The sequence below is a fragment of the Ixodes scapularis genome, unplaced genomic scaffold (genome assembly GCF_016920785.2).
Source record: "Ixodes scapularis isolate PalLabHiFi unplaced genomic scaffold, ASM1692078v2 PGA_scaffold5__190_contigs__length_132052651, whole genome shotgun sequence".
NCBI classification, from domain to species: domain Eukaryota; kingdom Metazoa; phylum Arthropoda; class Arachnida; order Ixodida; family Ixodidae; genus Ixodes; species Ixodes scapularis.
In genome coordinates, this window is record NW_024609880.1 from 102,429,181 (window position 1) to 102,501,269 (window position 72,089).

The 72,089-nt window shown below is 43.5% G+C and overlaps 1 pseudogene; it reads right to left on the minus strand.

The window, feature by feature from the left end:
* Window positions 1–26,256: 26,256 nt before the first annotated feature.
* LOC115315176 lies at window positions 26,257–53,636 on the minus strand (annotated as a pseudogene).
* Between the last annotated feature and the right edge of the window lie 18,453 nt (window positions 53,637–72,089).

Here is a 72,089-nt window from a genome sequence, read left to right on the forward strand (position 1 = left end):
TGGAGCAGTGCTACTCTCAGTGATGAGTTACCGCAAAGTTAGCTCTGCATAATTCATGTACGCTGAAAAGGGCAGAGTCACCTACAACGGTCCGCTAATGCACAGCTGCTATAGAGCAAAGTCAGTGTTGTATCTATAACGCTGATTTAGCGCTGTGCTCTAGGTTTGAATAAGCTCTAATATTTAATTCACAAAACTACACTTTCGGATTTATAGGCCCTCAAAAATACGATGCAGCGTAAAATTCAACTGAAACGGTGGTGTTTTTTTGTGTCTGTTTCTTTTTGAATGGAAATTCTTTACCGACCTTTTAAAAACAAAAAGAAAGCTCCAAGCGATAGACTCCTCTGTTCAACGACGTTTCTTCGTAGCCAGGTGGAAACAGACCATTAACTAGAGTACCATTACACCATTCGTGCACGCAGCAAGTGGAGCACACTCGTATGTTGCGCACATAAACGCAGTATCCAGATATTTGAGCTTCGCACATGTCCCATGTTTTGTCATTTGTCAAAAACAGTTGGGGAGAGACTTCTGAGAACTAATAGCGCAACGGCACTTAAACTGAACATAAACTATAGACGTACACAGTGCGCGAGGTGGAATTTTTTAAATATATGCTTACGATTTAGCATTTATTTTCATTGTATACTCCGTTTCATTATATGGGGAGTGCAAGTCGTCTGCTTCTTGCTAAGGAGTTGCAGTGACGTCAGAACGACGCCGAGCTCTGATTGGCTTTGGTTGAAAGGATAGTGGGCAGACCTCAATGACAGATTTCTTGATGTCTACCCACTATTTCTTCCAGTCAGCCAATAAGAACCTGGCGTTCTGACATCATCCTACACCCCGTGTAAGAACCAGATGAACTTGCGCCCAGCATAGGTCCGATCGCAGCCGACGCCACGACCAGAGGGAACCAATAAACAAGCGAAAAATTGCATCATCACGGTGTTCATAACCTTTGCGTGATTCCCAAGCAGCTCAAAGTTGGCCAGTCATCGGCCAATGGCTGGTAATGGTCCTTAGCCAAGTGGCCAGACAGCGGCCAGAGACTGGCCGGTGACTGGCCTTTATCTGGCCATTGGCCATTGGCCACTGGCCACTGGCCATCAGCCAAGCATTGGCCAATGAATGGCCACTCTCTGGCTACTGGCCAATAGACCATCGCCAGACATTGGCCATTGCTTGGCCAAAATCCGTGCTGCTTGGTTTGTCATCATCTGCTAAATCATACACACGCAGACAAAAACGCAAGATCACGGGGCATTCACTGTGTGTGAAGACCCAAATACCGGAGTTCTCCCGTGGGAGCTCGGACCTTGGGAACAGGTGATCACAACGATTGTTAACACAGCAACTTGGGCTAGTTGTTTTTCCATCTTGCGACTGAACATCGCCTAAACGTCTCACGAAACAGGTACTCTCTCGATTAGAGACAAAAGCATACACACAGCGTTGAACTTACAACTCTGCATTTTGTCTTCGTTTCCTTCTACATATTATTAAAACAAAATCTGTATATTGTTTGGTCCTCGTTTTTGTCTCCGCCTAATAAACCAAATTCCTAAAATAGTCCGCGATTATCTTCTAAAGGTGAGGTAAGCTAATTTTTTTGCAGATGAGGTGAGAGATTGGCTGCTCACGTATTCATCGTCAAGCCTGGCAATAGGCTTCGCTTCAACGATGGTCAACGTTCTATGCAATTTCAAACGCTGCATGTACCTGTTGGAGCTTACCTACGAGCTTCCAGGTAAGAAATTCATCAGACCCCTGGATTTACGACAATTTTTGTTAAGCGATCACGCATGCTGGTGATATAAGCCACGAGAGAAAAAAGTGCTACTTCACTTTAACTCTGCTCACTCCGAGCTCGTCAAGAGAGGCATCGTGAATCTATGCCTCAGAAACTCACTTCGCGAATCTTGCGAACATTTGGTCAAACCAAGCTCCGATGCGCACACCTCTTGCCTAACAGCAGCAGGGAACCCAAGTTTCTTTTTAATTTCGATTTCAGAAAACCTCCTCAAAGATATGAAAAGACAGAGGGCCACGCAACCTCCACCAAGAGACAGGTCACCTAGGTAGGCCTATTGTTGTGCCTTGAATTCAAAACTTCTCACATGGAACGAAAAAAAGTAGCGAAAAACGAAAACGCTGAGGCGGTATAGCACAAGCTCTCCAGCTCGTGCAAAAAAGTGAACGTTTTTTCAAACACATCAGCAAGCTGCATTAAGGAGCACAAAACCAGTTGTGTCAAGTGCATAGAAAAGGTCGTGAACTCTTTTCCTCCTGTGGGAAACACTATATCGGCCAGACTGGACGGTGCCTCAACGATCGACTTCGCAATTTAGTGGTGTAAACATCACCCGTGCGGGCGATGTTTGCACCACGCAATTGAAGGCCGAAATCACTTACAGGTGTTGGGTGACATTTTTCGCCTCACTTCACATTTTATATCCCAACACACAATTTAAAGTATAAACAAATAAACAAATATGTTTGCTACAAAAAAGACACTTCCAGGCACAAAATGTCGCACATTACGAAGAGCTAGGTTGACCCTCGGATTTACGTGCACCACAAGTGCAATCATATTTGATAGTAAATAACTTGAATATTATATTAGTCAATATTCCAATAAAGTACCCAAAAGCACTGCTTAAGCAAAATATAGCGTCGTCACCAGTGCGCACGCGCCAAACCCATACCGCGTTTCGGATTGGCTCATGCCGACACCATTTTTTGCACAGGCACAAATTTCAGTACGTTAATATAAAATTCGCAATTTAGAGATTTATTAATTTTGAGGAAGACATTCTAGTACCGATGAACTGTCCTAAATATTGTTGTACATTACATTACTGATATTTTATATTAAAAAAAAAAACTTTCAAACATGGCGCCTTAAGCGATTTTCTGCAAACTTTTGGACATTGGAACAAAAACAAGTAATCAATATCAAACCACCAAAATTTACTGACAATGCTTACAAACATTTTTTTTTTTTTTAAGTTTTTGTCACCTATACTCAGGGAGACATGCACGTAGCGTGCTACTAGAAATGAGTCACTTCTACTTAGTTACTTTTTTGAGTAACGAGTTGCCTATTTAGTTAGTTTGTTTAGAAAAGGAATGAGTAACGTACTTACTTCCTTTTATGACCAAGTAACGAGTAATTGTAGTTCGTTACTTTTGAGGAGTAACGACTACAACATCATTTAAGCAGCCTGCTTTCAATTATAATCCGAGGATACCTCTATTGCGACAAAGGCAGGTGGGTAATCCAAAAAAGCAACTAAACAGTATGACACCATAGCAACGTGTATCGCTGAATGCGTCAGTCGAAGCCTACAGCTGGGGATGTGATTCAGCCAGCGAACAGAAAAATATTCGTAGGTGGAATTTTCCAGAATTCTGCACAGACCGAATGCAAACTCAAATCCTGGCATCACGGGAAGGCCCCGAACCCATTGTCAAATCCGAATTTTAGATGCAGAGAGAAAAAGAGAGATAAGGGAACCTTAGATGCGCCAGCTCTTTCTGAAGCATTACACTGACGTTCCACCAAGCGCGTCAGTAAAACGACTATATTCAGCGTCGCTGGAGATGCTTTCTCATTGAAGACGGAAACATAACTCATGAAAACAAGAAGTACCTTTCGCTTAAGTGCCACGACTACTAAACCAAACAATAAACCATGAAACAAAAGCAGTTGTGTATTTGGCCGTCAAAGTAACGAAAAAAGTAAAGCACAACTTTTGAGGTAAAACAACGCGTTCCTTTTGACAATCGGTAACAAGTAGCTTATAGTTCCCTTTTAAGCGGGTAACTAGTAACGTTATTCAGTTAATTTTTTCGAGTAACTTGGACATGTCTGCCTATAAGTTATTTATTATAATCCTTTAAAACCATGCGGCATATATATCTGAGGAACCAGGCGCAAGTCCTCCATTGAGCCCCTTTTTGAACCGACACGGAGCCTTCCGCTGCGTGGTGCATACATTACCGGATAGTCAGTGGCGTGTAAAAACACCAGAGGCATAACTTGTGGGACGGTCAAACACTGGTTCGATGACGCTACCTATCTTTCCACATCATCGTCCCTTTTTCGTTTTGTTTCTTTTTTATGCCACCTGCTGCTGTTCCGCCCTCACCACGCCCGCCATCGGTTGGGGCATAAGATTCCCAACATCTCCGGTTCATATTCCATGAATAGATCACGGATAAAACTATGAGTCATACAAGTCAATTTAATGCTGTCTGATAGTCAAGTGACCTTCGAAACGGGCGCAGTGACCTGTTTTCATCTGATGAGCAAAATTTGCGCATAGCTCGTAACGTCCACTACAGTCCATTCTAATTAGAAACGGAGGATGGATGCTTTGCAGCAAGGCATGGGTGCCGCAATACCCGAACTTCCATTTCAGTTTCCTTTTATTCCGTTCACTTCACTTCATAATGACCGCGTCAGGGCAAGGTATTGCCATTTTAGATACTACTGTGTCCTCTTCAGCATTTGCCTTCGTGCAGCTTGTAAACGCCCGCTTCACTGGCTCGGCATCTGGGTAAGAGAAGAGAAGGTCAGCAATGGCGGCTCTAATCTGGCGCGTGTGCAAAGCGTCTACAGTGGCATCTAGATAAATTAATAGAATGATTTTGTCAGCAGGTTGCCCACATTAGCACAATAAACTGAGAAAGTACACTCTTAAAAAAAAGCGAGTAAAAAACTAGAAACTGCAGCTGTTGCTACCTTTTTCTGGCTGTTACTACCATTTACGATTTATTACCTCAAAATTGCGAAATGTAGTAAAAATTTAGCAAATGCAGGAGTTAATACTTTTCTGACCGTTGCCTTTTCATTTACTATTTACTGTCCCAAACGCGCGGACGAAATGGCGGCGTCCTCTGTAACGCCGATGGCCATCGTTAGCGACGCACTTACTGTTTCGGAATGCAGGAGGAGGGAGGTATCCTCACACAATCGTAGCATCAAATATTACAAGATATTACGTTTAAGGGTTGGAACTGCCTAATAACAAACACAGACTTGTCCCAGCACGTCATGGAAGCCAACCCTACCGCGAGCGCAGCCATCGCTGATTCAACGGCCAAGCAGCTTCTTACCTTCTTTTGTCGTTTGCATTCTTTCGGAAGCGTTTATAATTTCATTTTGGTTTTAACTGGGATTAAAATAGCCACCTAGCACGCGTTAAAAGTGTCTGCCAGGACTAGAAAGTTTCATTCTATTTTTTTAATTATTATTCTTGTAGTCTTTAAAATATGTTCCTCCTTTACAAGAGACGCTTGGCAAAATTCTACGACAAGAAGCGGTCCTAATCTGGACACTTGGCCAAAATATTGGCGAGAAATTTGGCGGCCGTGATTGACCAACTCTGCGCTTGACCTTGGCGCCGGCCAATCAATGCCGCCAGATTTCTCCCGGACATTTTAGCCAAGTGTCCAGATTAGGGCCCCAGGTTTAGGGCCCCTCGGAGTTTGCGAGACGCCATTTCTCCGATTTTACCTGCCTTTTTTGTCATGTGTGTTGTTCTCTTCCCAGGTTCCTGTGTTGGTATACATAAGTAACGTTCGTGATATCGACTGGGTTAGTGTGCGCGTCCACCTGGACTGCTCCGAAGAAAGGCCTATAAAGAGCCGGTGCCGAGCGTCCGCTCGACACCGTCGAGCGGACGATCCAGGGAACCCTACTTGACCCAGTTTTGTTCCTAATCTATGCTAATGATCTCCAGCTTAATATAGCTTCTGTGCGCCCGTTCGCCGACGATTGTGTCATTCAGCCCCCCCCCCCCCCCCCAACCCAATCTTTCATACCATGATCATCATGCTATGCTGGAAGAACTTGATTCTGTAATTTATTGGTGTGAAAAGTGGCAAGCTACGTCAAACTTTAATAAATTGAAATCCCAATCATTTTCCCGCAGTTCTCATGCCACACCATTTTCGTTTACCTCACTAACAGTCAAGTAATAGCACGCTCATCTTATTAATACTTGGGTGTTCATCTCACCTCTGACCTATTATGGACTACTCACATAACTTTTGTTATTTCTGATACTAACCCTTTTCTCGGATATAGGCGCCGTAACCACAAACTTGCTACACTCTCCATAAAACGACTAGCGTGTACTACTTCATTAGATCGAAGTTAGGATACGCCTCATCAATATGGTTTCCATGGCAGTCCTAGCTCGCAAATTATCTAGAATTCGTCTAAAACAGAGCCCTCCGTTTTATTTAGAACAACTACTCACCATGCACCAGCATATCAGGATTGCGCCAATCAGCTAACCTTCAATCACTTTCCCTCAGCCGCCAAATATCATGCCTTTCTCTCTTCCATCGGATTTTTTTTATCACAATAGCCACCTCAAAGAATAACTGCTTTCACCTCCCCATCGTATTTGGTCGCGTCTAGGTCACCTACGTAAATTACGTCCAATCCGATCATCAACTGTTTCTCACCAGACTTCCAGTACTCCATTGGCCACCCAAGATTGGAATTCACTACCTCACAAAATCGTTTCTATAAATGATAGAGCTAAATTTGCTGAAGCCATTGCCCTTTCTTTCTCTAACCAACCTAGCTATCTTACAGTGTTATAATAGTGTTTACTGTTTTATCCTTTTTTTTCTATTGCCAGCCCCTTGCATAATGCTCCACGGGCCCTCAAAGAAAATAAGTGATGGCGATGATGATGCGTGTGTTTTGCTAAGCACGATTCGTTTTATCCAGTACTGTCTCTATATTTATTATTTTACTGGCGTACAGAATAATTTGATGGTAAAAGGTTCTTGCAGCTTTTCCTTTTTTTGCTGAGTCTATGGTTTAATTTTAGTTGCGCCAAATCAAAACATGCTTCCCCGCTATTCTAATGAAGCCATTTCACGAAGACAAAAAAACAATTTATGCTTCGATGAGAGTACCTAAGACACAGAAATCAACTGTTACAATCTTTAACACTCGCAGTGCCTGTCGTGCTTTTATTTTCTTCGTTCGCTCTTTTATATCTGTTTATCTTCATCATGTACAACGTTCAGCCACTGGCCCTATTCGCTACCTTAGTTCGGTTTGGCGATTCTTTAACATTTTGAAACAAGACTGTTTTGGGATATTGTAAACTTTGCACTCCACATGCCATTTGTAAAAGGTAATTTCTTTATAAAGCTTGAAATGGCATATGAAAAAAAAAACTAGCCTTGATCGTTTTGTAAATTTGTGTAGAATCTGTCGTTCGTGCTTTTGTGTGTGTGTTTGATCTCTTATGCTTACATATGAACACACGTGTTTATTACAATCAAAATACAGAAGCACCGTCGTCGGGTGTTTCGCATTAGTTTAGGTATCGCTTAAAATGCTGAAAGGCTCCACTATTTTTTTCAACATTTCCTTTTCAAGATCGGCCTTCGTCTTGAGTACCTGTCCGTTATCAAATTTGGGAAGGCATGTCATAAAAACAACTCCTCCGTACAGAAGCTTGAAGACTGCTGCTTGTCCTGCAAACAAGAAGCCGAGATACAATAGTAAGGGTGCAGGCGAGCTGGTGGATGTTAACCATGTTGAATATACCTGAGACTGGGGTAGAAAAAAACATAAAAGTCGAAGAAACAGAACGGGACAGGACGACGTCTCAAACTCAGCTACCAGGTTTATTCAGTCCTCCTCCTTATATAGTCCACAAACAGCCCACCACCAACACAAAGGGGCAACTCTAACAAGTTCAACCGCCAAACCCTCCAGACAGTCACTACCAACACAAAGGGACAACCTCTAAACAGTCCAAACGCCAAACCCTGTTATTCCAAACTAGCGCTATGGACGGCCTTCATGCCGATTCACAAAGATAACTCAGCAATCTCCCCCAAAATATAACAAAAGGACAATTACCTCTTCCAAAGTAACAAGGATCCACAAACACATACAAAAAAAAAAACCTTTTTTTACTTAAATTGTTTTTCTTTCCTCCTCGACGAAAGGATGACACGCACTTAACCTAAAACGGTGCAAAGTTGAACAGTACAGCATTTCCCTCTGGCCACCCAAAAAAAAAGAAAAAAAAAAGTGTAAAGTCGTTGGTCAGAAACGGCTGGACAGCTCGTGTGTTCATTTCATCACGGATTCGGTTAAAAGACAATGCAAAAGGTTGATCAATGTAGGGTATAAAGACAGTTTTATCAAACGGCAGTTAGAAATAGTTATTAAAGGAAAGAGAGAAAAGGAACAGGGTAAAAGGACTGGATTCGCCGTGATCCCCTATTTTCATGAAATTTCGCACAACTTGAAGGCTTGTGCGAAAAAGTTTGGAGTACACACGGTCTTCAGCTCAGATTTTAAACTTAGTAGATTGACGCCATTTCAGACAGGTGCGAACAATTGCAGAAAGAACCATCGAGAAAAATCGGTAGATTGCGAGAATGGTGTGGTGTATGAGATACCACTGGAATGCGGGTTTAAGTATGTAGGACAAACATCACGATGCATCAACGACAGATTAAGTGAACACAAAAGAAACGTGAAGAACAATGCACCGAACTCAGAAATCGCAAAACATGTCAACGAATGTAACAACTGCACTGCTATTTGGTCGGAGACAGAAATCATTCACAAGGAGAGGAATGATACAAAAAGGCTAGTAAGGGAGACGGTGCGAATAAAGTCTTTAGGTAATTGCATAAGCCAGGCGTCGCTACAGTTCGGTAAAAATTCCAAAAGTTTTTTTAAAAATATAGTTATATTTATGTGTTTATATATATATATATATTTTTTTTCTTTTTTTTGGGTGGACAGAGGGAAATGCTGTACTGTTCAACTTTGCACCGTTTTAGGTTAAGTGCGTGTCATCCTTTCGTCGAGGTGGAAAGGAAAACAATTTAAGTAAAAAAAAATTTTTTTTTTTGTATGTGTTTGTGGATCTTTGTTACTTTGGAAGAGGTAATGGTCCTTTTGTTATATTTTGGGGGAGATTGCTGAGTTATCTTTGTGAATCGGCATGAAGGCCGTCCATAGCGCTAGTTTGGAATTACAGGGTTTGGCGTTTGGACTGTTTAGAGGTTGTCCCTTTGTGTTGGTAGTGACTGTCTGGAGGGTTTGGCGGTTGAACTGGTTAGAGTTGCCCCTTTGTGTTGGTGGTGGGCTGTTTGTGGACTATATAAGCAGGAGGACTGAATAAACCTGGTAGCTGAGTTTGAGACGTCGTCCTGTCCCGTTCTGTTTCTTCGAGTTTTATGTTTTTTCTACCCCAGTCTCAGGTATATTACACATGGTTAAGAAGCCGAGGTTAAACAAGTACGAAGAAAATGCAAATCAATCTCTCTCAGGCTTCAATCTGTGCGTTTGAATATTTATTATGGATATATACAATACATTAAAGTGCAATAATACTTAAAAAACAAGCGAGCTGGTGATGATTCATTCATGGTTGTTTTTGTTTTCTTGCCCTTCCGTGTTCCTGAGCCTCGGGTTTTATTACCATGACATTAAAGCGTACGAATTTATATTCTTGAAACTTTCTGGCTTTGAGAAAAGGTATGGTAGACAGAGAACACGTTTAATCTAACGTGCCTTTAGCATTTCAGGAAGTAAGTTGATTGTAGCCAGGGATGGCAATATACATGCAAATATGTATCAATACAAAAATTCGATGCAAAAATGTATCGAAATACAAATACAAAATACTTTGTCGAAAATGTATTTAATTACAAATCTAATTACATTTCCAAAAAATTATTTAAGTAAAAGATACAAATACAACCCAATGTATTTGGTCTCCCTCCAAATAATTTTCCGAATACATTCCTCAAAATTTGCGTCAGCGACTTCAGGGCAAATGCAACGGGTTTCTGGGTATCTCATTTTAATTTTGCATCACACACTCGGGAGTTAGTTTGCGAGCCTCTATTAAAGTAATAGAAAAATAATCACAAAAAATGTAATCAGCTTGGACGTAATAGGTGAAAAAAGTACAGAGCTTAAAGCAGCTTTTTTTGTCAATTACATTTTGGTATAGACCAACAAAGAAACGAGACGACCAAGACGCGCAGCACTAGCTATACTTCGTTTCAGCTTCGCTCCGAGCGCGACCGATGTTATAAGCCGAAGGGCCAATCAAACAACGCAAAAAACGCAGTGACATGGTGTGCTCTCTGCGCTTGATAGGACTAGCCGGCGGAGGAGCGCGCACAGAAAGACGGCGAATACCGGCTGGTCCTATCAACTACAGAGAGCACGCTGTGATGTTGTGCCTCTTTCATTGTTTGATTGGCCCTTCGGCTCATAACATCGGCCGCGCTCGGACAGAAGCTGAAACGGAGTATAAATAAATTTGTATTGTTTCAACTCGCACCAATTGCGGAAATCTGGACGACCCGCACATTTAGAATGTTCCAGGCAAAAATATAAATGGAAATCAGCCTAAAAGACATCACAAGTTGTCACAGGCACCTTTTTAGCCAGTCTGCCTGTGAACGTCGATTTCGTCACTATTCTTGACCTGGACTAGCACCGTAATCACAAAGTCACTAAACGCTTGTGCTTGATTGAAAGACACTGCATTCGGTGCAGAACGTAGTTTTCTTCCTGCTCTGGAGAGTGCCTTTAAAATAAATCCGGATGAGAAAAAGAAAAAAGCCCCATGGCCGAATAAAGGATGGAGACTATACACCAACTCCTATTTACAAACAAACCGGAGCGCCCGGAGCGCCCCTAGCGGACGCCACCGGCGCCGCGCATGCGCGATGGCGGTGTGGGCAAGAAGCTCGCCGTCGCCCATAAACAAACCATTGAAATGCGATGTTGTCGGCGTCGGTGTGAGTCCCCGCGCTCTTTTTTGCGTTGGAATTGTTGATTATACGTCCTCCTAACGATGTCTGACTCTTTGAGAGGCGTCAGCAAAATTTTTTATGGCTCGTTACACCGCAAAATTTTTCGTGAATACTCAGACATCCTTCGATTCATTCCGCGTGGACGCCGCAGAATATGCGCTAAAGCCTGATTCACATGATGAGATTTTGCTCGCAATTTTGAGGAGCGACGTCGCTCGGACTGCAAAAGCGTGAACCGTAGCTGAGATGGTCGACGTCGATACTGAAAATCGCAAGCTGAATCTAACCATGTGAATTGGGCATAACAAGTCGGTGATGGCCACTGGTAACAATGATCAACATCTCCTTGTATCTACTGTTTACATCGAGCCTGCTTACCAACCTTCAAACTTAAGTCTTTTGAGGCCTGCACTTATTTCTTATCGCAAGTACCGGGCTCACATTTGGTCTACGGGCCGGTGTCCCCTAAAAGAGCAGACGACAAGCAGAAACGTTTGAAAGAGCAGGCGACAGTTCGGACGATCAAGCGACCGTTTGAACTTGAAGACGCACTGAACGTAGTCGGCAGGTAGTCCGTACTACTTGACGGTTTTCCGGCGTTCATTTTGGAACAAAGCAAATGCATCTGATCGCCAGAAGTATCCGTGAATTCAACCCAAAATGCTTCCCGTTCAAGCAATCGTGGTCCGACGGCATCTGGTTTTCCTTTTTCACGGCACATATCCACGTTCTCGGACGAACCGAGCGCATAAAGACTGATCTTCAAACCTTTCTCGACTCTTTTGGTAAAGCCCCAGTCGCAGCATTTTGACGAGAAGGCAGGTTTTTGTCTGGTTCCTTTCAAAACAACGCAAAAATACACGTCTCACATGGGCACTTCCGCCCACAGCCCCAGACCGGAAGTGCGTCCGACGCGCCACCACAGCGCCGTCACGTAACAGAGATGAGTTTGTACATACCTTACAACCACATGCATAAAAACAAGATGTATTTTCGCCCGCAAAATTATATTTAATTACAGTTGTATTTGAAATACCCACGTTTCAGTATTTAAATACACACGTCAAATACATTACTCAATTTGTAATTAAATACAAAGGCAAAATACACAAAGTATTTAAAATATGTATTTCAAATACTTGTATTTGAAATACTGCCAATCCATGATACAAATACAACCAAATGTATTCGGTGTCCTTCCAAATACTTTTCCAAATACATTCCTCAAAATTTGCGTCAGCGACTTCAGGGTACCCGCAGCGGGTTTCTGGGTATCTCATTTTAATTTTGCATCGCACACTCGGCAGTTAGTGTGCGAGGCTCTAGTAACGTAATATAAAATAATAAAAAATGTAATCAGCTTGGACGTAAATAGGCAAAGAAAGTACAGAGCTTCAAGCAGCTTTTTTTGTCGATTACATTTTGGTATAGACCAACAAAGAACCGAGACGACCAAGACGCGCAGCACTAGCTAGATATTTTTTTATTGTTGCAACTCGCACCAGTTACGAAACTCTGGATGACCCGCACATTTAGAATGTTCCAGGCAAAAATAGGGATGGAAATCAGGCTGGAAAGCATGACAAGTTGTCACAGTCACTTATTTAGCCAGTCTGCCTGTGAGCGTCGATTTCGTCACTATTCCTGCCCTGCTCTAGCACCGTAATCAGAAAGTCACTAAACGCTTGTGCTTCATTGAGAGACACTACATTCGGTGCAGAACGTAGTTTTCTTCCTGCTCTGGACAGTGCCTTTAAAATAAAGCCGGAGGAGAAAAAGAAAAAAGCCCCATGGCCGAATAAACGATGGAGACTATATCTTACAACCACATGCATAAAACAAGATGTATTTTCGCCCAGAAAATTGTATTCGATTACAATTGTATTGAAATACCCACGCTTTAGTATTTAAATACACATGTCAAATACATTAGCCAATTTGTAATTAAATACAAATGCAAAATACACAAAGTATTTAAAATACATATTTCAAATACTTGTATTTGAAATACTGCCCATCCCTGATTGTAGCCATTGATTGGTTGAGAAAGCCAGCGAATCTCTTGAGCATGTCCGGACTCTATAGCACGCGCTCATTGATTTTAGTCGTGGTTTGGCTTCGCATGCACGCTCGAGGGTCGCGAGATGAAGAGGCGTTATCAAGGCTAGAAAGCTTGCACCGGACGCGAGACCACTAAGTGATATCTGCGCTGTCCTAATCTGTCAGTGACTAAAAGTTATTTTTATATTAACTTTCAAACCAATTTTAGTGCAAGTTAGCCAAGGGCAACAGAACAGAAGTTAAGATCTTCAAGGTTATACAGACAAACTTTGATTCTTGTCAAAATGTTTATCATGCAAACCTTCCTAAACGTCAAAATAATTTTAAAATTTGCCTCTATACAAACATTTTCTCTAACGCATACAGCACGTATTATTATATGAACCATTAACACGACACTATAAATCTTACCTGGACACGGCAGGTATTAAGATTTTTTTATATAATAACGAGCTGAACACCGAGAGAAAAATCGTAGCAACAAAGAATGTCCTGCATACGATTCCCGCATTCTGTATGATTGTTATTTTACGGCGTTTTAATTACATTTTTTAATTTGTAGTTTTTAGCCTAACATTTAGCGTGACATTGGGAAATCCAGGCGTGCTTCAGTTCATATTTCACGAAATAAAGTGGCTCATATGATGCCTTCTTTACTAAAAACCTTTATACATTCAACTTGCCACTTACGCTTCCACAGTCGTGTAGAACCTATGCAAGGACTACCTCCGCATAGTTGCTTATGATTATCTTTGGCGGCATTAACAAGTTTCTTGCAATCCGCTTTAAAACTAATCTTAGTTTCGTATTAAACATGATGTACAGAGCGTCCCCTAAAAAAAATCTGATTGTAATTTTTTACTGCAAGAGCAGACTACTCATCGCCGGGCGCACAATCTGCGTTACGGTTCGGACCAGTGGCAAAATGTTGAAAAGTAACCACTATACAATTCAAATGTTTTATGTAACTCTTTTTTAAACTTTGAACGGGAAATGAAACTCATTCCCAGCAGCTGACGCCATTCGCCCCCATGTATCCGACGGCTTCGTCAGACCCAACTTTTCCATTGAAAATTAAAAAAAAAGAAAAGAAAGATGTTTAGAATTCTTTGTAATGCCGCATTAGAGCGCAGCTCACAAGGAGGAGGAGGGGAGTGTACGAAGGGGATGGTATGCCCCTCCTCCGCCGCCCCTCCTCCTCTTCTGCTCCCCTTCCACTTAGCGGGAAATCCTCGCTAAATTTCCCGTTAAATCTAGCGGGAAAATGTTCCGCTAAATTTAGCGGGGAAATTTTTCATAGGTCTTGAGAGCCTCCAGGAAACCTTTGTAGGGCATCAAAGGATCGGTTAATGACTATTTTTGCTCCTAAAACCATGCAAAACATAGCTATTGCAAAACCCACCCCGTGGGTAAAAGGATTCCAGCAACGTAAAAGGATTCCAACGTAGCAATGCCGGCGTTCTTCGCGTTTGCCCACTCACAATCAAACTGCCAAACCTCACGTTATCAATAAGATATCTTCTATTCATTCTATTTTGTTTACTAACATTAGAAGCCTAATCCCAAAGAGAGATGATGTGAATTCCTTGATTCAAACATGCAACGCCGACTTCATTGTTCTTACTGAGACGTGGTTGAATCCCGACATATCAGATGCTGAATTGTTTCCTCCTTATCCAAACTTTCGTGTGTACAGGTGCGACAGAATTACTAGAAAGGGGGGAGGCGTACTTTTGGCTATTAATAATCAAATCACGTCTCGGCTCATTCCACTTTCTACCGCACTAGAAGTCGTATGGGTTTACCTCCCTACGGCGCCCTCTGTTGTGCTGGGCGTATGTTATAGGCCACCTGATAGTAATAAGGAATTCACCTTTGAGCTTAATAAGTGTCTTTCTGAACTCGCTACTCAATATCCTAACGCTTCTGTTGTACTTCTTGGGGATTTTAATTACCCGAATATTAATTGGTCTACCTTCACATCCACTTGCACTTCCTCTCAAGAATTTATAGATCTTTGCCTAGATTATAACCTAACGAATATTATCACACAGCCTACTAGAATTACCGACTGCTGCAGCAATATCCTCGACTTGTGCTTAAGTCAGGAGCCTTCTCTTTTTAATAATAATAATAATGTTTATTTTCCACCATAAGATGGTGGCGATCAGGGAAAAAAGCTGTCAGGTACAGCTTGACGGGTCCCTGACCGCCTACAGAAAGCAGCAACAGAGCCGGAAAAAACGATATTCAAGAGAAGAAAAGAGAAAAAAAAAAAAAAAAAAATTGTACAATGATTGTCGCTATCACACATTTTAAAACAAATTTTAGATTTCTTTTCCCCTTTTTTACATTGAGGCAGGACAGACAGCAGAGATAAAAATTATGCAAAAACTAGTTACAAAGATCACAAAGAAAGAAAGGCAACTACCTTCAGCTGCTAGAGAAAAAAGATGATTTTACTTCTCTTAGGGATAACTTATCCCAATCTATACTTTTAGTCTTATACGAATTGAGTAAATTGGGGAGAGTGTATTTAAGCATTTGTTTGCCATAGTTTGTTCTTGGTGTAGCCACCTCCCAACATTCAGCACCTCGGGTAGGGTAATTATGAACATTTTTTGATAAATTTCCAAGATCTGTTAAAAAAGTTGAGTCTTTAAGTTGCTCTACTTTAAGGCTAGTGCTAAGCCTGTAATCATATAATGCATGCGCGTTTAATACGCGAAATTTTTGAAATAAGCCAGCTGTGTGAAAATCATACGAGACGGCAGCTATAGCCCTCAGTGCTTTTTTTTGCAATACATGTAACTTTTCTAGGTTTGTTAAAGTTGTTGTTCCCCAAACTAAATGGCAATAATTTAAGTGAGAATAAAATAGAGAATTATATATTAATAATTTAACGCTTGTTGGTAAAATATAACGATGTCGATTTAACATGCCCACAGTTTGGGATAGCTTTGGAATAAGAGAGTTTATATGACTTTCCCACGACATATTTTCAGAAAACGTGACACCTAAGAGTTTAAAGCAATTCACAATCTCGATTTTGGTTGAATTCAAAACTATCTCCTTGGTAATGGTAACGAGTTTATTTTTAGGACGAAAAAGCACGGCTTTGGTTTTATTTACATTTATTTGTAATGCGTTGTATTCACTCCACGTTTGTAACCTAGACAGGGCCAGATTTGCCATATCGAATAATAGGTCAGGATCATCTGCAGAAAAGAGTATGCTCGTGTCATCAGCATAGTTTACACATTTTGCGCTTACATTAATATTGACTATATCATTCACGTACATGTTAAAGAGGAAGGGGCCCAATATACTACCCTGTGGTACACCAGAAGGAATAGGTTTTATAGTGGAAGAATTCCCATTGATATAAACATATTGTGCTCGATGCTTCAGATAAGATCTTATCAGCTGTAAAGCGTGCCCTCGAATTCCATAATTATCTAATTTAGATAGTAAAATTTTATGATTGAGGCAGTCAAACGCCTTGGTGAAATCTATAAAGACTCCAAGAACCATATTTTTGTTTTCAAAGCTTTGTAAAATAAATTCTTTTAAAACAAGTAAGGCAGATTCTGTCGACTTGTGTTTTATAAATCCATACTGTGATGGAGTTATCAAGTTATACTTATTTGAAAATTTAGTCAAACGTGTATGAATAACCTTTTCGAGCGCCTTGGAAAACACTGGTAATATTGAAATTGGCCTGTAGTTTCCCATTTCATTTACATTTCCTTTTTTATGCAATACTGAAACTTTGGCAATTTGCATTCGCTTAGGAAAAATTCCAGTAGATAAAGAGGTATTAAATATATGAGTTATTACAGGTGCTAACAGATGAATAACATGTTTTACCGGTCTTATCTGGATGCCATCGACGTCACAACTAGAACTATTTTTAAGCTGAAGAAACACGCTTATAATTTCTGGTTCAACGACGGGATCTGAAAATATCGAATCACTGTTCCGTTTATCATTTAAAACCAAAGGAGTTTCGGTTTCAGTAGTACCCAGAATATTTACAAAATGTTCGTTAAAAGCATTTGCCAGTGAACATCCAGTAAGTTCAGTACCATTACCTGTGTATCACCTGTCATTGTGTATTACCTGTCATTGTAGCAACATTACCTACTTAACAGGAATCAGCGACCATCTTGTCATCGACATAACACTCTCTCTCACTGTTCCTCGAAAATCACATTATTGCAAATACATTCGCGACTACGCGAGGGCCGACTATGTGTCTATCAACGCATGCCTCGAAGACTTTTACCAATCATTCTCTGTTAATCTCGAGGAAAGAACCGTCGATGAAAATTGGACGCTGTATAAAAATAAGCTATCCCACTTAGTTGAGCGCTTCATCCCATTGACCCGCATCATATCAGATAACTGTCACCCATGGTATAACAAAACGGTGCATAGTCATGCTAACAAGAAAAAGCGACTTTATAAACGAGCGAAATCTGTCAACAATTCAGCCTCGTGGGATGCATATCATGCTTGTGCTAGAACATACAAAACCGCCATTGCTGATGCTAAAATTAAGTTTTATACTCACGACCTCCCCAACATTTTAACAAATAAACCCAAAAAGTTCTGGAAAGTGGTCAACCCAGCTCTGTCTCTTCCATTGCAGTTCATAAACGACAACGGCATCCCACTTTCAGACGAAGATAGCGCTCTTTACCTTAACAATTTCTTCACATCAATCTTTACTAAAGAAGACTTGCTAAACGTTCCCGACTCATGCCCATTAACTCACCCCCAGATGAATCCTATCATAATTGACCACGCAGGTGTATTGAAAGCAATAGAAAACGGTTTCCTCGAGCTCTGGAGACGACCAAATTAATTCGAAGGTATTAATAAACACTAAACACATTTCCTCTGTTTTTCTTTGTGACATATTCTCACAATCGCTCACGCTTTCCATAGTTCCACGTGACTGGAAAATAGCTAACGTAATACCTGTTCACAAAACTGGTGATCGCCAACTAATAAGTAATTACCGTCCCATCTCTCTCACCAGTGTTCCATCTAAGCTCATGGAGCATATACTTTACTCAAATATAATAAACTTTCTTGACTCTCATAACCTTCTTTTTAAACATCAGCACGGATTCCGTAAATCTTACTCTTGTGAAACCCACACTCTAAGAAAAAAGGGAGGAGAAAGGTAGCAAAAGCGACTGTTCCTCTTTGTTGCGGACAAGTTGCCCAGAGAAGGGAGGAACGGCAGTTCAGATGAAAGGAGGAGGGCGAGTTCCTCCTTGTTCAGTTGGCGCAGGGGTAAGACATCGCGCTACTGACCAAGTGGTCAACGGTTCGATCCCCAGAAAAGTGGGGTTTTTTGTTTTTTGTAAAGTTTTTTTTTTATTTTTGTTTACCAAAACACACATAAACAAACCCAGACCGATGAAAGGAAAATTAAAGTCCTTATTATTCTCCGAGACGTTTTCCTCCTCCAGGCAGACCGGAGAAAGCTTTCGCCCTCCCGACCCATCTTCTTTCGGTTTCGTTTTTCGAGCACATCGCGCACGTTGTTTAATAAATTAATGTTGAGTTGATTGAGCTTTAGCGGCAGCGAAGGCCGCCTGTAATTCCGTCTTATAGTCCAAACGTGCAGAACATTTCGGTTGCATTGACGTTTTTACCACTAATTTTATCAAACGAGCTAACGAAGCCGCTAGAAACAGCGAAGTTCCGGAGCAGTGCCAGCAGCGCTACATACGCTGGGTAAGACGGCCGTCTCCAATTTGCGGGACACACGCGGAACTACAGCAGCGAAACCACGAGGAACTGTGTCGACGTTTTCGACGTTGTGGAGATCGCGGGAACTGCGTCCAAGGAAGGCAGGTTTTCCTGCCGGCTGCCTGGGTGCCTTCCGTGCTGAGTGCGGTTCCGTTGTCCCGTGCCGAGTGCCAACCGGCGTTCAACGTGATTCTTCTGCGTGTCAGCAACATCGTCAACGTGGTTCTGTATTTCTTCGTGTCAGCGACATCGTGATGGCAGTGTTGTGGGTTGTGAACAGAAGACTGGAATTATCGCCGATGTGACCGTGTGTTCGCGTATCAGTGGTGTAACAACAAGATGAGATGACGTAAACTGTCGGGCATTGATGCCGCTGGTCGGGCCGTTATCGGAGGGGCCGGGGTGTCGCAGGATGACATTCCGCTTTACATTAAAGAGTTTAAAACCACTTGAGGGATTAGGTGCAGTCGATCGACGTGTGGATAGTCATGTTGGAACGCTGGTCTGAACGGTAAGCTCCTATCGTACAGTGGCCAATGTGACTCGGTCCCCGAGAGCGATTGCGCTCTGGGGAAAAGACAACACTACGAAAGTATGACGGAAAGTACTTATATTTATAATGGAAGTTTAACATAAAAAAAAAGACAGGCAAAATCGAAAAAAAACAAAAAACGCTATCCTTTATTTTACTGTTTAAATATATTACGGTTCCTGTAGAAACTGCCCTCTAAGTGGCGCGCTGGGATGAGCGCTAGAAGTTTTCGAGCTCGCAACGGCGCAGCTCCGTACACTTAACAGTTGCCGCAAGTCGCGGCTTTGACTGCATTCAAGTTGATCGAAAAGCGATTTCTGTGCCCGTGAAGCATCACTTCCAGCTGAGTGGATATCCGCTCTACAGAGATTAATTCAAGAGGGCAATTGCAGCTTTGCGCGAACAGCACAAATGGAAAAACGAACACTACAATATAAATACTGGCTACGAAGGGCCATGCGGGAAAACAAACTCATGGCTTGGAACCACATTGGAGCGGCTCGATTTATTGGCTTTCAAATAATTATGGCATGATCGAGCGTCTTCTTTTTAATAAGAGATTCATCCCCTGAGCCATTAAAAATAGCCTCAGATGTATGACATTGCTGGAAAAAAATGAACATGTTCGGAATATTTATTTTTGCTTAGGGAGTCACCGAAAAATTCCGTACGTTCAAAACGACCACTATAAAAGATGGAAACGCAGGGCTCGGTAGTAGTGATCGGGGTAGTGTGCTGTTGTATTGATGTTTGTATGTGCGATGCCTGTGTATGCGTTCAATATATGTTGACCTGATGTTTGTAGTGTGCGCAACGTGTCTACATGTGTTAGAGATTCCGAAGAAAAGGAAACGCAATTGTGGCGTAAGGAAATAAAAATATTTTTTTGTAAAACATGAATTGGGCGGTACCTAGCGCCACCTAGCCTAGCTACGCGCGATTACTCTGCTTGACCCTGCCATCTGGTGGCAAGCGATTTAACATCCTTTTACGCTACGCGGCTACGCCATAATTTCGTGTTACCGTGCTGAGATAAGCCAAGAGGTTGCTTCGGATTTGCTTTTTTTTGAGAGCGGCTTTTGGTTTTGCGGGCGAATGATTTTCACTCCTCCGTGATGTGCGGTTGACGCAACGGTTGACGAAGGAATTGTGGCTCGAGGAATAGCAAAGGTAGGACGTAAAGTGCGCGAACTGAGTGCCGGTTGTCTCCGTTGTACATCGCAGTGCTGACGATGAGAAGACTGAGTGACTGCATGCTTTCGAAACGTAAGTTTCTTTACCTGCAGTGGTAAAGAAACTTCGGAAATAAATACAGTTCGCGGAAAGCTCGTGTTACGTTTTTATTTCCTGCTCCTCTCGCTTCGTGCAATAGACTAAGTGTTCTCGTTAAGCCTTACCGAGCTCGATTTGCTCGATTCGTGGCCGCCATAATGAGATGCAGTCGACGGAGGAACTTTTCCTCCCCTGCTTAAGGGACGAAAGTTTCTCCCTTTCTGAAGGAACATATGTGTCAAGAGCGTTCCTCCCTTTAGGGAGGACTATACTGACCCTTTTTTCTAAGAGTGCAGCTAACCGCCTTCCTTACTGATATTTACTCAAGCTTTGATTCGAATATTCAGACCGACGCCATTTTCATTGACTTCTCCAAAGCATTTGATAAAGTACCCCACCAACGTCTTTTAACAAAGCTTAACGATATTAATATTCATCCCTCTGTTGTTAAGTGGATTTCTGATTTCCTAATTAACCGTAAGCAATATTCCTCCGTTAACAACGTAAAATCTCCCACCTCTACCGTAACGTCAGGTGTCCCCCAGGGAACCGTACTGGGCCCCCTTCTGTTCCTAATCTATATTAATGATCTCCACCTTAATATCGCTTCTTCTGTGCGGCTGTTCGCCGACGATTGTGTCATTTACCGACCCATTCTTTCAAACCATGATCATCATGCTCTCCAGGGAGACCTAGAGTCTGTAATCCATTGGTGTGAAAAATGGCAGATGACATTAAACTTCAATAAATGTAGATCCCTATCAATTTCCCGCAGCTCGCGTGCCACACCATTTTCGTATTACCTCTCTAACACTCAAGTAATAGCATGCTCATCTTATAAGTACCTGGGTGTTCATCTCACCTCTAACCTATCATGGACTACTCACATAACCTCTGTTATTTCTGATACTAACCGTTCTCTCGGATACTTGCGCCGTAACCTTAAACTTGCTACACCCTCCGTAAAACGACTAGCGTATACTACTCTTATAAGATCGAAATTAGAATACGCCTCATCTATATGGTCCCCATGGCAGTCCTACCTTGCAAATAATCTAGAATCCGTCCAAAACAGAGCCCTTCGTTTTATTTATAACAACTACTCACCATATACCAGCATATCAGGATTACGCCAATCAGCTAACCTTCATTCACTTTCCCTTCGCCGCCGAGTATCACGCCTTTCTCTCCTCCATCGAATTTTCTATCACAATAGCCACCTCAAAGAATCACTGCTATCACCTCCCCGTCGTATTTTCCCGCGTCTAGATCACCTATGTAAATTACGTCCCATTCGATCATCAACTGTTTCTCACCAGACTTCCACACTACCATTGGCCATCGAGGATTGGAATTCACTACCTCATAACATCGTTTGTATTAATGATACTACTAAATTTGTTGAAGCCATTACCCTCTCTTTATCTAACCTACCTAGCTAGCTTACAGTGTTATAATTGTGTTTACTGTTCTATTTGTTTTTGTTCTATTGCCACCCCCTTGTATAATGCCCCACGGGCCCTCAAGGAAAATAAATGATGATGATGATGATGAAAGGAAAACATCCTTTTTAGTGCAAGTTCCAGCAGACCTAAAATCCAAAAAATAAGGTGCATATAAACTCAAGAATGATTATTGCAGCCGCCTAAAAACTCAAGAAAATTTCTTTGGCACCCAGGACTCATCTTTAAACTCTTTGCAAATGGTAATATATTGTTAATGTAATGCATAGTGTAATATCAAGTAATATATTTATATAAAGTAATATATAGTAATCTGGTCGGAATCAGAGAGGACAAGACAGAAAAGGGCAGAAAAAGATAATAGAGCACACAAACAAATTACTCACGAAGGGTCAGTACGAGGAACCTCGCTGTATGGTCATGCGCACCAATTCCCCATCGTGTTCTTCACCTTCTTTACAATACAAAGTTTTCTTTAGAATAAATATGCCCACAAAACGGGCAAAACTCAAATAAACAAGCAAACGAGCAAACAACATGCTTTAATCTTTAGATGTGATGTGCTTAGCAAGACTTGAGTGCCTCTGCGCAATATGATTCAGTTAGTAAGGTAATACATAAAGATAAGGCTTCACCCACAGTTTCACAGCGTTATGAAATGTTTTAAGCAGGTTAAACTTTACTTGCTGTAATTCATTTTTTTATATCAGACAAGTGACTTGTTTCAAATTTCAAGATACCACTACGTATGTGAATAAAATATGTTAGTGCTCGATCAGCCGCGAGAGGTATTTTTTTAACTTAAGACTGCTCTAATGCACCCGAGACAAGAAAAAAAAAAAAGCTTTATTAACAGTTTGGTTGGGACACACATGTCAAAAATTAATCTTTAAGCGAAAAAAAAATTAGAGGAATATTGACGGGCAGAGATTTACTTGAAATTCTGCGCGCAGAGTCCATGACGTCACGGGCCCTTCCGGAATCACCATTTTGGTCGGGAAGGCGAAGCCGATCAACCTCTCCTCCACGCGCCCGAAATGCCAAGAGAGAAAGCAAGTGGAATGGAGGTGACTGCCGACTAAATTGCGTCTCGTGCCGTCAATATATATTGATCTAAACATTTTTGTTTTTTCGCGTAAATTTATTTCTTGGCACGCGTGTCCCTCCCGGACTGTTAAAAAAAAACTGTTTTTCCTTTTAGTGGCTTTTTCAGCAAAAATATATTATATACTCGTGCGTCCATCTTACTAGAGTAAAAAAAGTATATATTCTGAATTTGCTTGCTTCCGTACATATATAGTGAAACAAACAAAAAGGTTGTCTGTGTGACATAATATAATTTGTATCTTCTAAAAACTGGTTAGTTTTCAACACTATGATCAGCGCGCGTACCTCAAAGTGTGAAACGCAGAACAGTACCTCTTGTGCGAAATTCCCATGCCCTTGGGAAGACCCGTTGATCCTGACGTGTACAGGATTGCCACAACCTCCTCTTCGTTGTCAGTAGGTACGTGGGGCGTGAATGAGGCATCTGAAAGTTCTTAAAACTGGAAACATTGATGAAACCGTGCGCGCTTCCTACACAAAACAATGCCTGCGAATCAAAGAAAAAAAGTTATCTATTAGTCGTTGCGCTTACTGCACGGTGAAACAAAATAATAGATGCATTTCGCCGATTGCAATAGAGGTTTAAAGCGCTCCAAATAGCGATGATATTTTGCACTTGGGATAATAAAAATGGTTTAAAGTTTTTTTTTTTTAGTTTACGAAATAAACAAGAAGCGTACTAAAGATTTCGTTTTAAATTGTTTTATGACTGTAACCAGTGGCGTGTCAAATAAAAAGCACTTAGAATAATCAAAGTCCGGGCACTAGCATATGTACGTTATCACAATAATTAGGTTATGTGCAAAAAAAGGGTCACAAGCGCTGCGTCGTGAGAAGGAGGGCTTCGTGTCCATCAGATTCGTCAAAGGACGCTCGGCTTTGGGCCAAAGCGCAATTTGTGAGTTGACACCATTCGGTTGTGATGACGTTGCAAGGAGGCAGAAGAGGCTGCTCGCATGCTTTAATTTAGGGAATGTTGGTCCCGTGCAGCAGTCTAAGAAATTGCATAAATTAACAATAATTACCTGGCCATCACTGACAAGTAAAAAGAAATACAATTTATTTACCTGGTGGAAACACAACGGTAAAAGTGATGTTTTTTTTGTTTTTTTTTTTCTTTTTTTGTGTGCGACGGAAGAAACATTTTACATCTAATAGTTTACTCTAGAGAATAGGATGGGGCCGAAAGACGGGCCGAAATCACATCTGCCGCTGAACTAATTCTCTAAGAAATGCGTTGGGATCTCGCGGAGCGGTTATATGCAAGAGCGCAGGCACGTAGCCAGGGGCGGGGAGCATGGGGCCCAGGCTCCCCCCCCCCCCCCCCCCCCCGAAAACTTGCAATTTGGTGGGACCTTCTCTCCCCCTCCCCCTCATACAGCATTGTGTCATGGGCGCCCCCCCCCCCCCCCCACCCCCCCGGACACAAAATCCTGGCTACGTGCCTGCAACAGCGCATGGTGAATGCAACCGTACGGTTGCATTCACCATGAGCACAATTCCTCGGGGTGAACAGCCCCTCTCTTCCCTCTTCTCCATGGTGCAAGCAGATAATTTTACTTAGTGTGTGCAAGAAGGACGTGCGCAAGAATGCGAATATTGAACACACACCTCCAAATCATGTTACAAAATTTGAATTTCCAGTCTTTTATGATCCGGATCCATAAAGCTCTGAATTGCTTTGTAATCGATAATACATGTTTATCTCCTTTTATTTTATGTACAGTCTCTGCACAAAAAGATTACACGTAAGTCGACAACAGTTTTTTTTTATAAATATACATATGGACGGCTTCACGCAAGTCGCAAAAACGTTCGGTTATACCGAGAGAGACTTTGTGATTTTTGTTTTTCAAGATAAATTTTATTTTCCGCAAAAAATGTTCGAATATGTCTTTGCGGTTACACAGCATGTAAAATATATTTTTTGGTAAAAATAAAAATCCGACCGGACGTAGTCGTCCGATCCTGTCTGAAAACGCCCAATATAGGGAGCCTCAATTATTTTTTTGCAGTATCTTTATTTTATATATATATATATTTTTCTTTGCGTTGTGATGTTTTTTGCGGCGGAGGTCCGCACAGCCCGATCCTGAAACCAGAGGAAACTAAATTGGCGTATAGGTCTCATGACTCCCATTCTAGCGCTTGTTTTAGCGGGAAAACGAAATTGGTGTTTACATAGTATGAGGCGTAAATTTCCCCCCTAAATATAGCCTAACGTCCATTTTTCCATTGCGTTTAGCTCACTTTACGTTAGATCAGGTGACGTCAATTTGCACGCTAAATTTTGCGTAAAGTACACAGACGGACGAACGGACCTATTTTGGGAATGGGGTACTCCGTTCAAAACCATTTCATGCTTTAGAAAATGTGTTGTTGTTAGTAAGGGCGTTGGTAATGATGTAACTTCAGAAACAGTTTTATAAAAAAAAGACAGGAAACGGGAGAACACATCCCGTCCCCTGTTTTTATGTATAAAACTCTTTCTAAAGTTACAAAAAAATGTGACGGCTTCAGAAATATAAAGGGTATTTACAAACAAAATGTTTATGTGAAAAATTCCTACGGAGACTTAAAACTGCTCCCTTATTTGCAATCGAAGGCGAGGGTGTAAAGCTCCTAACAGTTAACTAGTTTCTAATGTAAGCTCTTAGGGGCTGCTGAATAATATGTTGAATACACATGTTCAGAGACAGGTCGTGTTTGTGAAACACATATATTGTAAAACAGAAAAAAAACATTACAAAATTATTTTCGCGACATCAAATGCCCATGCTCGTATGTTACGATATTGACATCAATAGCCAAATATAAAATAGTAATGTTTTTTTTTTCTCTCTCAAGATTTGAGAATTTTTTTTCACTTGTATACTATTTGAGCGTGTTGGTGCTCTTAAACATTTAGAAAGTGGAAGTGAAGGCAAATTTGTCGAGCACGACTCTCTTCGCCAATCTTCATGTAATGGCCCGGCTTCCATAAATATTCTGTGTGTTCTTATAGTATTGCCTTCTTTTCGTGTATGCGGCCGACCGGATCGTCCCAACACCATACTACACTTCATCAAAGGCAAACTGTTTTATACAGCCATAAATGAAACTTTGTTTTATCATATCTAGTCGTAAATTGAAACCGATTCACAAACATAAGAATTGACTCGGGCATTTTTCTTTATTCTTGTTTATTACAAGTGAAATACAGAAGCACCTTTCTCTCAGGTTACATGCTGGTTTTCGTGTAACTTGTGGAGTCTGAGAAGCTCAACTATTTTTTCAGCTTTTCTATTTCATGGGCAACCTTTGTTTTGAGGTCTTGTCTCAGGATCTTGCCGCTCTCGGACTTGGGAAGAGATTTCATAAAGAAAACACCTCCATACAGCCGCTTAAACACTGCGGCTTGACCTTTGAAAAAAAAGAAAAAAAGACGCATAATCATTTTATTAATGTCCCGCAAGCTCAACACTCTAATCATGTAACCATATTTTTTGCAGATTAAAAAGCAGAAAGACGTGCATGTTTCATGTTAATGTAATTTTTGAGAATTAAAGAAAAAGCGTGGCACATACAAAGTACATTTGCTTTTTTAGTGTAATATGCATTCTATGAAGTGAGTTAACTAGTATTTCTCCTCATTGTCAGCTTCAAATACAAGTTAATGTAATATAGCCAAGTGCACCGCTAGATAATAGCCGGTCTAATATGGCACCCAGAACCTTTTTGAGGTGCAGTCTCAAGTTGAGCTGGTTGGTACATGTGGGGTAAGAATGTCAGTTAGAGCATAAACGCGAACACAGTAAGTATAGAAAGGAACCAACATGCCGCTGCTTGTGTTGGTTCCCCTTTATACTTTGTGCGTTCACGTTTATGTTCTTGTTGACACTTTTCCTGTTTGAATGCTCTTATTTGTACCTCCCAATTTTTATTTAATAGTTCGAAATCATCAGATAAACAAAATACCTGTATCAAACAGAAACGATTAACCAATATGGGCTGTGTTATATATATATATATATATATATATATATATATATATATATATATACCGGGTGTTTCTGTGATGACTTTCAAAAATCCTAAAAATTAAAGCGTAAAAAAAAAAAAAAAACTTTCTTCGGGAACACACCACCAGCCACGGCGGACGTCAGGAATTGTCAAAAACATAGTAATTAGCCAACTAACTAATTAAAATTTGTTAATTAACTTTTTAATTAGTGGAGACATATGGTTTTAATTCGAAAGTTGCTGAGCGTTATCGAAAACCACTAAATCAGTCATTTTCAAAAAGACTTTCGACGCGTGAGAAGCGTAGTATTGTACTAAAGTTACCACTCGTGGAGCACGTACAAGGCTGGGGCTAGATAAGAGACAGAAAAATCGCGCGGGCGCCTTATCGCAACCGCTAGCTTTGTACCTGCACAAAGAGCGGTAACTTTAGTGCACTACTACGCTTCTCACGCGCTCTAAGTCTTTCTGAAAACGACTGATTTAGTGGTTTTCAATTACGCTCAGCAACTTTCTAATTGGAACCATATGTCTATTTCCTCTAATTAAAAAGTTAATAAAATTTTTAATTAATTAGCTGGCTAATTAGTATGTTTTTGGGAATCCCTGACGTCCGCCGTGGCTGGTAGTTTGGTCCCGAAGAAAGTTTTTTTTTTTTTTGACGCTTTAATTTTTAGGATTTTTGAAAGTCTTCGCAGAAACACCCGGTATATATATATATATATATATATATATATATATATATATATATATATATATGGTGTTCTTTTTCTCAGCTTTACAGATTTGTTTAAAAAGGCCATGAAGGTTATATTTAAGCAGTTAGTGCAGGTGAGTTACACGGCCAAAGGGGCAATATTTGCGTGGCTAATCTTTGCAGTAAGTCAGCTAATAATTACAATTTGTTAATTAAATTTTAAAACAGTGAAAATTGACATATGGTTTCAATTGAAAACTTGCTAAGCGTCATCAAAATCCACTAAATCAACTCTTTTTAGAACGACTCGAAGCTCGCCGTAGACTCGTGGGTGCCCCACAGTTACCACACGTGAAGCAGGCGCAAAGCTAGAAGTGGCGGAACGCCATGATAAATTTATCAACCCCGTTTTGCCACTGCTAGCTTTGCGCTTGCTTTACAAGTCAAAACTTTGGTACGCCCCCCAAGATTTCCACGAGCTTCAAGTCGTTCTAACAAGAGATGATTTAGTAGTTTTCAATGACGCTCAGTAAGTTTTTAATTGGAATCATGTTTATTTTCACTAATAAAAAGTTAATTTGCAAAATTTACTTATTTTTTCAACATATTGCAAAGATTCGACACCCACATATTCTACTACTGGCCGTAAAACTCACCTGCACAAACCGAGTAAGTGTAACCTTCACGACTTTGTTTAAACATATCTGTAAAGCTTAAAAAGAAAACACACTGTATATATATTGCTTTTTCGCCAGGTTAGTTTTTTCCCCCCCATACTTTACTGCGAAAATTCAATAATTACACTCTCCTTCTTCGTTCACATTATATATATATATATATCAATTTAGTAGACGAACAGGAAAGGGAGTGATCATTGAATTTATTGAATTAATGTTAGGGGAAGATGAAGGGAAAGACAGCTGGCAAAATATTGGGCCAGGAGCGGTGCAATTTTTGGTCAGCCCTCTTTCTCTTTCCCTTCCCCTAACTTCAATGCAATAAATTTAATAACCACTCCCTTCCCTCTTCGTTCGCTATAGTATTACTACTGCACTTGCGAATCTTACCTCCCTCCATATATAAATATTTATATTCATAATAAAAATCATGCAGTTTCTTTTCTCATGTCCAGAAAGCTTCACATAGCTTCTTAGAAACAATGACTGCACAAAACAATCAATTAAAGTACTAATTTATAGGATAAAGGCGGCCTCGGTATGACTACCGGTATTTTCTGGAAGTACGTTTTTTTTACTTAAGATATTTTATTCTGGATATGCAGTTATTCTTGTAAGATCCTGTGCCTACTGGAGAGGGATGGGGAGAGAGAGGGAGGGAGGAGGGATGAAGATATTTATTTATTTATAGCATACTGCAGACCAAGATGGTCCAGGCAGGAGTGAATCAAAAATCAAAAAATCAAAAATCAAAAAAGTAAATCACACACCGTACATGAGAATATACAAGCAATACCTTCAACAGGTAGTACAAATACAAAACTATAATACAGAGCATTAAAAGCCACCAGTAGCAGAAGGAAAGGAAATGTAGCACTGAGGACCTACGGGGTCATGAACTGGAAGGAAACGACTAACTCAGTGGGAAGAGAATTCCAGTCACTAATTCTGCTGGGGAAAAAAAAATTTAAAAAGATTGGTGCAAGCAAAGTAAGGTGCCAGTAAGTGTGGCTGATAATGTCTGGTCTGCCTCGTAGTAGCGGGTTGTAGGTATGAGTGCCGATTAATACAAAGCCTCTCAGGTAATTGGTACCAGCTAATTGGAGGCAGAGGAGTGGGGGATAAAGGGGAGAAGGAGGGGGAGCGTTGGTAAAGACGGCAGAGGGAAAGGCACCCTAGAGGTTTCTAGTTATCATTTTGCATTAATGATTAGAGCTCACAGGCCACTTTTCCCAAAACCAAATTTGTGCGTTATCCATAAAAGTTAAGCTTTGAATTTTGCAAGTCAGACACACACAGAACACACCAAAAATAAAGCTGGAATATCAGGAACATATACCAGCACTGAGTTCCTTCAGTTCTGTAGCCAGACTCTCGAGGTTTTTCTCGAAGCCGTCCTTGACAACGACACAGGCTGTTGGAGCCTCGCCATACGTCGAGCTTGGAACTCCCACAACTACGGCCTCTGCGACAGCCTCGTGAGTGGTTAAAATTTCTTCCAGCTCAGCAGGGGTGACGACATTATCCATGCATTTTATCATCTCTTTCAATCTCTCAGTAACATGGATCCGACCCTCAGCGTCGTAGTAGCCTAAATCTCCTGAAATTTAAAATGCAATCTTGTCAGTATTTATCGCTCTTTGTTCAGTGGGCTTACAGTAAAATAGGCACGCAAGTGGAATTTTTGTACGCGCTTTTTGTTTAGTTTTTGTGCATTGGAAATAGACAATTTTGTATTCAATATTTTAAAAAAAATTTAACTTGAACTTAAATTTTGGCCCACTATTTGGCACTGTTCGATTTGAATTATATTGCAGTTAAAATTTCACTAAACGCACTCATCAAACCACTTCTTTAATATAAAAATCCTATACAAACCAGTTGTAATTGATGAGTTTAACGCCCTGCGGAGCTTGAATCGATGCCTCACCAGAGAAGTAGTCACCCCTCATCTGTCATCGGTGTTGTCAAGGCGGTGATTTGCGGAAGGTGTTGTGTAGGGTTAGCGGCCTCGTGAGGTGCTCGAACACAAGCCGAAAACGGTAACTTGTTTAAATCAGGATTTGTTTTGTAACGAAGGCTCGCTCCATTAAGCGCATAAGCGTTAGAAAATGCCCAATGACTATCGTTCATCTGCATAACAACACAGAAAGAGGAGAACGCCCCCTTCCATTGCTCAAGAATCGTAGATGAGTGTCTAGAAATGCGGTCCTGCACCCGTCCGTGCGCACATCTAGCGCACAGGGATGGCAAACCAAGTAGGATTGTAGTGAATTGTGACGTCATGTGAAAACTTTATATATTAATGAAGTCCGGGATATCTTTGCCAACATTGTTGGCTGAACACCAAACCTCAGAAATTTGAGACTAGTTATATGGTTAATCTTCGGCCCATTTCATGTCCAAATGTTTTACAATACGGATTTATAGCGTCATATAGAGGTCTGACCGGACGGACTATGGGTTAGTGAACAAAAGGAAGTGCATAATAACACTCCAGATCCATGACTATTTACCAGCAAAAGAAATATTTGGGTCTGACCGAGAATCCTGTATTATTGTGATTTTGAATGAAACACGCACACAAAAAAAAACAGAAAATATGCACGGCATACCTGTACGAAGCCATCCATCGTTGCTCAAGGCTTCAGCAGTAGCTTCGGGACGCCCAAAGTAGCCCTTCATGACCCCTCGGGCGTGAACCGCTATCTCGCCATTACAAAACGGGCCGAGAGATTCGCCGCTGCTTATGTCTATAACATGGAACATCATATTAGGCCATAAATTCCCTTATTATTGTAGAACAGTATTTGTTAGAAGAAACAGCCACGCCCGTTTGCGAAATAGACAAATAGTTGTAACAACCTCTGTTAATGAATTGTCCGATTGTAGCATTCACGCAGCTAGTTGAATAAAGGCTATTTTCACGGCGTGAAAATTGCAAATAGTAGGGGGTGATACTAATGTAATTCAAGGCAACCCAATGACCAAGCACTACTTCGCACAAGAGGAAACAAGATAAAATATATGCAGTATGCAGAAAGCAAGTACCGTTCGAGGATTGGTCCCGCAAAAATGGTTACATCCGAGTCGCGCATAAGTGTTGCCTCATTAGTGCATCTGCCTGGATTAGTGCAACTGGACGTTGTTCTGTGACATATTTTTCATGTTTTCGGTGTGTGTGCTTGGTAATTCTCCCATGTAAGTCAATAGAATGGCCCATCAAACTTCCAAAGTCCGGTCGGTGACAACATTTTGTTTTTAAACGACAAAGCTCTAATCATGCGGAGCCAGAAAAGTCATCGAAAAGTTTGCAAAATGAATCGACTCATAAATGCAATGGGCATAATAATGTTTCAAAAGCAAGTTTGAATACTTAAAGCATGGTCAGATAGCGCTCATTGTGAATTGAAAAAAAAAATGGGTCATATCTGGTCATGAAAAGCTTGGTAAACGAAGTGAACGAAAACATCAAATATCTGCTGCTGTACAGTATCGAATTTTGAAAATCCTGTCCCTGGAGTGTAAAAACCCAAGCATTACCCGGGGTGTTTAAAGCATGACGATATTTCACCAGCTAGTCGGCGCACTCTGTCGGGCTGCCCTGAAACGCCTGCATTTGCCTATATACAGTATTTGCTGATTTTTTGTATTATCCTTTTTCTGTGAATTTCAAAAATAATTATAATATTGCTTTAAGCCACCATTTCTTCTGCAGCATTCGTGGATTGGACCATTCAAATACTGCGAAACCTTTGACTCAGATCGAAAGTGTTCTGCCCGACCGATGCGTCAGTGTGTCGGTGTGTTCTATAGAGAGCCTAGATTGATGAGAGAGTCCATCTGAAACAATGAAGAGTGTTTTTAATTTATTTGCTGATGCCTCTCGCACCGATTGTTCGCAAATGCGCATACGCTGCGTTGTCGCGGGCAAGAAGGAAAGCAGGCGGAAGGGCAGAGACGCTCGCAGACGATCAACGCTTTCGTCACCTCCTCGCAGATCGTCTTGCAAAATGCGGCACACAAACCACATGACCCCGGTCAAGCACTTGGAAACACTCTGTGATCTCTCGTGGTAGGCGGTTACAAGCGACCAGGACACACTCGATCACTTTCCAGCGCAAATCTGTGAACCACCCTCTACCACACAGCTCAGAAATCACCATATTCGTGTGGTACCATGTTAAATATGAATACTTCAATTCTATCATTAATGCCATATATTTCTTCTCTCAAAGTTTACTGGTGAGTTTAGTTGTTTCGTGCGCACTGAATGTTTGTACGTAGCCGTGTTCTAAAATACATGTAAAGTGTTCTAAATTACTTTCAAAATAGTTTTCAGCGTCATATTTTTATTCGTACATACAAGTATCGATTGCGAGGCGTATCTCGAGTGATCGGGTCTACCGATGCTACAATGTTACATCGAATGTCTGTAAGCTCCTAAACACATTAGTATGCAGGATTCTCTAATTATCACCTGTACAAGCTTACGAGAACTTGAAGTTTGATTCTGGGTTTTATAGATATTAATAATCATATACGGAAGTGTGGTCAAAGAGTAGGACACTGATTTTGCAGCTTAAAAAAAAATGGCACCACGGTAACGCGCGCGCAACATTCGAAGGCCTTTGTGTCTCATAATGAAGGGTGTCGCAATGTGATCGTTTGGAGCTGCTCTATAGGTGTTCCTGTCACCACGTGCACGGGCGCAATGGCGGTATCACAATACGCTGTAAACCAGAGCGAGAGCAAATATCAATTTTGAGTCAAACTCGTCAAAGCTAAAACAGAAACAGTTGATATGATACAGCACGACTTTCACGCAGAATTGATGCTCTCTCTCGCTCTGGTTTGGAGTCTATAGTGAAATCGCCTTAAGTCCTGGCGCATGGTCGCAAAATGCTGGTGTAGCGCAGCTCCAAATGTTCCCAAAATGACGCCCTTTGGCACAATGAGACACAAAGTTCCTTGCCTTTGAGTGCTGCGCGCGCATAACTTTCTTTTTTTAAGCTACAAAATTAGTCTCAGGATTTTTTTATCGCACCTCTTATCCATAAAATAATTCATTGCTGCTTGGAAATCATTTGCTTGCTGATCTTCGTCAGTAAGTAATAAACGGTACACTACATTGTTATCGCAGATTTTAAACCTAACAAAAAGAAAACGTGTACAATCCTTTAAATTTCAGGCATACCTTGATTTTTATACCGGCAAGAGGAACTCCACTGTTGTGGAAGGTAATTTGTCCAACAGGGGAGCTGCACATTAAGCCAAATATTTCAGTCATGCCGTAGATGTTAAAAAGTGATTCGACGTCGAAGGTTTCACAAACCTTCCGTGCAAGCGAAGTCGGGATCATTGAACCACCCATCATGATTTTTTTTACGCGAGGCACACTAGCGTTGTTTTTTCTGACTTCGTTGGCAATATACTGCATCCAACCCGCAATGCCAATAAAAAGAGATACCTGTGAGATAAAAAAAGGAAAAAAAAAGTTAACGCCATATTTTAAGTGCCTCTTAGATACTGCGTGTAGAATGAATACAACTTTCCGGTCCCGAAAATGTTATTGTGTTTGCCGAATGTCCTGGCAGTAAGTATTTTTATCTTAAAAGGAAACTCCGCTCAATTGCGAAGATTTATGGATAATGAGTGATTTCGCATCATAAAACCCCAGTATAAGACATTACGATGTTTGCTTCTCGGAAAATGGGTTACATATATTTTTTAATCTAGTTTTCAATACGAGCAGAAGCGAAACTTCCGCTCCGTACGGCAGCATTGCCCTCGGGCCGCCAAGTACATGACCATCACGTGGCACGAGATGTCACATGATCCTCCACGCAACGACGAGCGGGATTGGGGCGGGCGTCTGCCAAGCGCAAGTGTCGTCTGCACCGCACTCTTTACCACGTTTTGGTGTGTACGACATTCGACGACGTCTGCACAACTGCGGCATAAGTCTGCGCACGTGGCCTCCGTAGTGTGGACGAAACTCTGAGAAACAATAATCACAAGCGGTTAGACGACAGCGGCGGTTGCGACGCGGGAAGCGGCTGTAACGGCGAGACCACGGCGGCGCGGCCGGATGGCTCGCGTGAAGCGCGCGGCGCAGGCGCGTTACGGCAATCACGTGGCCACCGCTGAGCGCCGAGAGGAAGCGTTGCTGACGTCATGCACTGCGCTCGCCCGGAGAAGTAAAAACAAGCAAAAGGGGGCAATGGTGATGACGTTAAGCTCAATGTTGGCTACGCCCATGCCGTCGCCTTGACTGCGCTGTTGGTTGCACCTGAATTTGCCCGCTCGAGTCAGCCGATTTCGACAACTTGGAGAGTTGGAAAGTTTGCCGGACCGTTCAAGAAAATTTAGACGCAACTGCGTCGCAATATTTGGGGTGTGTTCTTTCTAAGCAATACTGAATGAACTGCTTTTTTTCAGATCTAAAAATGTAGCTGAGTTCCCTTTAATAATTCCGAACTGAAGTAGCGCTACGTTAATCTGCAGTGGCTTAACAGGTGGATTAGAGTATTTTTTATGGATTATAAGTTGCATGGACACAAATGTTACTCACATATCAGAATTCGGAACGTAAACAATTTAAGTAACCATTAGATTAGTCTCCTACAGCGCCTTTAGATGAATGTCATTGGTCCCGACAGATATGAGGCAAGCAAGGTTCAACCCTAGAAATGGGTTCTCCTTTTGAATACCTGTAACTTACGACTAAAGGAAATGACAGACGAAGGTTGTTGCCTCTCGCTTATTTTTTTTTTTATTTTTATTTTGCTAGGTATAAGAAAGCATTGCAGTTTCAAAAGGCGGTAACCCGGATATACAAATCCGACCAACTAATGCATAACAGTCGGAGTGTTTAATCAGTTCCTTCCGTCCCTCTTAACGATTTTTGAAGTCTATGGTGTACCTACGTCATAAGAAACACATCAAGAGTTATTACTTATTTTGGCGCTGTAGCAGATGCAAACTCTCGAGAAGGACTACGAAAAACAACAAAAAACAACATGATTTTGTTTAAACTTTAGGTCTAATAATTTTTTTTTTATTTGAAATAGATTCATTGTATTAAATTAAGATGTATATCTAGAAAAGGGTGATTTTTTCCCTAGACGCGTTTCTAAAAAAGTAGAGATATAAATATTTCTCGGTTCAACCTTCATTGCTCTAAATACAAGGTAAGTGTCCGTGAAAATTGGGAAACGATAGACAAACGATAAATAGAAAAAAAATATAAAATTAATATCGGGGAACGTTTTCTTTTTTTAAAAAAAGTTAAATCACCATAACAAAAATTAGTGCGAGCGTGTGGGATTATTTTCGCTAAAGTAAAAAAATTCGATTAGAAACAAAATTCTGTATTATTACTAATATTAATCATCTTCATTTTGAACCTAAATACAAAGTAAGTGCGACAAAAAGAAAGATAAACTGAAGACAAAGTTATAGAAAGAAAGTACAGCGTTGCATTTTACTTTCGACGAATAAAACTTCTGTTAAAAAAAAAGGAAAAGAAACCTACACTTTTTGGATGTATAAAAGTGTATATTAGTATCTGGCGCTCACTTCATTATTTTTTTTTTCAGAGAACACTTCTGGTAACTTCGATGAGTAGCACGCGCTAGTGTTTCAGTATACGAAATGGTTGATGACAAGAATCGTACTCGTATTAAACTGAGTATTCCGCGAGTTCGACGAGCATGCCAATATTTTCAAATTTGAGGGAGAGTTCGGTATTGACGGAAATCATATGGTGATCTTCGGCTTTTGTGTTTTTAACAATGCACAGGAAATAAAAGCTTGGGAGTGACCAGTATTAAATTTAGGTAGATATTATCATTAACGCAGCTACGGTGTTATCAACGCAACCTTAGTGGTAGGCTGCGGGTGTTGTTTAAAAAAAAGTGGCGTAATGAACTAAGTAAAAAGCAGCCTGACATTAGTTGTTTTTGTTTAAGTTGTTTCATCTAATATAGAAATCAGGCCTCAGCTCAACTGGGCCAGCTAACGTAGCACTGTATTACACAATTATACGGATGCTTAGAAAGCCACCAACAATAAGAGCTAACTACGGAAAACAATTCGAATATCGGGCGGTCACTCTTCTTCACTGAATGGAAAGTATTATCTAGTTTGCATGTTAGTTCTTAAAAATTAATAATCTTGTTGGGGAATATCCTTTACATCATGACATCACATTTACATGGACTTCCAGAAGATTTGTATTATATTATTTATGCTTTTTGGGCATGTTTATACATTCCTTTCGTGCTTCTGTCACTGAATGCCGTGACATTGTTTTACTACATCAATGTCAAGGTCAGTCATTTTCATAATCATATGCGTTCTGGGTGCGGCGCTTGAAAGCATTTTATTATGCTACCCGCTGTCCACTTAAGCTGTCATATATATAATCAATTTTTATAGTGGTTTTTAAGTGTTTTTATTAGATTCTTTTCATACCCATTTCTTTCTACATTGGGATCTTTATTTCGTGGATATAATTACATTTTTGCAGATTCGTTTTCTATAGTGTAATCATGTCTGAAGGTAAATACTGCATAAATAAATAATAAAGATAACGTGAACAGCGAGATTAGTAGTACCATAAATACGTTTTTATAGGTGCGTTCACGCATTTCGACAGCTACTCGGCGTCAAAAAACACAAAACTCTTACGTAAAAAAAAAATCACGAAAACAAGAAAGCACGGACGATACTGCCCCTTACGGCCAGTTTTTCAGTAATTACTACCTTAAAAAGAAAATTAACAGCGTCATATAGCTTAGTGAATTCAGGCAATAATAAAAATTGAACAGTTATTTTATAGAAAAGAGTAGTTCTGCGTTCAAATTTACCATGCAATTGGGCCACAATTTGCTCCTTCATGGAAAATTTATGCGGCTGGTCAAAGACAATTTATTCTTACGAATTATCTTCATTCTTATTTTCCCATTAAATTTCTTACCTTATGGGTCTTGAGAACCTCCAGGAAAGCTTTGAACGGAATCAAAGGATCGGTTATGACTAATTTTGCTCCTAAAAACATGCAAAACATGGCTACCGCAAAACCCGCCCCATGGGTGAAAGGATTCCAGCAAAGGAAAACGTCCTCTTCAGTGCAGGTTCCAGCAGACCTAAAATCCAGAAAAAGCGGCGTATATAAACTCAAGAATGATAAATACAGCCGCCTAAAAAACCAAGAAAAGGTTTCTTTGCCACCCGGAAGTTGTTTTTAAACTCTTTGTATAAACTAATGTACTGTTAATGTAAATTAATATTTTAATTTCAAGTAATACAGTTGTATAAAGTAATATATAGTAATCTGGTCGGAAGCAGAGAGGACAAGACAGAACAGGGCAAAACAAGATGATAGAGCACACAAACAAATTACGCAGGAAGGGCCAGTACGTGGAACCTCGCTGTATGGTCGTGCGCACCAATTCCCCGTCGTGTTCTTCACCTTCTTTGCAATACGAAGTTTTCTTTAGAATAACTATGCCCATAAAACGTGCAAAACTCAAATAAACAAAGAAACGAACAAACGACACATAGAAATATGGCACCTATGTTTGTTTTACATGCTTTGATTTTTAGATGTGATGTGATTAAGAACACATGAGTTCCTCTGCGCAATGCGATTGATCTCGTGAGATAATATTTAAAGTTACGGCTTCACCCACGGCTTCACAGCGTTATGAAATGGTTGGAGCAGGCTGAAAATTAGTTGCTACAATTCAGTTTTCATATCAGACAAGTGATTAGTTTCAATATACCACTACGCATGTGAAGAAAATAAGTTGGTGCTCGATGAGGCCGAAAGAGATATTTTTAACTTAAGACTGCTTTAAGCAAAATATACAATATACTCCTGCGTCTTTTTTTACTTGAAAAAAAAATATTCTGAATGCGCCTGCTTCCGCACATAAATACGGAAACCAACAAAAAGGCTGCCGGTATGACATAATATATACTTCTAAAAACTGGTTAGTTTTCAATGCTCTGATCAGCGCGCATACCTGAACGTGCGAAACGCGGCACAGTACGTCTTGTGCGATATTTCCACGCCCTTTGGAAGTCCCGTTGATCCTGACGTGTACAGGATTGCCACAACCTCTTCTTCGTTGTCAGTAGGTACGTGGGGCGTGAAGGAGGCATCTGAAAGTTGTTGAAACTGGAGAACATTGATGAAACCGGGCGCGCTTCCCACGCAGAACACTGCCTGCGAGTCAAGGTAAGAAACAAAAAGAGAGGTGTATTAGTGGCGTTTGTCGCAAGGTGGGGAAAAATAGATGCGCATGGCCAATTTCAAGAGAGATGTAAAGCTTTTCAAATAGCGATAGTCTCTCGCTTTTGCCAAAAAAAAATGGTTAAAAGTTTTTTTTTTATGTTTACGACAAGAAACGGAGGTGCGCAATAAACTATTCATTTGAAATTGTTTTATGACTGTAACTTGTAGCGTGTCGAAGAAAAACCACATTGAATTATCAAAGTCTGGGCACTAGCATTTTTACGTTATCACAGAACTGAGGTCATGCGTCGAGAAAGGGTCGCGAGCGCGGCGTCGTGAGCTGATGGGCTTCGTGTTTATCCGATTCGTCAAAGGACGCTCGGCGTCGGGACAAAGCGCAATTTGTGAGTCGACACCATTCGGGTATGATGACGTTACAAGGAGGTAGAAGAGGCTGTTCTCATGCTACAGTTTGGGTGGCGTTGGTCCCGTGCAGCAGTTGCAGTCCACTCCTTGATGGGTACACTGGCTGGAGCACAGCTAGCGAAATTTAACCCTCTATTATAGGAAATCAGATACGTTAACACTAGTTAACTGGCCGGCACTGTCAAGTAAAAAAATACACTACAGTTTATTTACCTTGTGGGAACACAGCGTCAAACTTTATGTTTTCTTGTGCGACGGAAGCAACACCCTACATCTAACATTTTACTCGAGGGAATAGCATGTTTAAAAAGATAGGCCGAAATCACTGCTGCCGCTAGGCTAACTCTCAAATAAATGAGTCACCATTTCGCGCAGTGGTTACATGAAACACAGGATGGTGTACACAACCTTTGAGCACATTTCCGCGGTATGAGGATTCCCGAAACCCCTTTTCCCCCTGGTACGAGCAGGTCATTTTGGTTAGCGTGTTCACAAAGTACGTGCTCGCGATGCGCATAGGCGACAGAGCCATTTGGTTGCGCCGATTTATCCACCAAGCACTTGCGTTTAATCCTGCGGCGTATATATCATGCACATGAGCGGGTTATGCAACGTGAAGTACCCCACACATATGACGCCGTTTGAATGTTATGTATACAAGACAGTCTCCGCGCACGAACATCGGAGGCCCACATATGCCATACAGTGCGCGTACATACGGTTACAGTACGCGTACATATGGTGCACGTACTGTTGTTTTCGGAGGGCCAATTTCTGCTCCTGGACGTCGGCAGTCTCGTGCAACACGGCGCCGTCGGTCCACTCGAACCTTACGTTGCCCTCACCCTCACGTTGTCCAGACAGGGGCGACGAATTCGTGCGCTTACCGCCCGGTGACATGGTAAGAGGACAACGCGTCCACAACGGCTTGGCAGGCGTGGTAGGTCAAAGAACCGAACCGCAGCCCATGCGCGTCGTCTAGTTCATCCGAGGCCCTTCAATTGTATTGCGTGTACGTTTAGACAGCCTTGATCTTGGTACGCCTGCACGGGTGACCGGTCTCTTAGCTGTAGATGAGATATTTAGACATTGCAGTGCAACCGCTAACTTCGAGTATTTAGCGTGCACCACGCAGTAGTGATTACACGAACGCGTGCCGTACAAACCTTATCCAGATCGAAACGGGCGAGGTGTGGCGATCGATCTCAGGAGGTTCTGCAGCGCACGTTTCGCTACACGCTCCGAGCTGAAACGCGTAAAGGCCCATGCGCACATCCGCGATTGAACGCGTTTGAGTGCGTTGCGGCATCCTTGCGGCCAGGAGCGGTCGCTTGCGGTGCGACGCGCGCCTTCCGCAACGTTCAGTAGCGCGGCGCAAGCAATTAGAGCTTCGCTCAACTTTCCGAAGAGGTTGCAGTGCGTTCGACCAATCAGAAGCCGAGAGGAGAGGAGGGTGACGTGTTCGCTTGCGCCACTCGGCGAGGTGTATCCTGCTCTCCGCTCGGAGAACTTGCTTTTTCATTTTGGGGAGCCGTAAGGCTGCTTTTTCCAAGACTGCGATGGTTTCAGCTCGACGAAATGTCGGGGAAGCCAGCGGAATTGTCCGAAGATCGAACAACTTGAAGCTGTCGCTGGGCACCGCAATGCTGCCGGGATTTCGCTTGCTACTGGTGAGCCGCTAGCGACGATAGCGCTTTCTTATTGGCTCTTGACTGCGCTCGACTCTGTGCCAACGCAACTGTGGGTACAAGCTTAGCGCAAACGCTCTTCCCAACACAACGCGTCCGGTTGCCGCTACGGAACGCACCGCGCTCAAACGCAGATGTGCCTAGGGGCCTTTAGCCCAGACTTGTACGTAATCCGTTACAAGTAACGAAATTACTTGTAATCCCTTACATTTATCAGTAATTTAGTAACGGAATAATTACATATTTTCTAAAGTAATTTTAAAGTAATTCCCTTACATTTTTGACGTAACGGATTCCTTGTAATCCGTTACATTTTTTTGTCAGAACCAACCCCCCCCCCCCCCGTTCTAAATAGATTTTTTTTTTCATTTTTGTAAAGTCGAGCGCAGTGACACTGTCACGCGAATTGACCAGCGCAAAGGGAGGCTTGGCACTCTTCAGTTCCGCAAAGCCTTCTTTTGCAACACCAAGCCCATGAAACTATTTTTTTAGACCCTAACAACAATGTCAAAAAATCGAAATGAACATTTCTACAAAAAAAAAAAAAAAAAGGGGGGGGGCAAGTTATTTCCGTTTTTTTTTTTAGTCCCTTTGTTTTTTCTTTACGGTCGAAGACGGAGAGAGGAGGACACCAAGTGATTGTGCGCCTCTTCGAGAAGCTCGAGGCGGTAAGTGCACTGAAAAGAGTTAACAATGTCCTTCTCGGTTACAGTGACTTCGACTATTCTCTTAAGTTCACAACAGGAGACAACGCTCCGTCTACCCTACCCTTTTTGTGAGTCAGCTTTTTGCGAGCACTTAGAAAATGGTAATAGTCTTCCTTTCCTCTTCTTCCTGCTTTGACCCAGCACGAACCTTATCTGAAGCAGATATTTTTACAAATAAAACATAATGGTGGCTGAGGTAGAATTGATATTCTGGGCTTGAGGAGAGAGTGAAATTCGTGAGTTGGGCCATAGCGCGGCTTACTTAGTACTCTACCCTTTGCTGCCCGTGGCATCAGCGGACGTCTGTCTGGAGAACACCGGAATAAACTGCAGTCGGTTCGTGCTCCGTGCACTTTTGAACGGCACCAAGAAACGTACACACGGCAAACGTACGTTTACATTTTCTTGTTTTAACCGACGTTCTAATTAATTGTTGTTATGAGAGTCCTTCGTTTTCTTTTATTACTTGTATTTATATACTGGAAACTTTTTTTTTAATTCACTAACGTCTCAAGTGAGGCTCGAACTGTTCAGAACCAAAGGAAGAAGAATATCGATCCAAACATTATTTATTATTTAATTATCACCTTACTGTTACAACTATGTTTTGCTATTGATGACTTCAACAGCTTAGCGATTTAGACAACGGAGAATTTTAGTAGATCGGTCCGATGACTCCGATAACGATATCCGATACTTCGCCGCCGTCTTTGCGTATGCATCATATCGTTATCGGGTACCGTTATTGCGGGTATCGAAGGTATCGGAAGGATCTACTAAATCTCTCGAATAGCAAGCAACGGCTGCAACGACGAAGCTTTGCTCTACGTTCGAGGTAAATAGTAATTCCCTTGCTTCGCTGAAAAGGCTCAATGCAGAGCATGAAGCATTCGTGAGGAACAATATGGCACTCCCATCCAGTGCCTCAACTCAAATGGTGTTGAGCGTAGCAGTCGACATATTGAGTAAGAAATAACGCAACATGTCTGACGAGATTTCCGAGAGCCAGCTGTTGCTTAAAATACTCAAGGTCATTAAATGGAACACGTTGCAACAATAAGAACTTGAATAACCCTCTTCCCTTTGTTTCTTACTAGAGGACAATAATGTTAAAAGTAACGCCACGAAAGTAACGGATTACTTTTTGTAGTAACGGTCAGTTACTTTTATGGGAGGGTAATTGTAATTGTAATAAATTACAATTTAGCCTTGAGTAATTGTAAATGTAATTCCTTACTATTTTTCAGTAACGTGAACAAGTCTGCTTTAGCCCACTCGGCCACCTTCCCATGCTCCAGCGCCTTCGTCGTTACGCTTCCTGGCCGGGCTCTGTATTGTGAGAGTGCGGCCAGTAGGCGTACCGACGAAGGCGCTGAAAAAGCGAAGAGTGAAAGAAAAGTGAAAAGCGCCGAAGGAACGGTACAGGAAGGAGGGAGCAAAGAGGAAACGACTGCCATTTTGACGCAACTCGCTTTTCGCGCAGAGCGCGGTTGAGTCTACGCGCCGCCTGCCCCGGGACGGCTTCTTTTTCGCCTGAATAAAAGTTTGCGGTTAAGCGTAGAAAAAAATTTATTCGTTAGCTTTTTAATCCACCAAGAATTAACACTATCTCAATTTGTTTAGTTAGAGCCAGCAAAATAAAAGGAAAGAAGCGAAATTTGGATGTCGATCCCATGCATTCCACCGGGCGTATGAATGACGATGGTGGCCCTCCCCGCACAGCTGGGAGCAGCCGGGAGTTCAGGCGCATGCGCTTGCGCCTCTCACTCTGTGCCGCTGGCTGATTGGCTCACTCGGGAGGGGTGCTTTACGGCGGCGAGACCATAAACTGGACAAACTCTTCCAATATTCGCGTCTCCAGCTCGGTGCTCGTCATCCCGCGGCGGAAACGGTAAGCGCTCTAGTGAGGACATGGCCTCCGAGATAGGATCTCGGAGGCCATTGTCAGGGTCCCCTGGTCCTCTTGCTCAGCAAGCACGGCGGAACTGCTGGCAATCGTGGCTTGCGAAACGTCATTTCCGTATGTAAACAACACGCTTCACTGTCCCAATGTAGTCGTGCAGCCGGTAGGGGATTGTACCTTAATAGAGATTTTTAGTCTTGCAGGTAGAAGGAAACGCAAACGATGTGCCTTTGCGTTAGAGTTGCGTGCTCTACGTTGCGCATGCGCGTCGTCGCTATGCTCTAATCGAAGGCCGAGAATTCGGCCTCCGCGCACGCGCAGTGTGTAACTCGCAACGCATACGTAAACACAGTGCTTGCGTTCGCTCGTATAGAGGAAGAAAATGAGTGGTACTATGGAGAATGCGACAGCCTTGAAATTACGCCGGCTACTCCATCGCTCGTATACGTGTTACTAAAACTCACTACTATTTCACCGGTTTCCAACTACAACGGCACGTGCTGCGGTGAGCAGACGTGAAAGCGGGTAGGCGTTCCTCAGAACTGGAAAGACTGAGATTGGCGAGACGATGGCGAGTAAAAATTAAAGAAACGAAATGTCCTGGGAAAATCGGTAGTTAAAAAAAAAAAAAAAGAAAAACATGAAAGAAATTTTTTTTCTTGTTTTTTGTTTTTTTTGTTTTTGGTTTTGTGGGGTTTAGGGAAGGAGTGGCAGTGGATGTTAGTTCTGACGATTAGCAGGGTTTTGCCAATTGCCAAAAGTAGCGACTTTCATAGCATCGCATGCTTTACCCAAAGTTATTGTCATTTTACATGGGTATCTCTGATTTGCTAGAATGTTTTTATTTATTTTAGACTATTTTTATTTGATAACTTGTTAATTAAAAATGCTGCAATTGACAGCAGTGATGATCATCTGTACGCTTTTGGCTGCAATACTCGTTCGCGAGTTTGAAATTAGATCCTAAGCAACAAATTATCGAAAAACTACGTATTAAATCTCTTAATCGTATTAAGAGTCTTAATACAAATGCGGGAATGTAGAGAGGTCTCATATTTTTTTGTCATATGAAAAACTCTGACATTGTTATAAAGGTAGCCAAACAGTCAAACACTGGATGTAATACAGAGCACTGTAATAAAATGCACGCCGCTTACAACTTCCTATAACACCAAATTAGAGCGCAGATCTTGAGGAGGGGGAGAGAAGCGTACTGAAGGGAGCGTATCAAGCGTATACCCCTCCTCCCTCCTCCTCACCTCCTCATCCTGCCCGCTATTCCTCCCTCCGAGCGGCGTCGGCGTCGCCGTCGGCATTACCGTGAGGTCACGTGACCCTCGAGACGTCACGTGACCCTCGAGACGTCACGTGACCCTCGTGACCTCACGGGGGTCACGTGACGTAACGGGAGTCACGCGACCTAACGGGGGTCGCGCGACGTCATCTGGGTCACCTGACCTAACGGGGGTCACGTGACCTCACGGGTCATGTGACCTCGGGAATCACGCGACCTAACAGGGGTCACGCGACGTCGTCGCGGTCACGTGACCTAACGGGCGTCACCTGACCTCAGGGGGTGACGTGACCTCACGGTTACGCCGACGTCGACGGCGACGCCGACGCCGCTCAAGCCGGAAACGGGCGCTTAAGAGCTGCGCTCTAATACGTCACACGTTTCTTTACAAAACACACACACTTCTGATCTCCGACTCGGATTACGTCTTGAGTTTTAATGCGAAAGCATTAACTGTCCGATGGAGCGAACCGACGTTATCAGGTCTTAAAGCCTCGAGAAACGGCGCCTAAATTCCCCTGTCCCATGAGGCGAAGCCTGCAGTCTGTAGCCGCGAAACAAAAAATAAACTCCCATTGGCTGCGACGCGTCATATCAGGTGCTTCGTCACAGAAGCCGCCGGGGCCGTTCAAGGTCAAAGCGGACGCGCCTTAAAAAAATGTAGAACACAAAGAAAAGCTCAGCAAACGCAGATGCATTGTCACGGAAGCCGTGGAGGTAAGGGGAAGGGGTAGGGGGGGGGGGGGGGGGAGGTGATGCGTTTGCGCAGTAATGGAGCGGGATGTCACTGCCGGAGTGCAGTGTGAAAAAGGAAGGCTTGACGCAGTGCTTGTAGGAATGTGCTGCGTACTTCGAGCCTTTCGCATTCTTACACGTAATTACGTGTAAGAATGCGAAAGTCTTAAGTGTGTTCTCAAATATTGTAGTGAAAAGAGCGTTTCTTAATTTATACTTTTTGTGAACATAATTTAAACTCATCACCCGTGGCAATATTCTGTAAAATATATTTTTATCCTGTTATTCTTGTGCATGGAAATAATGTCAAAGCAATGAATGATCTAAATACTGCAAAACCCATTAAAAGGCCCGCAGTTCATTATTTCTCATGAAATTTGTGTGGGCGACTAGGGGCAGCAAGAACACATAAATATCAGCGCTGATATTTGCAAGAAATACAATATTCTGTTACCTTGAAAGTGTATGTAAGACCGTGTCTTTAAAGGGACATTGGACCAGTGTCATCACAAGAAGGGGGCGGGGGGGGGGGGGGGGGGGGGGGGGCAGGGCGAACCGCCCCGGGTGCAGCGCTCAGGGGGATGTCGCCCCGGGCCACGAGAGCGGCGGGTGACGCCACTGAACTGGACTCTTCGAAATTAATTTATGCGAAAGCATTAACTATCCCAAGGAGCGGAACCGGTGACGTCTGTAACCGTGAAAGAACGCGAAAGAAATGCCCATTCTCCGATTGGCTGAGCGAAGCGGCTCCTATATAGCCATTGGCGGCCGCTTTACGAGATCACGTACTCGGCCACCGCTCTCGTGTCAGGCATTGCCGGGGGGGGGGGGGGGGGGGGAGGGGAGGGGGGCTGCGGCCGCTTCACGAGAGCGCGTCCTTCGCCGCCGCTTTTATGTAAGGTGTTGCCGGAAGAAGGGGGGACGCGAACGCTTCACGAGAGCGCGTCGTCGGCCGCCGCTCTCATGGAGGAAGGCGTGGAACTGTCCGACATGCAGGGCAGTGAAGGCAAGGGGTAGCCAGAGTGGTAGATCGAAGAAAGAGTCAGATGATAACGTTGCAAGCATACTTGTAGGTATCAAAGAAAAACTAGAAAAGCTAATGACGCTAAAGAACACTGTAGAAAGTATTGAGCAATCTGTACAATTAATGTCGGACCAATACGACGAACTTCTCGTCCACATGCGTCATCAGGACAAGGAGATAAACCAAATAAAAAAAAGAGTTGATACTCTTGAAAGGCGAGAACAATCCGGTGGGGCCCACCAGCTTATGCAGGACGTTAATGAGCTTGAATGGCAGAGCAGAAAATTAAATCTCGAGTTTCATGGAATTCCCGTATCTGAAAATGAAGATCTTCTCTCGAAGGTCAATGACGTGGTCTCAAAAATAAATGTTCCGGAACTTAGCGCGACTGACGTTGTTTCGATACACAGGCTGCCTGCAACCAGAGATAAGGTGCCGGGTATCATTGTTCGTTTTGCAAGGCAATCAGTGAAAGATGCATTTCTTGCAAAGAAAAGTGAACTGAACAGGTTGAAGATTTATTGCTTTATTCTGGAAAATTTAACAAAGCGAAACAAAGTTCTACTCACGGCAACCAAGGACTGGGCTCGAAATCATGATTACAAATCAGTCTGGCACAAGAATGGAAGGATATACATTCGACAGAAAGACGGAGAAAGAGCCATCATTGTGCGAAGTGAAAGTGACCTGGATGAGATTGTGTAAATTCTGCTGACACCTGTCAGTATATTAGTTAAACCCCGATCATGGCAACTCCGGTTTACATTGTGCCATCAGGTTTTGAGAGTGTATGTGGAAGGGAATATGCTGAATCATTGAAATTCTTTGACATAAATACACAATCCGTGAAAAACAAGATAACCGAGCTTGAAATGCTTTTTAGTGAATTCAAGTTGTCGTTCGACGTTATTATGTTAACCGAGACTTGGTATGTCGAAGATAATCATATGTTTAATCTACCGTTATACAACAATTTTGTTCTAAATCGAACCTCCGGTCGGGGCGGTGGTGTGTCTTTGATGGTAAAACAGAATTTTCATGCGAAATACTGTCTAATTACTCGTGTGTAAACCAAGATTATGAAATTCTGTCTTTGTGCATAAATCGAAATGTGGTAGCCGTTGTGTATCGGCCTCCACAAGGGAAACTTCAAACCTTTTTTAATTTTCTTGAGTCAATTTTGAGTTTTGCAAATGAAAATAAATACAACTTGATTATGGGCGGCGATTTTAATATTAACATGCTTGCAGACACCCCTGCGAAAAGAAACCTGGAACAGCTTTTACAACAATTTGGATGTGTGAACGTGATCCCCTCACCTACCCGAATTACTCCTACATGTTCTACATTACTTGATTTGTTTATAACTAACCTACACAGGTCTCATTTTTTGGCAGGAGTAATAAGTACAGACATAAGCGACCACCATGGTACCTATTTTTGTTTAAGAAAAAACACGTTGAACGGGAAAGGAGCTGAGTCAGTATATTTTCAAGATATTTCATTGAACAACTTAAACACCTTCAGGCAAAAAGTGCTCTCCCTTGATTGGAGTGACATATTTCAAGAAACAGACGCAGATCGTGCCTATAATATATTTTTAGCTAAGTTTCAAAAACTGTATAGTGAATGCTTTCCCTATAGGCTTCTCCGGTTGTCAAAAAAAATCCGGAAACCTTGGATCACCCCAGAGTTGCTGGACAAAATTCAAGTGAAATATAGATTATATGAAAAGTTCTTGAAAACGCGTGATCGTGATTTCCTCAAAACGTTCAAACAATATCGCAACAAGCTAACAAAAGAGATTAGAAGTGCAAAAGCAAACTATTTTGGCGACATTTTCTCCAAGTGCGCAAATAAGGCGGATGCAACGTGGAGACAATTGAACACAGTACTGAATCGCTCGTGTAAACCAAAACCAATCGCAAAAATTTGTCTGAACAATCAAGAATTGAGGGGAAGCTGCTCAGCTAATGAATTTAATAACTTCTTTGTCAACCTCGACAGAGGCAATTTTGACAGTGATGCTTTAAATTATATGTCAGGACCAAATAATAAGTCTTTTTTCCTAAGCCCTGTAATAGAAACTGAAGTGACATCTGTATTTCTAGGACTAAATAACAGTGGAAGCTGCGATGCAGATGGTATCAAAATTAAGCCCGTAAAGTATGTTTTAGATTTAATATCGCCATATCTAGCTTATATTTTTAACCTTTGCCTACTTGAAGGCGTATTTCCTAAAAAAATGCAAATAGCAAGAGTCACCGTCTTATATTAAAAAGGGAACAAAAACGATATGGGGAACTATCGGCCTATATAAATATTGCCTGTTTTTTCGAAGGGACTAGAAAAGATTATTTTATCTAGAATGTCTAATTTCTGCGATAAGCATTCTATACTGAATGACGCGCAATTCGGGTTCAGAAAACATCGGTCAACAGAACTCGCCCTTTTAGAAAAGAAAGAATTCATCCTAAATTGTTTTGAAAACAAAACATTATCACTTGCAATTTTTGTCGATTTTACAAAAGCCTTCGATTATTTGAATCATGACTTACTATTAAAAAAGCTGGAAATTTATGGTTTTCGTGGAAACGGTTTAGCGCTGTTAACATCGTATCTAGGGAGTCGAAAGCAATTTGTACAACTTGATGGTCACTCCTCCGATATAAAACCAATTTTATCAGGTGTACCGCAAGGGAGTATCCTGGGTCCGTTTTTATTTAACATATACTTGAACGATATAGTAAACATCGATAACGTCGCAAAATTTGTTATTTTTGCGGATGATACTAAATTGTTGTTTTCCGAAAAAAGTCCCTCTGAACTAATTTCCCGAGCAAATGCTACCCTTGTAAAATTGAAAAGATGGACTCTGAGTAACGCGCTAAAAATAAATACAAGTAAAACTAAAGCTGTCCTATTTCGCCCAAAAAACAAAAATATACGCGTTGATGAAGATATTAATTTGTTTGATTGAAAAATAGAATTAATCAGCGCCTTCAAAACCCTTGGAGTAGTTTTTACGGAACGCATGACTTGGGAAGAACATACAAATTACGTCGTATCAAAATTATCGAGTATCATAGATTTAACTTGTATTCATCGCCAAATTTTACCTACTAGAGTGAAACTTCTCGTACATAAAACATTATTTTATTCGCATATAAATTATTGTCATCTAGTATGGGGAAACACGACCCTCCAAAATTTGCAGAAGGTTTATTTACTGCAGAAGAAAATGCTAAGAAATATCGATAACGTTCCGTATGATCACCCTTCTGCACCGCTTTTTGAAAAACATGGCATAGTGAACATTCATAATATGTATGCATTTCGTTTAAGTATAACCTATAAACAGGAAGCAAAAAACAACATGAATTTTCGTACTCAGTTAGCTTGTTTATGTAAAAAAACAATCACATATCCCACACGTAGTATCGACATATCGAACATTTATGCGTGTAAAACGAGTTATGGAGAACAAATGATGCAACGCAAACTCCCAAAATTGCTCAATTTCTGTAATAATTGCGACATACAACTAGAATCTACATCAAAAAAAGATCTGAAGTTTTTCTTTTCTAACACGAGTGTGAAGTTGTGAGTATTGTAATGTTATGGTTGTGAAATGTTTAAAGAGAATCTCATAAAAAAAAAAAAAGCGTGTTGGTATGATTTATACAAAGTGTTTCTGCGCGATGTGCTGTACTGGCTGCTTTATTTTTATTTTCTACATTGTATAATTTCTGGGGAGGAGGGAGCTCGTCAAGCTGATTCATTCAGCTTTTTTTCCCCAACCTCCCACATCGCCCGGATGAAAAATAAAGGCATTATTATTATTATTATTATTATTATCATGTCAGGGGTTGCCGGAAAGGGGGGGGGGGAGGGGGGCTGCGGCCGCTTCTGCTTTTTTTGACGCCGAGGAACATGGCGGAGCCTGAGGCATCTTTATCGTCGGCGGCCGTAACCTCGGCAGCAGCGAAACGTGGCCGTCCACGCCAGTGCACCGCAGACGAACTGAGGGAGCGGAAGAACGGCATTCATGCGTTCGCATTCACAACTGCTCAAAATTCCGAGGACACAACTCATAAAAAAATTTTGAGGACACTTAAGTGTCCTCGGAATCGTTTTGAAGTGCCCGGATTGGACACGTATGTCAGAAATAAAGTTTATTTGGCTCTATAATTACGCTGTGAGATACATCTTGAGGTATGAAAGAATCCGTAATTACCATCTATACCGAGAAATTAAATCAAAATGGATGTTAGCTTCAATTTCGTGCCCTCGTGAACATAAACCCCAGCCTCCTGGTATAAGCAGGAATAATTTGTGTCAATCAGCGAAGCAGGCACAGTAGGCAGGCTCAGCAACTAGTGTACCGGCAGGTGTCTCCGACCCTTACTTTAACCACCATTTTGGAAAACGAGTGGCGCCACCTATAGTGAATTGGATGTGCGAATACGGCTCTGGTTCATTCTAAAGGCCCTGACCTGGAAAAAGTGACGCATTATCTTCCCTCCTCCTCCTCCAAAAAATCCTCCTTACCCCACCTTTAACTTCCGGCCTCATTTAGTGTCCTCATTGGCCTCATTTACAGCCCGCATTCGCATCCGACCGCCCTCAAGCCACTCTACATCTGTTCGTCCAACCGCGGACCCCAAAAGTGCTTTGGATAATCGTCCGAGTCGTCCCTACCGATTTGCAGTATCGGTCAGTGTGTCGTTGGTACCTGTCCACCCCTTCGGCTTCAGAGGAATCGCAAAGCTTTTGTATTCATCATAATAAACCGTCACATTGCAATTATCTTCTCCACGGTTTCAGATGAGTTACTACTTATTTTCAATGTGTGGAGATAAAGCATACTCGTGCTTTTCGCACTGGCTTCGCTCGCATTTATGTTAAATCGGGTATAGATACATCCACATGCTCGCATCCGCAGCCGAGAGCGTTGCAAGCTTATGAACTTGGTGCGAAACAAAGCATGGTACGCGAGCAGATACACCACACTTGACGAGAGAGCGTACTCTGCACCTCCGCAAGCACCCGTAAGTGGGAACGACGCCGATGGTTCAAGCACGTGCAGGAGCAGGCCGTTTTGAACGACGCTTCTTCTACGGCAGGGGCGTCCGTGCATGTCAAGTCGGCAGTGTTGTTATCGCTATTACATCGCTGGCGCTTCCAGTGGAACGGAGTGCATAACTCGGTCTAAACAGGCGTCTTCTTGCATTCTGGTGATCTTTATACAGAGCACCTACATCGCATAACTTTGCGGCTAAGTTGGGTTGAAATCTCTCCGACCGATTCGGTGAAGCAAGATCATCCTCTGAGGCTCATTTTCCGTTGCAGACGGAACACTGAAAGGCACTCCGGCCGACTTTTCCACATTCGCGGCAGCCCGTTAGCTGCGGCGTAGTAGCAGCGATCGGAAGTCCAAAACCGAAAGTAGAATGTCACCAGACAACTGGCCAATGCATCCACATCCCATCGCCGTCTGTCGGCGATTGGAAAAAGTGTTTCCTAGCAAGTTTCCGAAGCCAATGCGGCTGCAGTCACCATTCCGTGGCGACGTTGCGAACTTTGGTTAGTCCAAACCAGTCAGAGGTCAGGGCATGTAACAGAACACTAATGCAAACGCAATAAAATTTAAAATAGCGTTGCCAACGCACAAAGAGATAAATAGATAATAATCTCCAACCTTAATGCTTGATGTCATTATCACCTTGGCAGCATTTGATGCGCTTTCTTGGTCAGTTAGTAGGAAAGTGCACCGGCTGTCTTCAATTGTGTACACCAGTTCCCCTATGAGAAGGACATCACATCATAATAAGTTTTCTTTATTTTAATAAAATGCTATAATTATAATGTTCAAATCAAATGAAGGCGTTGCGAGCACTCACTTGCAACGTAGGTCGTCTTTGCCATGACAACCGTACCACCCGCGAATGTGACCCCAAAGGCTGCGGCTACTGTTTCAACTGCGTTGCCAATATACGCACACACCCTGGAGCCCGGTCTTACACCGTGTTCTTGATAACCTACAGCGTATTTCGTATCTTTTCCAGCAGCTGAGTGGCGGTCAAGCTTTGATGGGTGTCAACCTAGAAGAAAAACAAGGTAAACTGTTTAAAACAAATAAAGGGCTTTTCACCGGTTTCCTGGTGCTGCAGGACAGCGCTTTTTAATAAATTTGGCTCTTCACTTTTCAGAAATAATTTTACGACAAAAACATCTGCACATGTATTAACACATTTATGCAAACTGAGTGCTACAAGTATATGGTGGCGTAAAGTAACTATTGTTCCTCTTGGTAACTTTGGACCTATATATCATTATTTATTATGCTAATTCGCTCAATTGTAAATATATTTGTGATATGTTTTGGATATCATAAATCGACGCAGGCCCAGATGTCCAGAGCAACTACGGAACTTGCTTCTGATGAAAAGCGAAAAAATGTGCTCATATATTCAGAGTGGCGGGGCTACGCTTCCGCTACATTTGAGAATAAACTCAGCGCTGTGCGGTGCGCGATGCATTTTCTAATGCGCTAAACTCTAATATACTTTTCTTCTCGAAATTCCCCTAGTTATCAATGAATTTGATTTCTTCAGGTCTCCTAATCCTGCTTCATTTGTTTCCTTTTTATTGAAACTTGAATTTTCATTTTTAGAAGGTATCAGGCTACTTTTGGTTACTTTATTAGTACCACTGAATCAGTGCTGCTGAATCTCACCAAGATTGCTGTGACAAATCAATAGACGAGGTGTTATGTTCTTTCACCGGCGCGGCATGAGATACTGGCAAAACAGGTACGTGTTTTCCTTTATGTCACATAGGCAGAAGCTCGAAACGGTTCGTCTTAGCTCGGTGGTATTTGTCGCAATGCAGTGCCGTATGTACATCTTGAAAATCCGCTCACCGCAGAATACTCAAAACGTAATAAAAACCATATTAAATTCAGTAGCATCGCATCACGATAAAAACAGCGCAGGATATGTGATACATCCAATATTATATGATTTCTGATTACAACGCAGTGAGTATAAATAAAATCATACTCACAATAATTATCTTGGACGATAATTTCATCAATCGCTCCTCTATAAGCTGGGAAGCGTAGCTATTTCCAACGTCGAAGTCCGGGAGAGTTGAGTGTATCACTCCGTTCACAATCCTGGCAGCCATTTTTGGGCGGTTTCTTTTTAAAGGGTGTAAAAAGGACAGATTAATACACACTCTTTTCTAATAATAAAACTTTATAAAAAGTATGACGTGGTTCATTTAATTTACAATAGCTCTCTTTATAATTTTATTCTGGCAAAGTGAAGTCACCCCGAAGACAGAAATGGCCTATCCTGGTCTTTAAGTTATATTAATTCATTGGAACAAAAGATATAACAAAATAAAACTGTTTTAGATAAGGAGAGCTGTTTTCTTTTTTCAGAGGGAAACACATTTTTTCGACATTTACGAGAGAGCTCCGCACAACGTACGCCACTCTGGTTCGAAGCCCCTTTTACTCCATTGTAAAACTCACCACTAGCTAGAACATTCGACAAGATTCGTGGCCGTCCTAAACGGCATGCGGGCACACCTGTCTGGCGCGCCCAGCAGCGCAATACTCATATGTGTAAGCTACGCACATGTCGTACGTTACGTAACCACCAACTAGTGTTAAAATAACAGCAACAATACAATTTTGGGGGTGCTTGAACTCTAGGATAAGTATATCACGTGGAATAATTTTGTGCTCGCTACGTCTTCATATTCATTTTTGTTCGAGTTTTTTCATTCGTCTAGTCACGTGTGGGAGTCATGGCGAGAGATTAAAAGAGCACTGTCAGCGTAATTTCTAACATAACCTTTGCCCAAACCCAGTTTGTAGATCAAGGCAAGCAATGTCATCTCGCGGTTTACACCGATCTTTATGCTTCCAGTAGGAAACCACGACCACTTCAAGGGGATTGCCCTTGAAATCCGGAAGCTACTACAGATTTGCGCTGGTCACGTAGACTGGGCTGAAATATAACAATATCTGATATTTACTTCATTAAAAGGCGCCTCAATATTTTGTGACTCCATTATGAACTTCGAAACGCAACTGCACTCCACATATCGCAAGTGTGCGCGGCTGGTCATGTCATGACGACACAACAAGCATGGTAGCGTCAGAGTCGCGGGCGTTGACTTATTCCCGGCTTTGATCAACATGGTTGATGATGCGTACAAATATCATCGTCGACGGAGTCAGCTTCTCTCAATACCGTAGATCTTGTCTTTCTCACACGGAGGTTGTCTTACTTAGACAGCGGTCAAGAGCTGTCCTGGTTCTCTTTGCATGAAGTTACGTCAGAACTTTTGCTGTTGCCAACAAAAATCGTCCTGTGTTTTGCGGGTGCAATTCCAGGAGTTGGGCTCTGTTTAAAATTGAATTACTTGTGCGGGTGAGGAATCAAAATTCCGATATTGTGGGGAAGATATTCCTAAAAGCAATGACAATATATTTTATTTGTTTTCTGATTCATAAAACTATACCGGTCAATCCCTTTAACTTTGAATGTATGGTTACCAACAGCGGAGCGAGTCACGAGCATCGAATGGAGAGTTTAATTGAACAGTGTTTGCACATGCGATACGGTACGACGGGCCTTCCAGTACGAACTGCGCATGTGCGTGTCTTCCCTGGTAGCATATGTGGAGTTGGTAACGGGGGGCTCATCGCACCGTTTCGGATGCGCAAATATTGTTCCCTAAAACTTTCTAATGATCGCTCCTAAGCCAATCCGGTTGTGATTTCATCCGATGAAAATTCCGTAGAACAAATCATGAAGCAATAGGATTAACATCATTGTCCATGCCATGCGATTATTTACCTGGCTGTGACTAGAATGAAATTACGTGTGCGCCTAATTTCTTGCACAGGGCGCAGACGGCAACTGTCTTACCAATCTACGGGACGCTCTCAGCAAATGGCAAGGTTGGAATAACGTTTTTAGGCGATTTCATACGTCGAGCTCCCTCCGCCGACTGCAGTGACGGCACTCTATGCGCTCTCCAGGGAAAAAAAAATAAACGCTGAATATTTTAGTGTAGCCGACTTATGTTAGAATCGTCGCTTTTGGGCTGTGGAAGGGGAAATCAACTGGTGGCAGCGGGGAATCTACGTCCCAACGAGCGCCCGTACCCACATTGATTCTACGGGGAATCCAATATGTACACTTGGCGAAAAAGTGGGCGAGGTATTCCACACCGTTATTCGTCAGTGCCAAGGTCAAGCACAGCGCAATCTAATCACAGCCGCTAAATTCCTTGCCGACTTTTTTGCCAAGGGTTCAGAATGAAACAAAATGTATCTAACCAGAGGTGCTCTCGAAGCTCACGCGTGGAAAGCGGTAGGACACTTGCTAGCACGTGGCAAGTGCTCAATGGGTTTCAGAATTCCTCCCTCACGAAAAATTTATATCTGGCCATATCTGAAAATTTAACATAGGCGATATCAAAACCTGATGTGGTATATCTGCCAGATGTAGCCTCATAATGCCAGATATAGCCTGATACCCTTGGCCAGGTATGGAAATCCCAGATCTGGGTAACTAAGGAAATTCCAGATCTGACCAGGCATATCTAAAGCACACAAGCCTGAAATCAGCACTTTATATATTTTTATTGTCAACAATTCTCTCAAGTGCCCCGGCCCGCACTCAAGGAATTATGGAAACGATGATCCTTCAGCTTCCTAGTGATCGCTAGTTCTGACCAATTCCATGGTTACACAATTTTGAGTGTAATTCGTAGTCACCCTGAACAAGCGTCCCGTAGGGCTCAAGGACCTGTCACATCACTTTTAAAATTTCTCGTCAGTGGCAGCGTTTATAATACTGTGCATTCTGTCCAACCTTCAACCAGGCTGAGCCGCCGAAAAATCTCTTACAATATTATCATTCTCGTGATTGTTGTTTTAGCAGGAATTGCTTAGAAGCCTAGAAATCACAACAACCAAAACCGGGATTTAGCTCGGATTCAGCGGAGCAGTTTATAGCATTTTTAGCGTTTCAAACTTAATTTCAGCGTCTTTTCAGCTGTAGGAGAATGATAATAATGTAAGAGATGTGTCTGCAGCTTATCAAGGTTAAAGGTTGGACAGAGTGCCCAGTAATGACATTGGCGAGATATTTTGAAAGTGGTATGACAGGTACTTGGGTTCTATACGACACTTGTTGAGAGTGACTCCGAATTACACTCAAACTGTGTAACCATAGAATTAGTCGAAATTTTCGATCACTAGGCAGCTGAAGAAACACCGTCCCCATGATTCCTCGAGTACGGGCCGAGGCGCTTGGGGGATTTAGGAAATTGTCTATTCGGCCGTATGTTAAAACTTTGAAATAATTAAGCTTCATTGAAATCCTCGTGAAAATTAGCACAAATAGTCTCAAACTTAAGCTTGTCAAAGCTGAAGTTTAGGATCATTTGTGCTAAAATTTAACTCGCAAACAATGAGTCATTCACAGTTTGCTAACAAATACATGTTTTTTAACTTTTTTTAAAACTGTTTTAATATATTGAAAACCGGCCGCCAGATAAAGATGTATATACGCCAGATAAAGCTGCAAATACGCCAGATAAGACTGTACATATGCCAGATAAGTCTGTATTTACGCAAGATAAGTCTGTATATACGCCAGATAAGTCTTTATATACGCCAAATAGGGCTGTATATAGGCCGTACATAATCATATAATGTTTGATATGACCAGATATGACCCAGACATAACATTTCCATACGGGCTCTGACTGTTTGTCTCGTAACGTGTATGTGCATTATTATTTTTATGAGCTTTAACCGAAGGAAGTAAGGCGAGACAAAGCATAGTGGAATGAAGAAGGCGCACACAGTGAACCAAGCAAACGCTCAGCCAACGCGCGTAAAAATCCCCCCGCATAAAAAAAAAAATAACGCGCGTTTTTAACAATATAAACGACAGTCCCAGAACATTTAAAAAAAAAGAACATCAGGTTGAAAATGCTTGTCGAAGTTCATGACCCGCTGACCCATTGACAAGTAATACAGAAAGGTACACAGGAAAATGCACTTGTTGTACCAATAGGATTGGATTAGCGACAGTCGCTGCGTTTCAGGGCGATTGATGTAGTTTGGATGCACAGATGACATTATAATGGGATTTTCATTAATCCCGGTGCGGATTGAATTATATTTCTAAATGAGATACGACTTTCTCTGCTCGCGATCACTGTTGCTTTTGAAATTGGATTGCAAAAATGTAACGTCCAGTTTGTCAAACGTGTGTTTGGCTAAAGCCATATGTTTTGAAAATAAGAGTTTAGGAATTGATTTTACATGAGCGCCGTGATTGTTAAATCTCAATCGAAAAGGTGTGCTGGTTTGGCCCACGTACTGCTCACCACAGGTGCCACATGTCAGGAGGTATGTCAGATTACTTGCGCCGCAGTTTAAGTTTCCGTGAATTGTGTTGGTGAAATTGGATTTCGTACTCTCTGCGTAGTTTTAGGTGTCACGTGTTGACACACGTCGCAATTTGTTCTTCCAGAAGGGCGACTGCCACTCCTTTCAGCGTAAGTTGTCTTAGACTTGGCTATAGCGTCCCTAAGATTGCGTGAGCGTCTGTAGACTGCTTGGGGAATTCACTATGCTGTAAAATGCCAAAAAGTTTTCTTAATGTGGGTGCGACGTTCGGAGACTTATTTTTAAAGTTAGTACGAGGTTCGCTTGACGCTCCTCTATCTGAGGGCTCCGCCCACTCAACAAGAGGCCGCGATGAAGGGTCTGTGCGTATTGATTGCATCGTCTATGATCTTTTCCGGATACTTCTGTTTTTTCAGGGCTTTTTGTAATTGATCGGTGTTTCTTTTCAAATCGTCGTTGTTTGAACATATACCTTTAGAACTATGATTCTGACTGTAAGCCTATAGGTATACTATTTTTGCAGGGTCGGTGTTTGCAGCTGTCGTAGTGAAAATATTTCTGAAGCTCCGTTGGTTTTCGATACAGTTGAGTGACCAATTTAGGGTCATTAATTAGCACTCTTGTGTCTAGAAAGGTAATCTCAAATTTTAAGTAACTATGTGTAAAACAAATGGAGGGGTGCACAAACTTAAAAGCTCGAATGAACTCGAGAGGTTCTTCTTTTAAATGCGGCCAGAGAAGAAATATATCGTCAATACACCTTTTATAGAAGGGTGGTTTGAGTGAACGGGGTGGCTGAAAGTTGGATTCTAAATTTCCCATAAATATATTAGTGGAGTTAGGTGCAATCTTCGTTCCCATTGCAGTGCTGCTAGTTTGAAGGAAGAAACTTCCATATGGGGGGAAATCAAAGCTATTTAACTCAAGCACCAAACGCGAGAGGGTAGCCACGATACGGTTATCTGGCAAATCGACACTGCTGTGAGTGTCGTACACATTCACAAGGGCCTCATGTCATCATTGTGGGGGATGTTTTTATATAAAGACGACACGCCCGTCGTAACACGGAAAGCATCTCTAGGGATATTAGTTTTAATTTTTTTTTTAAGGAAGTGCTTTGTGTCCTGAATGGTACGATGGGAAGCTTGGTGAGATGTTCCTAATCACGTTATCAATGTAGCCAGATATTGGTTCGGTGAGAGGTCCTGATCCAGGTATAATGGGACAGCCTGAGTTTTCTTCATTATCAATTTTTGGTAGCATGTAAAATTTGACCTAGCACGGCGTTTTTGGCCGTTAATGCCTGTGACGTATTCTTGGTAATTTTCCCCTGTTCTACTAACTGGCCCCGCTGCCCCCATTTGTTCCCCCTCTCCAGGGATTACTTTCGTCATTTTTGTCCAGCTCGCTTGCACCCTTGTATTTAATTGCATTAACCCCGTATAGCGTCGGCATGATGCTTGGTTGGATCGGTTTTGAGAGGGCAATATAATTTTGCATCGTTAAGTTGTCTATTGCTTCGGGTAAGTAATCACTGGCGTTAAGAATGACCATGGTGCCCCCCTTGTCGGCAGGTTTTATCACGATGTCGTCTCTCTCGCTAAGGGACCTGAGTGCCCTCCGCTCTGGGCCGGAAAGATTGTAGTGATTCGGCTGCTGTTTTCTAAATACCGCTACGATGTCTTTCTGAACAGCATTAATAACAAAGTCTAAATGCTTGTCTCTGCCAGTATTGGGAGTTCAACCAATCTATGTTGATGGAAGAGCAGACGCGCTTTCGCGGGGCTTGTCGAAAAAGAACACCTGAAGTAAAAGGTTCAGGGCAAAATTATCTGGATCTCGGAGCGAAAAAAATCCATCATATCGGCCTGTTGTGGGGCAGAACTTGAGTCCCCGCGAGTGGAGGGACGACTCGTCGGTGGAAAGTTCTAGGTTTGTTAAGTTAGCAATATTAGTGGATTCGGGAATACAATTCTGCGTTTCTCGTTCACACACTCTCCGCGGTGGAACCCGAGTGGGAAGTTCTACGTTTGATGAGTTAACTGCGTTGTGGGATTCGGTTCTGTAGCTCCGCATGTTTCGTTCACACGCACTTGTCGGAGGAGGCCCAACATTGTTCCTAGCCAGCCTGTTTTCCTTTACCTCACTGAGCATCCCCCGTTTTTTCTCTTCAAACACTTTTAAAACCATGGTTTCGTGCTGTGGTTAATCATGATCGCGGAGTAAATTACGTGCGGCTTGTTTGACCGCAGTTGAAGTCGCTTCGCAATATTCAATAGTTATCCTCACCAACTGGAGAGGCGCGTTAGTGAGAACCCTATTCTACCTTTCCAGTTTGCTCCGAGACAGCGCTGTCATGCTAGGCTTTAAGGTAATTTGTAAGCCCTTAAGGACGATGCGCGCGTCAAGGTATGATTTAAGGTATGCGGAATGTAAATTGCGGCGTACTCTTTTGTGAGCTAATTTTCTAAGTTGTAAAAAGTTTAAAAATGAAAAGTTCTCGCGGACTGCGTGGGTCTCACTGAGAACAGGGGGAGCTCGTGATGAGTCCCGCGGTGATCGTCAATCCCTTTGGAGGCGGACAACGTCGCCGAACGTCCTGCGCAGGTTATATCTGGGTGTGGGGTGGGACGGAGTATAGCATTGTTTACTTAGGCAATTTTACACGTGATCTGACAAGTGACGTGACCCAGCTGTGTAAACTCTGTAACCGATTTTGGCAATTAGTATTGAAGAAGGCCTGTCTCAGGCCGAACGTCGACTCACTTATTGCATTAAAACTCCAACAACGCTTCGAAGTGCGACTTCATTACTTTTTACTCTTTGGTATCCTGCGCTATATATATATATATATATATATATATATACACGTAAAACAAAACTGCAAAAAATTGAAATTTTATTTTACTGTCTGACAGAAAAAACACGTGTCATGACAGTGCGCATTCATATAGTATATACCGCGAGCTCACTGCAAGCAGGGACCAATTTTTTTTTCCGCCGCTTTTTCATTTCGAAGAAGAAATAGTTATGTTATGTGTATATTTTTACATCCGAAAGTTAGCCACTCCCAATGGGTGTCTGGTGTCTCAGCTGTTGATGAGCAATTTAGCCAGTGCAGTACAACAACTAGCTTGGGGTCTAACTTGCAACACGCAGTAGTAATACACGACCGCATGCCGGTACTATGTCCAACCAGATCGAAACGGGGTGGGGGGGGGGGGGGGGGGGAATTGAACAGAGGATCTCTGGGATCTGCAGCGCGAGTTATCGCTCCACATGCTACGATGTGGAGTGCGCTAGCACCCTCGTCCACTGACATGCGCTTGGAAAAATATAAATCTGTGCACGCTTCTGCCAACAAAGAAAGAGAAATACGCGGCCATATTGAAATGTTATGATCAGCGTTGATCAGCTTTGATCAGGAGTTGTCTACAAAACACAAAGAGACATTGAGCGATTGGGTCAGCTTTGTGCATGTGCGGCTCACGACACCAAATGGCACGGCTTCTTCTGGCAGATGGCGCTACAGGTAAGCGAGCCAATGCGCTCCGATGGTCCATTTCGTTTTGTTGAGGACAATACTTACCCCTCGCAAGTGTAGTTCGTCAGCTTGTGCTGCCCTTGTACCTGCTTCGAAACTCGCAAACTAGGTGCGCAGGATGCTGGTACAATGAAATACAGGCGCAGTAAGCTGGAAAGCTATCTACGTCACTGGAGCAAAAACAACTGCAGGTGTGCGGTGTTAACCGCACACCTGCCAAAGGTGTGCGGTTTCAAAAACCTGGTGACTTTTAAAAAGCTGCACTTCCAAGCTAACCCTCTTTCAATCAACGCAAAGAAAAAAAATTGTTTTTGCAAAACTGGTTTACCACAAGAAAAGTGCGGTGCGTGTCCGTCACCGCTGTTGTTGAAAGCGTCTGTATTGCACAAAGGCCGGTTAGAGTTGAAAGGGTCGGGGGTAAAAATGTCCATAACCAACCACGACACTTTTTATCCGGTCGATCATGTCTGTAAATTTGTTATTCCGCAGGCGAATAGATTGATGTGATGTTGGAAGATTTCCGAAGTTTCTTTTTCCTTTCGCTGATTGACTCTGAGCAGTCAGGAGCTTCTAGGTTGCCGCAATGCACTGGTGAGGGCCAATCGATGCTGTCGATAGAGGGAACTTGGCGAATGACGTGGCTGAAATGTTTAAACCTACAAAGCAGTCCGCGATATGGCACCAAACATGGCATTTCACCTAGCTGAGTGTCAAAGTGCAGACTGTGTTTTTACGTCTAAACTTAGTATCAGCCGAGTTATTTCCTCAGAATAAAGCGATCGACTCTCACAAGAGCTCTGCAGGAAAGTATACGCTTTAGGTTTCTTAGAGGGTATGTTCCAGTTTGATTTCTCATGAATCAAGACGCACTCCGTTCTTCTCTTTGTGGGGAATAATCCCAAAAAAGGAAAGAAATGCTTTCTGCTTTAGTGAGAGTCCGTGATTCGTTAATATAAAATGCGTAGAGGCATTTAAAGTCGAGTAATTTTCCCCCGAAATGCTATTATTTTATAGAAACCCATAAGCTTTGAAATTCTTGATGAACAGATTGAAGTTTATTCATTTGTCTTAAAAACAAACACATGTATCACGCATTCTGCTAAAAACCGGGGGGCGCCAAATATGTGTTTTGTGTATTATGTGTGCGTCGTAATTGTAATGCTTGGTCACGTGGAGTTTTGGATTATTTCAGGTGGATGAAGTGTTTGGATGTTCTATTAGGACACTTAAAGTATTCTTTCGTTGCAGAATGGTTTCTACTTCAGTGTCGCTTTTGGTGTACTTCTACGCAGTCTTTTAGAATGCTTTTAAGCAGACGTTTATAACTTGGTTTAAAAAAGCGCGGCAAAACCAAGGATAAAGAAAGCACGACACAGTCGACAGAGCTGCAAACAACGCTGTCGTTTTTCTTGTTTTTACTTTGTCCTTGTTTTGTTGCGGAGGTTTAAACCAAGATGCTCATAAACCAACCCGCCCAAACATAACTTTTAGCAAGCATTTTATACTCCCCAAAGTTGGCTTTCTTTGTATATCTTGGAGTAGTCAGTCGGGTTTTTAAGGCATTTCCTTATATTTAATGACCAATTTCACACCAGATTTTCAATAAAATTATATCGATTTTGAAATTGCAACGCCCGTGTCGCAACTAAAAATGCATATTATGTTAGAGAGACTAATGTGGAATGAGAGCACGAAGTAAAATAACTTCAGTGAGAACTTTTTTATCGAAACAAAGCACATCCAGTATATCACATACAATTGTTTATAATATTGCAGACTTGTTTGAAAACATTATCAAATATTGTCACGGGTGGTGACCAAACAAAAAACAGGAAATAAACAGAAAGAAATAAACGTTTAATGTGGCGAACTTGTGCCAAAAAAAAAATAAAGAAGGAAACAGAAGAAAGCAGAGCGTCGCGGGCGTCGAAGTCGGCGTGTCAGCAGAATCGAGCGCTAGGGCGAGACTGACTCGACAAGGTCGCGGGCGGCCTCTTATCTAGAGTGCGCCGCTATCTCGAAGATTCGGCGAAAGCGGTTCGAGCGTCGCGTGATCGGGGCGAGAATGAACACGCACTTTCTAGAAAACAAAAGCAGGGATACATGATAGAAGTTACGTGCGGTACATGAATAAACGGGAACTTTCTGGAGGACCGTGACCGAGCGTTGCTTTCTCAGCCTTGCGCGCGGCATTACTCCCCCCTTTAAAAGTGCATCGCCCCGATGCAGTGTAAAACAAATCAAAATAAAAAAGAACGATAAACTAAAGAGTCTTTTGGAGCACAAAAGGTCCACAGTCCTATCGAGCGTAGTACGGCTTCAGGCGCACGACGTGGACGACCTCAGGTCGTGGTGGGCGGCGTGACGATGTTCGTGTTCCGTCGGGCATCACCTCGTAGTTCAGCTCGCCGAGGCGACGAAGTACCTTGTATGGTCCAAAGTACCGTTTCAGCAGTTTCTCACTGAGGCCGCGGCGACGGATGGGCGTCCATACCCACACCCTATCTCCGGGCTGGAAGTGGACGTCCCTGCGACGAAGGTTGTAGCGGCCGGCGTCGACGCGTTGCTGGTCTTGAATCAGGAGTCGGGCGAGCTGGCGAACTTCTTCGGCGCGTTGAGCAACCGCCTGGGCGTCGTCGCTCTCGTTGTCAGATGGCTCATGGGGCAGCATGGCGTCCAGCATGGTCGTTACCTTCCGACCATGTACCAGCTGGAAAGGGGTGAATCCAGTGGTCTCTTGAACCGCCGTATTGTAGGCGAACGTGACGTAGGGCAGCACCTCGTCCCACGTCTTGTGCTCTACGTCGACGTACATAGAGATCATATCGGCGATTGTCTTATTGAGTCGCTCGGTCAGTCCGTTGGTCTGCGGGTGGTATGCAGTGGTTCGACGATGGCCGGTGCCACTGAGACGAAGGATCTCTTGCGTCAGCTGGGCCATGAACGAAGATCCGCGATCTGTAATCAGAACATCGGGAGCGCCGTGCCGGAGGACGATGGACTCGATGAAAAACTTGGCGACTTCCACAGCAGTCCCTGAAGGAAGAGCTTTCGTTTCGGCGTGCCGCGTGAGATAATCTGTGGCGACGATGATCCAGCGGTTCCCCGACGTCGAAGGCGGAAAAGGACCAAGTAGATCCATTCCGATCTGCTGGAAGGGTGTAGTTGGAGGAGAAATGGGCTGCAGAAGTCCGGCCGGCCTCGTCGGCGGTTTCTTGCGTCGCTGGCACTCGTGGCATGATCGTGTGTATAGGTGGACGGTCTTGGGGAGCTTCGGCCAATAATACTTTTCACGAATACGGGCCAGTGTCCGGCTGTAACCAAGGTGTCCGGATGTCGGGTCGTCGTGGCAGGCTTGGAAGATCTCCTCTCGAAGGTCACTCGGGATTACCAGCAACCAAGGTGTGTTGTTGTTGCCGAAGTTCTCTTTGTAGAGTACACCTTGTCGGATGGCGAAGGTCGGCAGTACTCGTGAGAAGACACGTGGCACGGTACTCCTGCCCCCTTCCAGGTGCTCGATTAATGCGCGCAGCTCAGGATCGTCCCGTTGACGTCGTGCCATATTGTCGGTGTTCACTGCTCCTAGAAAGCACTTGTCGTCATTGTCGTCGCTGCAGCCGGAAGGGGTTTCGACGGGGGCTCTGGACAGGCAGTCGGCGTCGCTGTGCTTGCGGCCTGACTTATAGACCACTGTCATGTTGAACTCTTGTAGTCGAAGACTCCATCGAGCGAGGCGTCCTGACGGGTCCTTCAGCTTCGCAAGCCAGCAGAGCGAGTGGTGGTCCGTGACTACACGGAACGGGCTGCCGTACAAGTACGGACGAAACTTCGTTATTGCCCAGACGACCGCAAGGCATTCTTTCTCAGTTGTGGAGTAATTTTTCTCCGCCTTGGACAATGTCCGACTTGCGTAGGCGATGACTCGCTCGATGCCTTCTTGCACTTGGACTAGTACTGCGCCCAGTCCCGCGTTACTTGCGTCCGTGTGAATTTCTGTTTCCGCATCCTGGTCGAAATGTCCAAGCACAGGAGGAGTCTGGAGTCGTAGTTTCAGTTCGTCGAATGCCTGCTGTTGCTCCTCGGCCCATTCGAACTTCTTGGCGTCCTTCGTGAGATTCGTAAGTGGTGCGGAAATCCTTGCGAAATCCCGAACGAAGCGTCGATAATAGGCACAAAGTCCAAGGAATCTTCGCACGGCCTTCTTATCTGTCGGCGCTGGAAATGCCGCGACGGCGCGAGTCTTCTCGGGGTCTGGGCGGACGCCTTCGTTACTAACCACGTGGCCAAGGAACTTCAGTTCGTCATAGGCGAACCGGCACTTTGACGGCTTGAGTGTGAGTCCGGCGGTCTGAATGGCTTGAAGAACAGCTCGGAGTCGTCTCAAGTGCTCGTCGAAGTCAGCTGAAAATACTACGACGTCGTCAAGGTAGACGAGACAACTCTGCCACTTCAGCCCTGCCAGTACGGTGTCCATGACACGCTGGAAAGTTGCTGGCGCTGTGCATAGTCCGAAGGGCATCACCTTGAACTCGTACAGTCCATCCGGCGTGACGAAGGCTGTCTTCTCTCGGTCCCGTTCGTCGACCTCGATTTGCCAGTAGCCGCTCTTCAGGTCCATCGATGAAAAGTATCGAGAGTGGCGCAGCCGGTCTAGAGTGTCGTCGATGCGGGGGAGTGGGTAGACGTCTTTCTTTGTAACCGTGTTGAGCTGCCGGTAGTCCACGCAGAACCGAAGAGTTCCGTCCTTCTTCTTAACCAGCACGACTGGAGAGGCCCATGGACTGCTTGAAGGTTGGATTATGTCGTCATTCAGCATCTCTTGAACTTGCTGATGGATCACCTCCCTTTCCTTAGCGGAGACTCTGTACGGCGATCGATGCACAGGGCGCGCGTCGTCCTCAGTAACGATGCGGTGCTTGGCAACCGCGGTCTGGCGCACCTTCGACAACGTCGCAAAGCAGTCGCGGTATTCGGCGAGGAGGTTAACCAGCTGACGCCGTTCAGGGTCCGGAAGCTTAGGGTCAATGTCGAGCTGCGCTGGCGACGTACTGTCTTGCTGGGGCGGCGAGGATTCGTCAGTGATCGCAGTGATTTCGGCGGGGTTTCGGAGTTTCTCGACGTGGCCCACGGCTGCACCTTTCGTGAGGTGTTGCGTTTCGTGTCGGAAGTTCGTCACGAGGGCCACAGTCCGCCCATCCTTAAGTTCAGCTACTCCCCTTGCGACGCCTATGCCTCTTCCCAGGAGCAATTGGAGGCTTCCCTCGAGAAGAACTTCGCCACAGGAAGCTTCATCGATCCCGACAAGTACGAAAACACTCGACCGCGGTGGTAGGTTTACGTGGTTTGCGAGGACTCGGACCGTGGGTGACGTCGCTTCGGGTTCCTCCGCTGGTGGAGCAGGATTTCGTAGCGTCAGCCGGTTTGTTCCGAGGTCGATGACGGCGCCATACTCGCAGAGAAAGTCCATTCCGAGGATAACGTCCCTCGAACAGTCTTGCAGAACGACGAACTTGACAGGGCACGTTTCACCGTGGATCTCGACGCGAGCAGTGCATCTCCCGACTGGTGTGATGAGATGTCCTCCGGCGGTTCGTATTTGGGGTCCTTCCCACGGCGTCATGACTTTTCGAAGGCGGCGGGAGAGCCTCCCACTCAAGACTGAGTAGTCTGCTCCGGTGTCCACGAGTGCCGATGCCTCGTGACCGTCGATGACGACGTTTAGGTTGTTGGACACCGTTGCAGGGGCGTCGTAGTGATGCGTGGCGTCGGGAGAGTGGGAGCGCTCCGGCGTTCTTGGAGGCTCTTTACGTCGGTCGTCTTCGGCAACTCCACCTCCAGGGGTTGCCGCGCCTAGTTTCCCCGGCGAGGAGCGAGGGGCGACAGGCTTTCACGTCGGGGTCGGTGCATCGGCGAAGCTGGACGTCGTGGCGATGGCGACCGGAACTCTCGGCGGGACGCAGGCTCGGGGGACTGGGGTCGTTGCAGGTACTCGTCGATCTCCCGAGGGCGTTCACCACACCGGGGGCGTGGGTCATTTGGGTGGAATCCGCGCAGCCCGAGTCGTCGGTATGGGCATCGGCGGTACACATGGTCGGCTTCCCCGCAGTGGTAGCAGAGCGGGCGTCGGTCGGCCGTTCGCCACACGTCGGTCTTCCTCGACGAGGGTTGCTCCGGGCGAACGTCGTGGACTTGTCCTTCCTGGCGTCGAGGATACTGTGGCATCGGAGGGTCTCGTCGGGGTGGCGCCGTGGTCTGGCGGTTAGCTTGCGGCGATCTTCGGGCCATGGCGGCGTAGCTCAAAGTTGGCTCCTCTGGCGTCGTCGTTTTGGTCGGAATCTCAGGTTGGAAGGCTCGGTGGACTTCCTCTCGGACGACCTCGGCGAGCGACAGGGAGGACGAGCGATCCGTAGCGGGGAGCATCTTGCGGATTTCTTCCCGGACGACTTCACGGATGATGTCACGGATGCCTGGGAGGTCGGTACCAAGGTCGTATCCGGATGTCGCCAGAGTAGTCACGCCAGGGTGCCGCTCGTAGTGTCTGGCGCGTGCTAGTAGCGCACGCTCCATATTCGTCGCCTCCGTGACGAACCCGTCGACAGTTGTCGGAGGATTGCGAATGAGACCTCCGAATATCTCGCTTTTGACACCCCTCATCAGGTGTCGCAGCTTCTTCTCCTCTGTAGCCTGAGGATCGGCGCGGGCGCTCAGGCGAAGAACATCCTCAACGAAGCTGGGGATGCTTTCATTCAGACCTTGGGTCCTTGTTCGAAGGATGTCTTCGGCCCTCTCGCGTCGGTGTTGGCTGGTAAACGTCTTCACTAGCTCTTGTTTGCACATCTCCCACGAGGTTAAAGAAGCCTCGTGGTTCTCCAGCCAGTACCTTGCAGTACCTTCCAGCGAGAAGTAAAGGTTCTGCAAGCAGTGCTCAGCTGACCACCCGTTATGTCGGGCCACACGTTCATAATGTTGCAGCCAGTCCTCGATGTCCTCGTGGGTGTCTCCGTGGAAAGGCGTCGGAGTTTTGGGTGCGACGGGCAGGTATACGACGCTGGCGGTGGACGGGTTCTGGGACGACTGGCTGTCCATCGTTGGCCTCGTTGGCTGCTTAGTCTTGGGCGGTAGAGGTCCGAATTCCGGGTGTAGACCTTGGGTGCGACGACTGAACCGGATCTCGGAAGTGCTTTCGTCGGTTCTTCGTGGGCTAGGCGTCGGACTTGCACTGTGGGCCCTCGGAGGGGTACGCGGCAGGGGCATGCGGTACCCCGCACCTCCACCAAATGTCACGGGTGGTGACCAAACAAAAAACAGGAAATAAACAGAAAGAAATAAACGTTTAATGTGGCGAACTTGTGCCAAAAAAAAATAAAGAAGGAAACAGAAGAAAGCAGAGCGTCGCGGGCGTCGAAGTCGGCGTGTCAGCAGAATCGAGCGCTAGGGCGAGACTGACTCGACAAGGTCGCGGGCGGCCTCTTATCTAGAGTGCGCCGCTATCTCGAAGATTCGGCGAAAGCGGTTCGAGCGTCGCGTGATCGGGGCGAGAATGAACACGCACTTTCTAGAAAACAAAAGCAGGGATACATGATAGAAGTTACGTGCGGTACATGAATAAACGGGAACTTTCTGGAGGACCGTGACCGAGCGTTGCTTTCTCAGCCTTGCGCGCGGCAATATGGAGCATCTAAAATAATTTAAAACCTAAAATAGTTATCAGCTGAAATTACTAGGATTTGTGAAAAGGACTGAAAACAAGCTAATTTGGTTTCTTAGTCAACATTATTCTTCCACCTGTATATGTAGAGTTGCTGTATCTGCTTCTTAGGTACCCCTTGACTGCCTCTGAAGATTCGCCTGGTAATTCTGCAATTACGTGATCTGAAAAGGTAAAAAAAAAAACACACAAAGTTAAGAAACTATAAATATAAAACTGCGTCTTCTTATATTCTCATCAAAAACGAGCGTGTTGGTATACTGGATATACTTATTCTTTATATGTCCACTTAATTTTAGCATACATGGGACCAATGACCAGTTCGTTGCAGTGTGATATTCAATGGCTGCAAGGTCTAGAACAGAGCATTTTGGCCGATTTCCGCAGTATTAAACTAGCAAAAATACAATGCTCTGTGACATCGGCTAGAAAGTCTGATTTGATGTAGATAAGACAATTTTCTTAACACTGCCATCTATTTTGTATGATAATTCAGGTTTTACTTTGTACGGTTCTATATTGAAACCATAGTTCCCTTTCGCCGGATGAAAGCAGCAGGGTACGCACGAAGCTCGTCTCAGACCGTGTCAACACACAGCATGACTAGAAGTCTTCTTGCGACTCGAAAGACTGGCCAGGTTCGACCAATGCAAGCACCCCACGCGCGCGCCGTCCTCTTCCGCGCAATAAGCGCGAAACCGAAATGTCACATAATCTAGCCGGCCGGTCTTTGAAATGGGCGAGTTAATAAACTATATTTGCTCTGCATATACCATTTCTGCAGCGCCGAAGTGTCTACCGTATTTCCCACTGGATTCTAACACCCGCTACCCATTCATGCAAAGGACCGAGTTTGTACAGCGCCGAGCTGACCCAACGCTAGAGTTTCATGATGCCGGCGGCCATGCCGCTGCAAAACGTAGGCTACCCTGACACCCGCCTACGTAAACCGTATGTTTTCACGAGCATCCCGTTCAATGTACAGGATACAACTATGAACAACTCGTCACATTATCACAAGACCGTTACTTCCCTTGTGAAGCTTTTGACCACACGAGAACGGCTCCTTCCCTACCTAGCCGTCTTTCCCCGATGTGGGGACCCGCTCTGCCTTCGCCATTATCCTCGAAATGGGTCCCGAGCGAAGCACTCAGACATCAGAGCCGCCGTCTTGGGGTACGGAGGCGACCTATGACGACTCCGTAGGCGCCGGCATCGGGTATACTCGACCATATGGGATCCAGATGAGACTCCACAACTTATGCAGAGGTATCTGGGGCCATAGTGTATTACACAAGTGATTTACAAACAACCAGAAAATATGAAGATTTAGAAACAACGTTTAACAAGAGGTTTAGCAACAGACCAAACATAAAGAAGACAAATGACGTAAGATTAGCACGAATAATTAAGGAGCACTAAGAAAAGGACCGAAATGCGCCCATACACTGTTAGCGAAAATGTAATATTACGCCTGTTTACACCCCATTTTCACTCGTTAGCATATTCTTACACGCTCTGCTAGTGATAAATCGTCAAAAAATTACTTGGGGTAGTAAAAATTGGTGTTTCGGTTTCGGTTTACACGACTAGGCCAACTAGGCGTGTAAGCAACACTGAAAACACCCCAGCCCAACACCCCGAAACGTCGAGCGCCATGTTGCTTCTGCCTCGAAGCGGAACGGCGGACGTAGCAGTCGAAGGTGAGTGTTTGATTTTTTTTTATCAAGTTTGTATAGAATGTAGCACGTATCAAATTTTTATTACGTGCCGTTCAAGAACGTTAGATTTGCTTTGAGCAAGCCGGCTCAAGCGTTAAGCCCGATTCACACAACCGGCGTTTAGCCACCCCGTCGATTGGAAACGACTCGAGTGCTCGCCGGTTCTTTTGCGCGAGCTTTCGCACTGGCGCTGTGAACCCTATGAACTGTGGTGCTCAAAGCTAGCACAATTAGGCACGGGTAGCGTCCCGGTGGAAGGTGCAGAGAGCGGAAACCGAAGACACCGTCGCATAAGAGTGGCGAAGCCGCGATCCTGCACTAATCGTTGTCCCGCCGCTCCCTCCGGCAATATCGACACTTCGCTGCTGGGTGTCTCGTATTTCGACGTTGTAGAGAAACTTGGCAAGCGCGAGGAGTCTCTATATCGTTTTCTCCGTCGCCTGCGTGGAGGAAACACGGTGGCGATAGAAACATATGCTCATGCAGTCAGTCAGTCAACTTGGACAATCCCCCTGTTGTCCCTGAATCCTATCGCATTCTTTGACTGCGTTTGTGACAACAACAACGTTTCCTCAGTGTGAAAGCTTTCAGTCGCAACGGGCTAAAAACTGTGTTGTGCATTGCATGTAGCCCTGAGGGAATTCTTCGCCGGAGACACCAGCACATTAGTTTCATTGGTAAGGTGACCGGCCACTAACGTGTTTGGCAAATGAAGCGATCACGGGTAAGTAGAAATGCAAACAATGTTGAATGAATATTAAGGTGGTTGTAGCCAGAGCCTTCCAGTTGAAATTTCTAAACAGCAACCTTTAACAGTGTAGTCTGCGGTAACTTCTTTTTGCACTTGGGATTGCAATTTTAAACACAAAGCCACTCCACATAGCTGTCTAAAATCGTGTAAACAACAGCAGTCATCGTCCCCGGTTCGGATGAGCGAAGCCTTAGCTTGATGAAAAGAATGGCGGTCTATACTTCTTGGTTGTTTCAATCACAACCTCGCACAGCTGAACACACAAACAAATCAAGGAAATGTATCCCGCGCTGGCTTGCAAATCACAGCACACAAGCAGGGTACATAGCAGAGCAGAAAACACTGGCAATGAGCACACGGAGGCATGCAGCTTCCTTTCTTTTTCCCTCGGCGAATGATTGGTTTGCTGCAGCATTGCGTGAGCACGTCGACATTCAAAAGTTGAGCCTGATCTGTCTTGCAGTTCTT